Source organism: Hydra vulgaris, chromosome 15 (assembly GCF_038396675.1).
Source record: "Hydra vulgaris chromosome 15, alternate assembly HydraT2T_AEP".
Classification (NCBI taxonomy): domain Eukaryota; kingdom Metazoa; phylum Cnidaria; class Hydrozoa; order Anthoathecata; family Hydridae; genus Hydra; species Hydra vulgaris.
In genome coordinates, this window is record NC_088934.1 from 38,104,999 (window position 1) to 38,177,087 (window position 72,089).

The 72,089-nt window shown below is 27.4% G+C and overlaps 2 protein-coding genes and 1 long non-coding RNA gene across 4 annotated transcripts in view; 1 reads left to right on the forward strand and 2 right to left on the reverse strand.

Annotated features, from left to right (window-relative positions):
* Window positions 1-23,421: 23,421 nt before the first annotated feature.
* LOC136091639 (uncharacterized) lies at window positions 23,422-41,222 on the reverse strand. Its single transcript, XR_010644146.1, has 8 exons — window positions 41,045-41,222; window positions 40,237-40,269; window positions 40,020-40,134; window positions 39,859-39,915; window positions 30,303-30,368; window positions 30,094-30,205; window positions 24,438-24,529; window positions 23,422-23,715 (listed from the first exon to the last, which is right to left on the reverse strand). It is a non-coding gene; the product is annotated as an uncharacterized LOC136091639 (long non-coding RNA).
* LOC105844781 (uncharacterized) lies at window positions 27,870-30,510 on the forward strand. Its single transcript, XM_065819349.1, has 2 exons — window positions 27,870-27,975; window positions 29,393-30,510. The coding sequence occupies exon 2, from the start codon at window positions 29,402-29,404 to the stop codon at window positions 30,377-30,379; it is 978 nt and encodes a 325-aa protein (XP_065675421.1). The 5' UTR covers window positions 27,870-27,975; window positions 29,393-29,401; the 3' UTR covers window positions 30,380-30,510.
* A 21,484-nt stretch (window positions 41,223-62,706) lies between the features above and the next one.
* LOC124810297 (beta-2 adrenergic receptor) overlaps window positions 62,707-72,089 on the reverse strand; it is a 10,242-nt gene continuing 859 nt past the window's right edge. The window contains exons 1-2 of one of the 2 annotated variants that reach the window (XM_065818750.1): window positions 67,051-67,374; window positions 62,707-64,154 (exon numbers count right to left, since the gene is read on the reverse strand). In XM_065818750.1, the coding sequence (XP_065674822.1) occupies window positions 63,161-64,154; window positions 67,051-67,067 (1,011 nt within the window). In that variant the 5' untranslated portion in view covers window positions 67,068-67,374 and the 3' untranslated portion in view covers window positions 62,707-63,160. Of the gene's footprint in view, window positions 64,155-67,050; window positions 67,375-72,089 lie in introns of those variants that run through there. The other variant, XM_065818751.1, reaches the window with a different exon arrangement.

Below are 72,089 nucleotides of genomic sequence, written 5' to 3' on the forward strand. Positions count from 1 at the left end.
TGGAAACTACTTTAAAACATAAAAAAAACATGAAATTTTTAGTATAGTTAAACAAAATTACTGAATTATTAAAAAAAATTCGGTACAAAGCTAGAAAACCTAATTGTCTCACTTTGCCCCGGTGTCTCGCTTTGCCCCAGGTTACCCTAACTTCACGAGCGTTTTCTTATCTTTACGTATCACATATAATAATTAGTTTTCCTACATTTTAATATGGTTACTTTTATTGCGCAATTAAGTCACGTGATTCCAACTAGATGGATATCTTTTTTGTGTCATATTGCTACCTATACAATTACACGTATTGTAGTTATAAGTTAAGAACATGTTCTTTTGTTTGGTAATGGTATTAAACATACATAAAATGAGTAATTCTCTCCTTATTTTGAATATATGCAAACTATATTATGAATCTAAATAACAAAGATTGAATTTAATTGTTGAATAGTTTACAAAAACAACGCCGCACCACGTAATAAGCGTTTTTTAGCCGATTTAAAATGTAAGTTATGCTGTTTTTTGAGAAGATAGAAAAAAACCGTACTTTTTTAATCAAAAATACAGATATTTATCTAAGCCCTGAAAAAAAAAATTATTATAAATATTTATGCTAGCCTTGCCCTTAAGACACTTAAAGTAAACCGTTTTTGGTCATTTTTGAGTTCTTTTTTTTCCAAACATGTGTTTTTAGGGCAGGGAAAGAGTGGTTCAATGGTGCTGAAATTTTTTGTGAGTAAGTTTAAACATATTTGCTTCAAATCTAGACGGTTTGGTTTTTTAAATTCCAAAATTTTTTTTTTCTGAACACCCCTTATGTATATATATATATATATATATATATATATATATATATATATATATATATATATATATATATATATATATATATATATATATATATATATATATATATATATATATATATATATATATATATATATATATATATATATATATATATATATATATATATATATATATATATATATGTATATACACATATATACAGGGATGCTGAGAGGGTAGGACAAAAGGCATACGGTCCCTGGGCGCCATGATAATAGGGGTACCAAAAAAATACTATAATGAGACTTTTTTACAAGAAAGTGAAAAAATTTAAAAAGACGCTTTTTATCCAAAAAAAAACATTTTAAATCTTATAAATGCTTTTATAGTTATTTAAAAAAAAATTTATTTACAATTTTAAAAAGCAAAAAAAAAAAAAAAAATTAATTTAGTTATTTGCTAAGATTTAATAACTCCCTAAGGAGTGTTAAAATATCAATGCAAATCAAATGTCACGCCTACTCTCAAAAAAGAAAAAAAAGTCAAGACTTATAACTTCAAGATGTTTTCACTTACCTATACCATGCAAAGTGATGGAGAGAATTGGTTTAGATTGGATTATAAAACACTGTGCACAATCTTATATCAAAGTCTCAACGTGGATTTGTACATCACAAAGATCGTTTACAAACCTGATTAAATCCCGTATAATTTTAACGAAAGCAGTTTACCATGAACGCCTAGTTAACATAATTTTAAAAACTGTATTTATAAACATACCAAATACAAGCGATCGAGTGAGTTTTGACGTCAAAACAAACAATTTTCAATTTTTAATTCGAAAATTGCTCACTCCTCACTGCTCACTTAAACACTCCTGTCAACAAATTCTACATCGGTATAAGCGAAATACCATTCAAAATTAGATATGCCAACCATATAAAATCATTTAACATTCTATAATAAAAAAATGACAGTGAACTATCAAAAGAATTTCGGAAATTAAAAGATGCACATTTAAATCCTGTTGTTAAATGGAAAATAATTAAACAGTGCAATGCTTACTACTCAACCACGAAGCCTTGCAAACTATGCATAAACGAAAAGTATGAAATTCTATTATCCAAAATTCTAATATTTAAAAAAAAAACAATAACAGTAAAATGGTATCCAAGTGCAGGCATCGAAACAAGTTTCTTCTCGCCCTATCCCAGTCGGCAAATTTAGTTGTAAATGCGCATTAGAAACTCGTTTAATTACGTATCGTTGTGGTTCGTACGTTAGCCATTTTATCGTGTCGAACACGCATTAGAAATACGAATTAAGTTGGACATCTAAGCTTTGCGACACAAGATGAGTAAGACGTATTTTTTTTGTTTTGTTGAGAATATCTTTATTTACAATAAAAATGGAAATAAATATTAAAAATATAGAAAAAATTATCACAAGCAAACTAGAAGAACAAAAAAAAAAGTATATTAGCAGAAACGGAGAGATTACTCAAAGATCATGAAAAAAACTTCGCTACAATAATAAGTTCCAACTTCAAAATAATAACAGCAAGGTTAGACAAAATGGACGCTGAAATAAACAATAACAAGTTAAATATCAGAAGAATTGAAAATGAAGTTGACGAAATAAAAGTCAGTTTAAATTTCCAAGAAGAAAAAGCTAGGGATGAAATTTTTCATATAAAAACAAAATATGATAATGAAATTTTGATGTTGAAAAAAAAATCTATTGGCTTAAAGATTCGCTCGAGACGTAATAACTTACGTATCAATGGCCTAAAAGAAAACCCTGAAGAAAACTGGAGTGATTGTGAGAAGGCTGTAAAAGACATCTTTAAAACAAGACTAAATATATTAAGTACTTCACTTAATATAGAGTTGTGGAACGAGCGCACTGAGTCGGTGCAGTTAAAGATAATAAAACACCAAGATCAATCGTTTTAAAGCTTTTGAATTATCATGATAAAAATAAAATATTAAGCTCAGTAAATAAACTTAAAGGAACCTGCATTTACATTAATAAGATTATGCAAAAGAAACGATGTTAGAAAGAAAAAAGCTTTGGGAAGAAGTTAAACGGCTACGCAACGAAGGTATATTTGCAGTTATGAAAATTTGATAAAATTTATTGTAGAGATTTTAGAAAGTAAACACGCAAAGTTTTATTAATATAAGCGAAGCGCTATTTTAATGACTTTAATGACTAACTTAGCAATAGATTTTGAAAAATTACACTTTAATGTTTTCAATTCAGCAAATGTTTTACTTAATGATGTTTCTGACGCTGATTTGCATTTTTTTAACGAAAACAATTTTAGTTTATCCTTTTTTGAAATAAAAACTTTTAAAAGTGAACTAAAAACTTTAAAGAGTAATTTTACTGTAATACACATTAACATAAGAAGTATAAATAGCAACATGGATAAGCTAAAACATTGTCTTATCGAATGCGATTATTTATTCAGTATGATATGCCTAACAGAAACGTGGATTTCTGACGAATCATGCAGAATAAATTCAAGTTTAGAAATTCCTACCTACAAATTATTATCATCTGAAAGAAAAACTAACAAAAGGGGAGGTGGAACTTTAACTTATATTAGGAATGATCAAGTTACCAAAATAAGAGATGACCTTTCGATCTCAGATGCCGATAGTGAGGTTTTTACAGTGGAAGTAACGAGCAACAAATCAAAAAACATACTGGTCTCCGCATATTACCGGCCACCTGAAGGTAGTTTATTTAAATTTTCCAATCATTTAAAACAAATTTTTATAAAAAACCACAATGAGCAATAAAAAGTATTCTGTATTGAAGACATAAACATAGATTGTTTACAATATGATAAACATGCTAATACTAAACTTTTTTTTGACGAAATGCTTTAACATTACAACATCTTCCCAATTGTTAACAAACCAACTCGAGTAACTCCAACTTCAATCACTGCAATAGACAATATATTAACTGATCCATTCTTTGATACTTCTCTAAAGGCAGGAATAATAAAGGCAGATATATCTGATCATTTTTCTATTTTCTTCTCCTTGACACAAGATATAAAATCTAATAAAGAAAAATCAACAAATTTGCAATTCAACAATTTAAAGACTCACTGTCGGCAGAAGAGTGGGATAAGGTATACCAAGAATGCAATCTTGGGCACACTAACTCTGTTTATAACAACTTTGAAAAAATTTTCCTAAAAAACTATAATATGCACTTCCCAATTAAAATAAAATTAATAAAAGAAAAACACTTAAAATGTCCATGGATCACCAAAGGTATTAAAAAATCCTCAAAAAACAAAACAAAAGCTTTATATTAAATACTTAAAAAATAGAAATGAGGCAAACCTAAATGTTTACAAACAGTATAAAAACTTGTTTGAAAAAATTTTAAAAAATTCAAAGAAAACTATTACTCAAATAAAATAAAAAGCACAAATGGTGATATTAAGAAAACTTGGGATATCATGAAAGAAATAATTGGGATAAAAACCTGCAAAATAAATAGTTTACCTGCTCAAATTGTCATAGATAATAAAGAGTATGACAATAATAATACAATTTCAGAAAAATTTAATAGTTTTTTTGTCAACATAGGCCCAAATCTAGCTTCAAAAGTCAATTGTTCAAACAACTCATTTGAAACTTATCTAACTAGTGTCAACAACGAATTAATATTTAAAGAACTAAAAATTGATGAACTCGAAAATGCAATAAACTCTCTTAAAACAAACAAGTCTCCAGGTATAGACGACATTTGCAGTAATATCGTCGTCAATGTCTTTTCGGAGATACGCAAACCGATTACAACTGGAACTGTACCAGATAAATTAAAAGTAGCTAAAATTGTACCTATTTTTAAAACCGGTGAAACATTTCTATTAAACAATTACAGACCAATCTCAATACTTCCAACTTTTTCTAAAATACTTGAACGAATAATCTACAATAGATTAAATGAATACCTAATTCAAAACAAATTCTTAAATAATAAACAATTCGGCTTTCAAGCACAGCACTCAACAGAACATACAATTTTAGATTTAGCTAATAGCACAAGTGATTCTTTTAATAAAAAGAAATTTGGAATAGGAACTTTTATAGACCTATCCAAAGCATTTGACACAATTAATCATGATATCGTTGTGGAGACCGGGGCTAGTTGGCTCGGTTTTTACTCTATGAGCTCTGTAGCCTTAACAGTACATTTTTTTAAAAATATTAAAGTGTATTCTTAAAGAGTATGGATTAGGGTATCTTATAAAATTTGCATTCATTTACAGAAAAAAATTCTTGGGGCCTTTCCGGACCCTCAAAAAAAAAAAAATTTGCGCCAACTTACCCCACCATGGGTTAAGTTGGCGCAAACTATAAAAATGATTATTAATGCACTATTAAGTGCAAAATTAATAGAAATTTTTTAAAAATTAATTTGTGCAACAATTTTATCCCAAAATTTAATATTACTTTTAGCTGGTACCAAATATTAGTCCGTATAAAAGCCAAACAGTAACCCACCTTTTATCTGTGGAAAAAAAAACTAAAAAAATTTTTTTTTTAATTTTTTTGTAAGAATATATATTTTCAATATTGTTAAAAAAAAAAAAAATAAAAAAAAATAATTTTATAAAAATAAATATTTTTTTTCATAGTAAATGCTATGAGCCAACTTACCCCGTGAAAAATTTGTCAACTTACCCCGAAAGCTTTTTTTTTAATAAACAGTCTATAGATCCTGATAAACAGCAGCTTTGAAAAAAAAGTCTGACTGAATATAGTAAACCAATTGTGACTAGAACTTTTACAATAATTTTTTTTTCATACGACTAAATATTTTCTTTGTAAAATAAAAAGGAAGCGATGTTCTAAAAGTTACGTTTTTGTCCAAAAAACGCATAAATCTCAATATTTCCCATGCGCATGCGCGAATCCTGACAATACTACAGTGAATGATGAAATGGTCAATAAGGAAGTTTCTGAGTAATCTGTGTCACTTTCTGATGAAAGACTCTAAAGATAAACGCAGTTCGTCAACTTACCCCTGCGGCCAACTAGCCCTGGTCTCCCCTACTGAAGAAAATGGAAAAATACGGAATAAAAAATACTAGCCTAGATTTGTTTAAAAGTTATCTGTGCAACAGACAACAATGTGTTATTTCGAACGATAATAAATATTCTAATTTACTAAAAATAAAATGCGGAGTTCCCCAAGGTTCCATTCTTGGTCCTCTTTTATTTTTAATTTATATTAACGATCTTCCATAATCACTAAAAAAACTCGATGCAATATTGTTTGCTGATGACACAAATTTATTTTATTCATAAGCATTAACTGAAAATCTCTTTGAATCTGCAAATGATGACCTTGAGAGTCTAAACATTTGGTTTAAAGTAAATAAATTATCTTTAAATCAAGAAAAAACAAAATACATCTTGTTTCATTCCAACCAGCAAAAAAACAAAATACCAAGCATGCTACCATTACTAAAAATTGATAACATAAACATCGAAAGAACTGAAACTATTAAATTTCTTGGGATTATTATTGACGAAACGATTTCTTGGAAAGCCCATATAAAAACATTAAATACAAAAATATCAAAAAGTATCGGCATACTTTACAAAGTCAAAACTATACTTTCCCAGGAAAATCTGAAAATTCTCTACTTTTCTTATATACAAAGTTATCTAAGATATGCTAATATTGCCTGGGGAAGTGCAAATAAATTTCTATAACTTATTTGTATTTCCTCAGAGATATATATATAAATATATTTCTGGGGAAATACAAATAAGTTCTCTATATACACACCAAAAACACGCATCAAGATTGATTTATAATAAAAATAAATTCACTCATGCCGATCCTTTACTTAACAACTTGAACGCTTTAAATATCTATCAAATTAACATCTACCAAAATGTTTTATTTATGCTCAAATATAAGCTCGGACTTTTCCCAACTCATTTTACTAATAACATTTTTCAAACCAACGCCAACAGATATATCACACGAGGAACCGGAAACTTTACACTGCCCATTAAGAAAAAACAAAATTTTTGAGATTTTATCCCTAGTAGCCCTTTGGTGCGACGGACTTGCGTATATTTTTTAAATGCATGGGTTAATAGCCAGCACTTTATATTATAAACAACGAATTTTAAGTTTATTATTTTAACTCGCATGAGAGTTAAAATGTCAAACGTGCATGCGTAAAACAGCATTGTTAACGCTCTTTAGATATTGTAAATATTTGTGGTGGACATTTAAATAAACTGGAGACATGTAAATATTATTTGTTTTTGAAATATATAATAATGACTGTTGTAAAAAAAAAAATTAGATGCGTATAAAGACAGGTATACAATACGACGCCTACTGAGTATCAAACTCGCATTTGAAACTTTTGTAAACACGTATAAAACACGATAACAGAGAAAACGATATTTTCCTGGTATTGCTTGCTCATTTAAAACTTTCCAGAATATGCGTTATTTACGAATCGTCGGGGATAGTGCAAATCCGCGAATCTACTACAGGTAGGGAGCGCGTATCTGCATTGCAGATAGTTTTACAGTAGAAGGTTAAAACCGTATTTTTTTTTTTTTTTATTTAAACAGATTTTGGGCTCATTTTGGAATAGAGAGTTTTATTAATGTTCTTTGTAATGTCAGTAATACCTATTAGGTGTTTTAGTTAATAATTTGATCGCTAGAACACTTACGCGGATTTGGTTTAACCACAAATTCATCACAAATTCATCTATGGTACTCCATAGAGTAAGTTATGCAGTATTGAAATCAAACTAGTAATATTATCACGAAATAATAATTATAAAATAATCGAATTATAACATGAATTGTAATATCTGTTTAAAGCCTTACATCATACATGCTCAATTAAAAAAAGAATATATATATATATATATATATATATATATATATATATATATATATATATATATATATATAAATCTTTATGATTATAAATTAGGAAAAATGTTACTCATTAACATTAAAATTACAAAAAACATCAAAAAAGTATAAGAACTATTTCAACTACTCAAAAAATAACAACTGTCATCGTAGTTATAGTTGAACAGAGTAAAAGAAAATCATTTTTGTAAGGTCAGTTGTCATAAAATACATGGCAATCCTTGGGCATAACACTTTTTAACTGTTGTAAATGATCATATTTTGATTTTGAGATTAGCAATCTTTCAGTAAAGAGTTATGGTGGAATCACTGGTTGAACTCTTTTTGGTCTTTGTGGTAATTGTTTAAATTGTTCATCGTAACTTAGTTTGAAATCTATTGTACCATTGGAATTGTATCTTAGAACTCTGATATCAACCACACATTTTGCTTCAGAGAGAGAGAGAGAGAGAGAGAGAGAGAGAGAGAGAGAGAGAGAGAGAGAGAGAGAGAGAGGGAGAGAGAGAGAGTATAGTATAGTTACTATACTATACTATAGTATAGATATAAACTCTATAACCTTAGACATTATTAGCAAAAGAGAATGGTTTTGAAGTATTAGTATCAAAACAATAGTAATAGTAGATCAAAACAATAGTTATAGTATTGCACGAACTTCTACTAATACTATTATTCTACTAATACTATTGTTTTGATCTCCTTTTTATATATAATATAAAGGCTTGTCAAAAATAAACAGTTATAAAGTAGTTTTATTCAACGCTCACTAAATATTTATATATGATATATTTTAATATATATAATACTAGATATATTTTAAAAAAATTTTAAAATAGAATACTTACACAATTTTGTAGATATAATTATAAGTTAAATTATTTAAAACGCGTATTATAGGGAGTTAATTTATTTCAGTGGGGGTTAGAAATACTTAAGCCCCCGGTTAATCCATTTCGCTATATTTTAAAATAATTTAACTCCCGGGGTTAATTTATTTCGAAATAGATTAACCGGGGAGTTAAAATGTTTTAACCGGGAGTTAACTTTTTGGGGAGTTAATCTATTTCGCGTCACCGGCAATTAATAGCAGGATTAATTTCCGGCACTGCCGGCAATTACCATTTGCGTTTTTTAATTATAAATGGCATCTTCAAAATCAAAACAACGAAAAATCGAAAAGGAATGTCGTTTATTTAATGATGAATGGCAAACTAAATACTTTTTTTGTTGAATGCAATTCAGTCCTAGTATGTTTAATATGTAATGAATCGGTTTCAGTGTGCAAAGAATATAATTTAAGGAGGCACTATGATACAAAACATTCAAAAACTTATAACCAGTTTGTCAATGAGGTGCGGAAAGAAAAATCAATTAAATTGAAAAATAAGTTATTTGAACAAGATTTGTTAAAAAGGGGCAACACTGAAACAGAAAATGCTGCTATTGCAAGTTATGAAGTGAGTCTTCTTTTAGCTAAAAATTGTAAACCATTCAGTGATGGGGAAATTATTAAGGAATCTCTTGAAATTGTGTTCAAAAACATTTGTCCAGAAAAATTGAAAATTTTAAATAATATCTCCCTCTCAAAACAAACAATTACACGAAGAACATGTGATATTGCTGATGATCTGAGTTTGTCATTGACTGAAAAAATAAAAGCATTTCAGTATTATTCAATAGCTATTGATGAATCAACTGATATATCACAAACTGCTCAATTAGCTATTTTTATTCGTGGTATTGATAATGATTTTCTTGTTACTAAAGAGCTACTTGACATCTATCCTATGCAAGGCAGAACAACAGGAGAAGACATTTTTCTTGCCATGAAGAAAGTTTTTAAAAAGTTCAACTTGACTTACAACAGATTAATTTCAATTACATCAGATGGTGGCAGCTCAATGATTGGAAAAAAAATGGGCGTTGTTTCCAGACTGGAAAATGAAATGGCAGAAAACAACTTGTCATTAATTAAGCTGCATTGTATTATTCATCAGCAAAATTTAACAGCAAAGACTACGGATGTGGAAAATGTAATGTATGTAGTAGTTAAAGCAATAAAACAGCATTAGGTCCAGTGCATTACGAAGTTGGCAATTTGAGGCTTTTCTTGCTGAAAATGACTCTGAATATGGTGGTCTGCTTTATTATACTGAGGTGAGATGGCTTTCTAGAGGTTATATGCTGAAAAGAACTTATGATTTGAGACAAAATATGTTGGGTTTTTTCAAAATTATCAATAAAGATTATCCACCAGAGCTAGAAGAAAAAGAGTTTATTGAAAATTTTGCATTTCTAGTAGACTTGACCCAACATTACAATATACTTAACAAAGAACTCCAAGGAAAAGATCAATTAATTGGAAAAATGTACAACCTTATTCTAGCTTTCAGTTGAAATTAACTTTGTGGGAGCAGCAGTTAAGAACTGGAAATTTCAGTCATTTTCTAACTTTGGGTGAGCTGAATCCTGAAAACACAGCAAAATTTGTTAACTGTATTGCTGAATTGAAAACAAGATTTTCAAAAAGGTTTGCAGATGTTAAGAATCATGCAGACAAAATCCAATTGTTCACAGTGCCATTCTCTGCTGATATTGAAACTGAACCAGATAAATTCCAAATGGAGTTAATTGATCTTCAATGCAGCAAGGCTTTGAGAGAAGCATATAATAAACAAAATTTATTGTTATTTTACAAAAATCTTGACCAAAATAAGTACACCAACTAAGTCAAAAATGCAAAAATGATGGGTGTCTTGTTTGGTAGCACATATTTGTGTGAAAGTGTTTTTTCTCGTATGAAATTTGCAAAATTTTACAAAACAAGATCTGTACAGACAGATACTAACTTGCAGAATACATTAAGAATCGCAACCAGTCAGTTGTTTATTGACATTAAAAATATTGTGAAAAAAAGGCAGGTTCGTGATTACCAATAAACTATAATTTGTATAATACCTAATAGCCTTGTGACCAGCATATGTTGTTAGCTAGTAAATATGTGTGTTTGAGTGTTATTCCTTTGCAAATCAATATTTTTAAATAAAATATTTTTAAAAAACTATATTTTTAAAAATCTCCGGCCCCATTTAACATTTGAAAAGCTAACTTTGGCCCTTATCAAAAAAGTTGTGGCCACCCCTGCTTTAAAGCAAAGATTTTCGTTTTTCCATTGTTGTTTTTTGATCAAAATCGGGTACGATATCATATCCGATTTTGATGAAATATTATATACGTACTTTTGATGAATTAGTGATATTGAAATCGAATTCGAAACTTAAAACTAAATGCGTATTTTTCTGGTATCAACGGCGGTATGTTATACATGATCAATACTCCGAGTATTTACAATACTAGGTATGCCGACTGGGATTCAACATGGGTGATTTAGCAATTTTCTTATTTTTAATTAAAAGTTAAAAATTGTTTGCTTTGACGTCAGAACTCACTCTATTGCTTTGTGAAATATTTAAAATATATAAATATAAATATTTTATACATTTTGCTGTTTGGCAATTATCACAATAACTAAGTAAATAAATAAAATTTACATGACAGGAGCAAAAAGAATTGTATAGTCGTCTTATCATTAAGCCCCGTAATATATACCATAAATAACATAGCTTTAAAAAACCGTGTAAGATAGTACAAAATAAATCTTTTAAGTATGAATTACATTTTCTTAAAAATTATATTTAAAAAAAAGAAAGAAAAAATAAATAAAAGTTAAAAGTAAAACTTTTTTAATTTTCTTACGTATTATCCTCTTATTTCTTTTTTTTTTAATTTCTTTTGTTAGATCGAAAATAATTAATAAATATTAATGTGTATATATATATACATATATATATATATGTATATATATATATATATATATATATATATATATATATATATATATATATATATATATATATATATATAAATACATGGCAAACAATTAGGGGTACTTTATACATAAGAGTTCAATAATATATAGCATAAGCTTTTTTACATCCTCGGAAATAAGCAAATGATAAAATTAAATCGTGTAAAAGTTTGCAATTTTTTTTTTATATATATGTGTATAAATAAAAATAATAAATATGTTCATAATTATATATCAAATCATAAGAGTACTCTTATTTAACGCCAAAGAAGAAATTTAACTGATTGTCGTTTAGTAGAAGAGTTTGCCTAAGTTTTGTTTTAAATTGGTCAAGCGAAGAGAGTGTTTTAAGATCATTATTTAAAAGTGTATTCCATAATTTAGGTCCTCGATTTGTAATTGAGTATTTATTAGCTGAATAATAGGTTTTGGATTGACTAAAGTTATTTTTTGAGAATCTTGTGCTGTATATATGATTTAGTTTTTAAATATTGAGTTAAATAAAGACGGTGCCGTTTTTTTATCAAGTTTAAATATAAATATAAGAATTTAATAAAGATTTGTTTTGAAAACATTTAATATATGGAGTTTACTAAAAAGTATTTTTGTATGGGAGAGTCAACCTTCATTTCTAATAATCCTAATAGCATGTTTTTGTTTGCAGAGAAGTTTATTTATTTTTGTAACGTTGGTGCTGCAACAAGCAATATTTGCATAATTTAGGTAACAATGTATAAATGAAAGTATATATATTTCAAACAAGATTGGTTTAAAAACTGTTTAGCTTTATACAGTAAACCAATATTTTTTGAAATTTTATTCTAAATTATATTTTCTCTCCAATTGATTTATCTTTTACAGAAAACTTGTGAGAAAACCAAATTTTTTTATTTTGACTAAGATGCCTAAATCAACTAGAAACATCTGGTTTTCCGCTAAAAGCATCTGGTTTTCCTCTAAAAATTTGCTCAATTGAAATATTATTTACCATGACACAGCATGAAGACCATTATTCTATGGTCATTATAGCTTCAGGAAAGCAAACATAATTTGCAGTTCATGCCATGATTATACTTTAGAAAAAACAAATTTTATTTAGGTGCCCCAAGAAGTCCTAACGGTCTTATCACAGAGCACCGCGGATGAGCATTTAATTCACGCCACCTTCCCAACCGATGTCGCAAATCTTGCCTGATGCGCCAAGTGCGATCCAATACGCTGCTAATGCCTTGGCTAGTAGGTCAGAAACCTCCCCTCAAAAAAAAAAAAAAAACGGTCCTTAGGGCCGCAAATTCTTAAAATATTTTCCACTAGGTATTACTAAAAAAAAAAGCTCCTCAAATTTGAAGAGGGCCCTTAATTTTGCAAACGGCCCCCTAAATTCGCTGGTCCCCTTCCCCCTCCCCGTATTTATTACGCAGCCGTGTTTATTGAATTCTACATAAACAACCATCAATATAATCCAAATAACCTCTCATTTTAATTAAATAGAAAGGTTAATGTTTTAGTGGAATGTTTGTATATTAAGTGAGTTAAAAAAAAGTAAAATCCCTCACTTAACAAACAAACTTTCCATTATACCATTAATCTTTTAGTTTGATTAAAATAACAGTTTATTTTATTTTCGAATATAATTTTAATAATTGGAATTAACTATTATTTGTAAATATGTCAACTGGTTTTTTAATAACAATTTTTATGGAGTATTTTTAGATTGTTATTCAATATAAGTTTAAGTTGAAATTTGTTAAGTACAGAGTTTGACCCAGTGATCAGATCCAGTACTGAATCAGACTCTGTCTTTAATAAACTTTTGCAAAAATTGTAAAAGTGTATAGAAGACAGAGTTAAGAACAAAAGTTGTGAATGTTTTATCTTCATGTGAAGAAAAAACTTAAATCTTAAGTCATTGTTTTGTTTATTGGGAAAATACCACACTAAAGCCTTTCAGGTAAATATTTTATTACAATACTGTCAAGTCTTTGAGTCTTTAAAAAAAAAATTTAGTAGAGACTGCAAAAAAAAAAACCTCGACTTTAAATTAGAGCTAATTGCATTATGCGAACTTCTTAAATAGTTTTTTACTAAAAACAAATAAAATTCCATATAAAAATCATTGCATACATAATTTATAATAAATACTTTCGTTTTTTATATTTGATAACTATTAAGAAGAATTAATAACACTCATACATTAAAACCTCTATTGCAACTACTTCTCATAAGATTAACTTTGTTTTATTATATATTCCTCCCGGTGCACTCGTAGAAATACTCCTTGCGATAGAGACGGTGATTTGGCCACGATTGCAAGCTACACAAGCTATCAACTAGCTAGCAACAACTTGTAAGAATAAAGATAGCAATTCGGCTACAAGGATTGCTAACTAGAAAAACTAGTGTCTTTCTAACAAAAGTATAAATCTTATTGTTATAAGTTACTTTTTTATATTTAAACCATACTATATTGTATATTTTACCTTGTACATTTTTATCTAAGGGTATTGTGGTTAATCCTCCTCCGGATAATTCCTATATAGAGGCCGTATACACGGGGCCGCAAAGACAAGTTTAACTCACTAAAGAGATCATTACCTGCTTCGTTGACCAATAGTAAGTGAGTTTAAGAAGAACGAAGTAAGTTAAAGTGAAATTTAGAAGAAGTCAAGTTTGATAGGTAGCATGGAGAAAGCGGATAGGTTTTTATCTTATATTATATATTATTACATTAAATACATACTATAAACCGGGCGCTAATGTAAGTTAACGTTAACATAATTGTTTTTTGATAATTTTTATTGTTATGGAAGTTTTTTTAAATCACCCATGATAATACTTACAAAGCTATCATATGTAGCTATCGAATAGGTACCGACTTTTTATTATGTTGTAGCTAACTGCTTGGATATGATAATAATAATAGCTTTAGCTAAAAAGCTGAGGAATGATCGTAGCTACCGATATATTGAAACAATATCGCCAGCCATAAAACTGCGATGTGTATTTATCAAGTAGACACAGATTTTTCGTTATGTTGTACCTAGCTACAACGGTACGATATATAGCTAACAATATATCGTAGTGATATAAGTAGCTACAAAGCCGCAATATATAAATGGTAATATGTCGTTATAAAATTACAATGTAACAAGTCTCATTATTATCATAAATATATTTGATCCAAAACTAAAAATCAAAGTTTTGTAAAACGTAAAAGACCAAATTAATAAGGCCGAAATTACCCTACTTTGCTTAGGGTAAAGTAAGGTAATTTCGGCAGATTATTTTGGCACCCCTTCAAAAGACACCTAAAAATATTTATTTATTGGAATATTAAAATTATAATTATCATCATTGTGTCTAACGCAATGGTACCGTTGCCTTAATTTTTATCTTAAAGTAACGGTAATCAAGTTTGATTGGTTTATTTTAAGTCACGGCTGCAAACATTAGTGGGTGATTTTGAAAGTTTTACTAGTAAAAATTTAAAAAGAATTGCAGTTTTAAATTGTACGTTTAGCATTATGGTAACTCATTGGTTTATCTTCCACGGTGATTCGGTTTCGAGTCCATCACTTGGAAAATTCTATTTTAAATGTTTTTTATCCATTTTTTATAGAAAGTTATTATTATGTCGTGTATATTAAAAATTAAATTGATTTTTATTATTTACATACATAGTCTGATTTAGGGATTGGCGCAGTGGGGCGCACATACATCGATTAAGAGTTTTAATTTGGGCATGCATTCTTTAAATTAAATAAAAAAAATCAACCAATCAGAAATCACTACCATGACTTTAAGAAAAAAATTAAAGCGACGGTACCGTTGCGCTAGAAACAGCGAACTCATAAACAGCGAAATCATAAAGGTATTGTAGCAAGATAAACAATTTTCCTAATAATATTGGTTTAAACTTCTTTTTTTATATAATAGGTATGTTAATTTATGATTATTAGCTTTTTCTTAACATTTTTACGTTTTTGAAAATGTAGGATAAATTATTTTTTCTCGGGAATTTTTACCAAAAATTGTAATTTATTTATTCAAAAATAAAAAATGAATCAAGTTTGAGCAGAAATAAGATGAAACTCAAAGTATGTTACAAGATATAAAAGTTTCTCCAAGTACTGCTTTAGAGAGATAATTTCGGCTGATAAGTAGTTTTTAATTTCAGTACTGCCGAATTTGCCGACTTGTGCTTTCTCCGAAACTAAAATGGAAATAAGCGTTTGAAATATTATGTATAGAAGAAGTTGATTTTAGTAATTCAAGTAGTAAGAAATTCTAAAGAGTTAGTAAAAAAGTGAATTTGTTAGTGTCTGTGTGAAGCTTAATAAAATAATAATAGTAATGATAATAATAATATATATATATATTTATATATATATATATATATATATATATATATATATATATATATATATATATATATATATACATATATATATATATATATATATATATATATATATATATATATATATATATATATATATATATATATATATACATACATATATGTATATATATATATATATATATATAATATATATATATATATATATATATAAGAAATTATTATATAAATATATATATATATATATATATATATATATATATATATATATATATATATATATATATATATATATATAAGAAATTATTATATAAATATATATATATATATATATATATATATATATATATATATATATATATATATATATATATGTATGTATGACAGCATCATATAATGAGTTCAAAACGTATAAAATTTTGTGGTTGATCAAATGAATCATTAAAACTAGCAATAAATGCAGTTTTAGTTGATGGTTGCTCGAAATATTTAGCTACTAAGCAATACAAAATATCAAGACAAACACTACATGACTGTATAAAACGAGCGTCTGTTGATAATTGTGTTAAGAAGTTACGTGCAGGACACCCAACGACACTCTCAGCTTTTCAATTTATCACTTCCATCAAACTGCACGTACAAACTGCAACCGTTTAATGTTTCATTTTTTAAAAACCTTAGTATATTTTATGATCAGGAAGTTGGTACTTGGTCACGATCCTGGTTGCCCTATAACTGAATTAGAGCTTAGTGAATCATTTGGAATAGTTTGTTGGAAAGCTGCAACTGTTCAAAATTATCGGTCAGGATTTAAAAAATGTGGAATATTTTCACTTGATAGAAATTTGTTAACAGAAGAAGACTTTGCCGCAGCTAAGACTACTGATTACTCGTATGTTGTATCAAAAATTTCTAAACCAAGTATTACCTCTGAAATGCACCCTACTCTCAACAAGGGGTTAGACTCTGCCAAAGAATAAGATTATATTGATTTTGTCACAGATTGTGTTATTGCTTCTCAAAAAGGTAAATCATTTTAAAAGATGTATTATATTTACCATATTCCACAATTTATTTAAACGCAAATATGATTTTTTTAAGCATTTAAAATAAGAACTTATTTGTTCTTTTATTAACCTAATTAAAGGGCTCTAAAAAAAATAATCCAATTTTTTTTAAAACATAACTACTTTTTTTATAATATACATGTTGCCTAATTTTATTCATTCTCTTTAGTTAAAATTGTCTGTTTCGCCGAATTCATCATTTACACTTTAGAAGTCATTAGAATTAGCCACCTTTGATAAAACCTCACAATCTCATGGTGTTACATTTGGATCACTACCTGGACTTGACCACCAGTATTATTGTTCATGATTTTTCAGCATGATTTTCCCTCCTTAAAAATGAGGGTAAATCATGCTGAAAAAATCACCATATAAATCTCAGCTAGAGGAATCTTTAGCTTTGAAATATAAGAACAGACAGCCACGTAAAAAGTGCATTAAAAAAATATATCTACACATCAAAAGACGTGTTTGAATATTCTTGATGCTAAAGATGCGATTGATAAACAACTTTATGCGATGTGTCAATACAGCTATGGTGATCCTGTCAACCCTTATTTAAAGGATAATTGGAATAAATGCCATAAATGTTGAGATGATTGCATGAAACATTTCCTGCTATATGTGATGTTTATGTTAAAAAAGTACTTATGATGTCAGTATGAAACACTGATACTTTAAAAAAAAGTTATATTTCATATATTGATAAACTGTTTTTGAACTTTCCTTAATAAATCTCTCGTTATAAAGTTTTCTTTGAATTTTGTATTTTATTTTTTTATGTTTAACTTTAGAAGTTATGTAAAATAATATTTTTTGAACAACTTATGAGTTTATAAACATGAATTCTTATTTAAAAGGAATTTAGAAATAATAATCACGAAATCATAGAAACTAGTCATCATTTTATTTACAATTTTACTTTGGAAGCACAGTTTTCTAATATGATTTTTGTTTTAGGTGATATATTCATACTTTATTAAAATATGTGGTTCAAAAATTGTTAATCTAGGCAATTGCAACGCCCTTAATTAAATGCCAATTAGGTGAACAAGTTCCATTTCAGAGACAGTTACTTTATGCAATGCAGATTTATAGTTGTTTATGATATTGTAATATTTCAATGAACTTATTAATTTCCTAAAATATTTATTTTCTGATTTATGTGCATTTAAAAATATAAAATACAAAAAGGTGAAACAGGTAATATCAAAATTATTCTTATGTAACACCGTTAAAAAAAAAAAACTAGTTAAAATAGTGTGCAGCGGTGATGAACATTGTACTTTTTTAAATTTGATTTGAACAAAGACAAAGTGGACGAGTAAACAATATAATCAGGTAGAGAATTCCTTATCCTGATAATCTTTTACAGAAGAAAAATCTTCGTGTATCATTTTTACATTTAATGCGTGAATAAGGTTTTTGTCCATGACATTTTGTAGGATAGTAAGAAGGAGCAAATGTAAAAAACTCAGAAAAAGGTAAATTGAAAAGGTTGTGTATAATTTTATAGATCATTACAAGATCAAATTTTTTTCTACGGCGTTCAAGAGATTCTAGATATTGAGTCTTGAAAAATAATCTTTATAAGGAATACGACATCTTTTACAGACACCTCTAGTAAAGTGTTTCTGAACCTTTTCTAACCGAATATATTTTAAAAGATGGGATTCCCCATAGAAATAGGTCTATAGTTTGTGGTTAATGACGAGTTTCTTTTTTTATAGATGAGGCACACTGTAGTGGTTTTTCAGATTAAAGGTATGGCATTTTTTGACATTTACAATTCGAAAAGTATGGAAAGAGGAATAGCAATGGCATTTGCAATTGATTTTAGAAGTATTGCTGGGTATCCATCAGGTGATTTGGAGGACTTTGATGGAAAATTTTTTAGGGATGAAACTACAGAGCTGTATGGAAACATTACATTATTTAAAGTGTTTGAGTGTGTTGGCAAATCTAAGACAGATGTATACGATTATCTGTAATAAAAACAGAACTGAAAAAGTTGTTTAAAAGATGTGATTTTCCACAATCATCTTTGCTACAAGAACCATCTGGTCGTAAGAGTGGTACGACAGAACCACAGCATTTGGTTTTTGCTTTAACAAAAGAATAAAACTGGGCAAACTAGCTTTATTGACTAAATCTTTCTCTCTGAAAATACAATATTTATTTATTTCTGCATAGTATAAACGAGAACAAACCTTATACTTGACATGAATGGATCTATAACCAGTTCTTTTGTATTCTCTATAGAGAATGCGTTTTTTAGAGGCCAGTTTCCGAATGGAAGCTGGAAGTTATTTTTTTTATTGCAATGTACAAGAACATGTGCGGAAATAGACGAGTTTAAATATTTACAAATAATTTGCCAGAGTACTTCAACATCTTGATTTTGCTTCGCAAGCATATAACAGTTTATACTTTGTAAATCTGATTGTATGGCGTTGTAATCACCTTTGCAAAAGTTGTATTTAATCGATTTTTTAATTTATTTAGATTTCTCCATATTACAATTGAAAACGATCATACAGTGGTCGGAAGGGCTTGTAAATGGGGCAATAGCTTCTACATTAAAAACATTTTTTGAGTAATTGGTTGTTATTAAATCTAGGAGGTTATTATGTCGAGTATTATCAGATACAAGCTGGTCTAAAGCATTTGCCGAACACGTTTTTACAAATAGATCATGGGACGAATCTACGAAACTAACGGGTGATGCGGAAGTTATCAGACAAAATAAAAACGTCAATAACTTATTTATAAATAAAAAAACAAACTAGTCTTATATTTTTTTTAAATAAATTTTTCTTTTAATAAAAATATATTTTTTTTTATATGAAAAAACGCCACCATCTGCAATTGATCTCAATTTTGCTCGCCTTTCATATGCGACTGTAAAAAGTTTAAATCAATTTCTTGTAGTTTTAGCTTAATGCGATCAATCAAAACTTGCTCTGTTGAAGCTTGCCAATCTCTCTCGTAAACCTTCTGTGCCAAATGTCCCCAAAAATTTTCAATTGGTCGTGCTTGAGGCACATTTGGGGGATTGGATTCTTTATCAACGTAATAGACATATTGGTCCATCCAATTTAGAGAATCTTTAGAACAATGAGAACTTGCTAAATCTGGCCAAAATAAATAGTTAAAGTCTCCATGATACTTGTGAATAAATGGAAGAAGTCGTTTTTCTAAACATTCATTAATATAGATTGATGAATTGATCGCTACAGCCTTGGAAGTGTGAAACAATGGCTCGGACATACCACGGTCAGATATAACTATCCACATTAATAATTTTTTTGGAAAATTCTCTTTTTTCAAAATTTCTCTTTCAAAACGAACATTCTCTTTCAACGAAATTTCTCTTTCAAAACGAACACTTTCTGGGCATGTCTTTTTGTTGTTTGTGTAGTATCCAGAATTTCCAGGCATGTTGTCCTCTGCAAAACAAAAGTATTTTTCGTCATCGAGACTAGAAGCGATTTTGTGTTATAGAGTTGGTTAACTAGTTTCTTGCTTCTTTTCTTTGCCTTTATTTGTTGTTCTATAGTGTATTTTGGAGTCTTTTCACGTTTTCTATATTTAATATTCATTTTTTTTAACTGACGACCAATTGTCGATTGATTTACACCGAATTTAATACCTATTTTTCTGTGACTGACCCCTTTTCGACTGTTGACAAGTCTCGTTAATTCGGCTTTCTTTTCTCTAGTCCAGGATGTCGGACGACCAGGGTGCTTTCTATCAGAAAACGATTGAACAGTTTCAAGTCTTTTTAGGTTATCAACCTAAAAAGACTTGAAACTGTTATCTTCGAGCAAATCCTTCCTTTTCAAAATGATTTACGATTTTTTTTTTTTTTTATATTAGGTTAATTTACAAAAAACATTTTTAGTCGCTTTCGAAAAGATTCTCGTTCAGCTGCATTTAAACTCATTTTAAATAATTGTGTTTCAAATAATAAAGTTTATATTTTATAGAACGTTTATGCCTACGCATAAAACCACAAAAACTAATTATTATGCTCAAATAATGAAATTAGGATTTGTCCGATAACTTCCGCATCACCCGTTAATTGGAATTAACCAGTTTATGAGTGATAGGTTAAAGTCACCTGCAATGATACACGTAGATAAGTAATTTTATAGATTAACTTGCACAAAGCTTTAGTTCTTAAAATACTGGTGGAAGCACATGGAGGGTGATAAACACATGGCAGCACATGGAGGGTGATAAACAAGTCAAATTTTTTGGTCAACGGATGAGACAAAAATGTCAACACAAATGTAATTTTAACATTTTGTAGTTCTTTTGGTATTTCAAGACTGTATTAAACTGAGTGGACTGTTAACTAGTATAAATGAACGACCGCCTTTACTGATTATGTCGAAATACTTTAAAATTATCGAATACGAATAATAATCGTTTTGATTACGAATCAAAACGATTATTATTATTTATGGATATATCCAACTTTAAATGTTTATTCTAAACTAAAAACAATCATATAAAAAATAGATTTAATTGTATCAGTGATTGGTATAAATTAATACAAAATATTTAAAATAAAAAAATATATATATAAAATATCACTGATGATGTTAATAATTTATCCAGTGATTATATTAATTATGAAATTTTATTTCTTGTTGTCTTTTATCCTCAAGAAATTTTATTTTTTTGACTTTTTTATTTTTTATTAATGTATTTGTTAAACGATTTAGTAATTGTTTTCAACACTTCTTCAAAAAAAAAACTATTTTTTATTTCTAATTACATTAGTTATTTTCGGTTTTCATTTCTATTTGTTATTTTATATATATTTTAACGTTACGGTAATGTAGAATTTATTGATATTATTTTTTTTTTAAATGGGGCTCGGCGATAAGGCTGAATACGCCTTCTTCTTGCTCCAGCCAATAGTTTATATAAATGTATTTGCAATGTAAACATTTTTAAACGGTAAAATAAATAATTACAAAAAAAAAAAAAATAATAAAGTTAGCCCAAAAATAATAATGTTAATCTCCCTTTTCTCTCTCTCTATTGTTTCATTTGTTACCGAGTTGATAATATTGATTTCATGGAATTATGCCGAAAATTACCGCATTATGTGCCAAAAATACCATACTAGGTCGCTGATTTTTTCATTTCTGAGTATTTTGTAAACCAAAATTTTACATAAAATTTTAAGTTTGAAACAGTTTTTTAACTGCTATTTTATAGACATAACTGTTAGGTATTGATATACATGATTTTTTAACGTTGTTAAAGTAACCATTATCTATAAACAACAAAATAGCTTAATACGCTGAAAATACCCTACTTTACCTAATTTTTGAAAATATTTCAATTTTCGCATAAGATACTTATAATAACCGAATCTACCCTATATGGAATTGTTAAAGAAACTGGGGTCAATATAAAGTTTTTCTTAACTAAAGTTGTTATAACTTAGTCAATTTTTGTCGAAATGTCTATAACTTGGTATCAAAAGATAGATGTAAGAGTGGGCTACAAGCCATAGTGGCATCTAGCCATAAGGAATAGCCGGGGGCTAGAGGGAGCACCTAACTACAACTTCTATACCCAATTAATGGAAACATTTTTTATTATAGAGTATTTTTTAAATGTAAATGGTCATTTTTATGAAACAGAAGTTGTTCCTCAATAATTGAGGAACAACTTTATTAAAGATTTTATAACAAATGCAGAATTTTTAAAACAATCAATATAAATTTCCAACTAATTTATCTTAAAACCAAGTAGGAGTTGGTCGGTAGCTTTCTGCATAACGTGGCCCATATATCGTTGGAAAGAGCATTAGTACAGTATTTTAAAGGTAAAAAAATTATTGAAATCGAATAATTCTACAAATATTTATGAGGTTTTAAGTAATGAATTGTTTATATATGGATTTGTTGAAAAAAACTTTGGTCAAAACGTTAACGAAAAAGTTTTTCTTCACTTAATTTGTAATAAATTTGTCAATTCTTATCTAAATGCCTAGACATTATTATCAAAAGATTGATGTAAAGAGAGCTACAAATTTTAATTGTATCTGGCCGCCAGGATAAAAGGGGTTAGAGGGGGCACGAAGCGCCTTCTTTACAATCTAAAAAAGCATAATTTTCCTTAAAAAAAAATTTTTTTATACAAAAAAATTTTTAAACTTTTTTGTATAAAAAAGCAAAATTTTTTATATACAAAGATGTTTTTATTTTCTTCTAGAACAAAAGCGAATACAAGCGATCTATCATACAGTTGAGGTGGATGTGGTGGGCGAGGATTTAACACACGTTAGCATAAAAAACATTTAATTCTTATACTTTTTATATTTATTAAAACAAGTGAAACTCATATAAAAAGTAAAAATTAAATTTTAGTACATTGTAATATATATAATAGAAAGGTGCATACATTAACTTGGTGGGTGAAGTGTTTATTAAACACTTTGGGAAGACTTTGGGAACACTGGGAAAAGGTTAAACACCGTTTAACCTCTTCCAATTGAACTCCCAGCCCCGCCCACCCACTCCCTCCTTGCCAAAAATTTTTTTATTTTTATAAACATATAAGTTTCCAAAATAAATTGTGAATTTGGCTAAAGCAACTTTGGTCCACTGACATTACCAGAAGTGCCGGAGACAAGATCGAATACTTCTTTACCTTAATACATAAAAAATATTTCAGTAAAATAAATATTTGTATTTAATCTAAAATCGAGAAATTAGTATAAAAGCATTTTATTAAATGGCTAGATATTTCAAAATTTCAGCAAATTTAATAATGAAAAAATATATATAGTTTAAAATAAAAATTGAAACTAATCTATGATTTGTAAATTTTTGGTTAAACTACGCAGATCATTTAGCTATTTCAAATTAAAAAATTGATGAAAATCATATTAAAATGGAAATTATAATTCAATGTATGATTATTAATTTAGTAGATATACGACAAAATTTTGGGTAAAGTGATCTTAAGTGATCTTAACGCAAAACTTTGGCACTGCTGAACACATTTATTTACTAACTATACGGTGAAGTTGTGCATTTGCGGTCACTTCACCTGTAATGGTAATTCAAAATATCTTCCACTACAATAATACAAACAGAAATTGTGTTTAAAAGCTGCCTATTAACAAATCATATATTTATTACTGATTGTAAAATATTTGAAAAAAAAAAAGAATTCTCGAAAACTATGTAAAACTTGCAATCTTTGATTGTTATGTAATTATCATGTAAACTTTGACATTTAATTACTCTAATGGTGAGAAAATGCTTAAACTCATTAAAGTGTCGGATAAAAATGGAAAAAAACACAAAGAAAGTTATCACGATAATGAATAGTACATTATTGTAATTTTGTATTGTCAAAAAAATTACCAAATTCTTTTAAACCACTTTCGACGTCTTTAAAGCACATCTTGCTCATAGCTAAATCAATACCAAACCGCCATACAATCATTTTTAAATAGCTAAAAATTTTCAAACATCAAATAAAATTATCTTATTTCATTTTAACATTTGTTTAGCTTTTTTTTATATAAACAAATCAAAAGAGTTCTAACTTTAGATAAAACTAAATAGTAAACCTAAAACAAAGTTAGTTGATCAAATTTAGTTGTCAAAAAAATTTTATTTATATTAATTCTTCTAATTCTAGACAAAACAAAAAAACAAGAATAAAGTAAAGTGAAGGAATAAAGTAAAGTTTTTTTTATTTAATTATAGTTTTGCCCTCTCGGTGTAGTTAAGGCGATTTATAAATTATTTGAATTCTTTTATTTGAAATTTGAAATAGCATGATTTTATCAGCTTATTATGTCCAAACTTGAGCTTTAGATGTTATAACTTTTTTTTGCTTCAGGTTTTTTAACATTTAAAGAGACTTTTTATATATATATATATTTTTTAAAACCTTTTTACTACCCCTAATAGTGAATCTAAAGTACACCATTTTGGAGTCTTTAGCTCACTTTCGCTCATCGGCGTTAACATGAATTTAGTTACAACATTTTAAAAAAAGTGCCTAAATCTACTATAGATCCTAGTTCTAATTGCTTCTGACGTATATTAACTATATATAGTTGTCAAAATACAATATTTCTATCAATTTTCACAAATTCCGACCAAGGAAGAGAATATAATTAAGAAAAGTTGCCAATAAACGATCAGAACAGATCATATTATTAAATTATGATGTTCATTTCACCTAAAAAGCATATTTATTTAAAATCTTATTCAAATTTGGACAAGCGATCGTGATTTTAAGATGATAAGAATCTTCGGTGTGGGTTTTTTCGCTATAAACATTTATATTTTATGATACCGCAAAATTTATCGTATTAATTTTTTTCGTCTTTCATAATTCACATACCTGATCATTTAACGGATATATGTCGTAGTCAACAAAATAGCATACAGGCTACATAATATTTCAAAACTGTCTTAACTACACCGAGTAACCAAAAGTTGCTTCGATTCTTTCCAATTGTTTTACAAAATTAAATAAAACTGGCTTTGTTAGCAACCAAAAATATTCTGTAATAGTCTAACAAAAAATTGAACCGAAAAGAAATCGCACAGTACTAAAAAAAGGCAAGCGGCAATTGCCGGCAGTCCTGGCAAATAATTCTGAGACCGGCGGCGGGAGAAAAAGAAACAACTTAAATGTTAAATATATCTCGACGGTGATTTGGTAGTAAGGGAACAACAGTTTAAATTATGTGTAATAGTATTTATTTATTCATTTTTTATACTTTTGTATTTATAAATATTTTTCTGCCAGTGTTGAAAAAATGAATCCTTTTTTTAAAATAATAGACTGCCTGCCCAAACAAAGACTCATTGTCAATTTATGTGCACTTTATACACGCCTAACCTATTAAAGTTAGTTGGTGTATGTACACTTCACTTTACCCATCCCTAAGTATTTAGATCAGCCTATGTTTTTAGACTTTGCTGCGCCTATTTTTAAATCATTCGACGTATGCATACTCTGCTTCGTCTATGGCTATATCAGTTGATGTACACTTTGAGACATCTGTTAAACTTAAATCTAATAAATGATAGTTATAATAAATAAAAATTAATGATAATTAATAAACACTATTTATGGGTAATACTAATAAATAAATTTGATCAAAAGCTAGATTTGAACTTGGAACTCCGTACAAGCATCCATTAGCCCTTTCCACTGAGCTATGTTAGAAAGTAACGTATTTTTTATAATTAACATTATATTTTTAAAAACCTGCCGAAAATTAACCTCAATTGATAGCCGGCACTGCCAGCAATTACCTTTTGCGTTAAAAAAAACTACTTTGTTAGTCACTTCGAACTTCTTAAGAATCTGAACAGACTGAGTAAACAAAAACAACAACAACAAACAATAGACAAACGTTTATTCGATAAAACTACTAATATTAGTTGTAAAACTAAACAAAGAAGCAATTCTCTTTAAAATCTAAGAAAGAATTTTAGCTCTAATCTGTTTTTAAATAATCTGAAACTTTATAATACCTTTTAAAAACCTGTCTCGATATCACCTAATGAAAAGCTGATTATTTAATGGTTTCCCGTACAAGTCCCTGATTAATCCCACTAATAAAATCCTTTTGCATTCCATACCAAATAACTACACGAACCCCATATGATAATAGTATGTAATGTGTGGCTAGGCAGCCATCTTTACTTTAAGTTATATTTCTCTTTAAGTCTGCCTCGATATGAAATAATAGAATTTCGGTTTTTTTTCTTTCCCATAAGGGTCCTAGATTTATTTTATTACGAAAGCCCTTATATATCCTATACCAGATAAGTAGAAAAGTGGTACCCATATGTATTGGTTGGTTGGGTATCATTAGCAAACATAAGTAATGCTAATTTTGAGACTTTACAAAAATCATTAACATAACTTAGAAATAATAGGCTCTTTAACTTAAGAACTTAAGATTTACTCAATCTGATCGTGAATTTCTAACAAGAATATTGAAAGTAACTAAAATCTAATTTAGACTGACTGTTTAAATTTTTAAATAGTATATATTAGAATTGTATAGATTAGAATCGTATAGATTTGAACTGTATAGATAGAATTGTATACTTATTAAACGCTATTATACGCAAGTAAATTAAGTTAAAAAGATAAAAATAAAGTTTTGAACTAAAAATAACAACAATAAGGATTTTTGAATAACGAAACAATTGTTTAAGCGAAGCATAGAAAACCATATTGCGATTTTATTTCATAGTATTTTTCACCTTGAGCTGACGTCATTTTTCTAGCCTATATAAAATATGTTAGCCCGGCGTCGGACCAAGGTGCAAGCAAGGTGCGCTTGCTATTTTGGAGCTAGTCATCAAAAATAAAATATTTAAAAACTTGATTAACAAAACAATACCTTTGGGAATATTCTGAGACACTCCGTGAAATAAAATTTGTTCGTGAGTTTCAAAATGGGAAGGGCTAATATATAAAGTATTCATTAAAGAAAAATGAGTTGAATTTAGTTATTTTAATTTTTTGTGAAAAACGAAATTTTTAATCAAAACATATATCTTTTTAATAAATTCATTTGAAAAATATAAGTAATATATAACGAATATGCAACCAAATGAGCAAATGACATTTGCAAAATACAAATTATAAAAATAGAATTAACAAAACATAACAGTTGTCAATTCAGTTCTTCTATATTACATAAACATGTTGTACGATAAATCAAAAATAAAATAAGTAATCAAATATTTATGATATGCAAGTATAAGAAAATAAAAAAAATTACTTCTTAAAACTTCAAACTAATTTACTTTTTTTTTGTTGATGCTGTGGTAGCAATCGTTTTTGGTGTTGTTATTATTATTTCATGTTGGTTTTTAGACAATATACGTTGAATACATCAAAACTTTGTTTATAAAGGTACTTTTCAATCAGTTTAAGGTAACTTTCGAAATTGCATTGAAAACTCCAAATGATCAAAATGCACACAAAGCATTCTTAAACATTCGAAACCGTAAAAATTGCAAATTATCAAAACGCACATAAAGCGTTGTTGAACATTCAAAGCCGTAAAACTTACAACAAACTTTGATGCAAACACTTAAGAGTTAAATTGATGGATAAAAATAATGCAACTTTTTTTCCATACTCTTTTTACAACTAAATTAGCATGTAGTTTGAAAGAATGAAATGTGAAAGAATGGCAAATATCATAGTTTATTGAATAATTATTTAAATTCAAATAAATGTTATTGTTCGTATACAAAGGGATTTTAAAAAAGCAGCAAATTTATATATAAACTTGCTGATCAGCTTCCTTCTTAAACTATTTTAATATTAAGTTAAGGAAATAAAGTAGCACAAAACCATATAAGATAATTGTGTACCGGCATAAAAAATATAAATAACTTATAAAAACTACATATATTCTTTTTGACAATTTACAACTTACTTAAGTTAAGAAAAGTCAAAAACGTTTCTTTTTATTTATATTTAGGTGATAAGAAAATAAGAATAAGAACTTTTATACTTTATATGCAAAGAAGACCAAAAATCTAAAACTTATGCAAAATATCTTACCATATAAAATTGAATCAAACAAGCAGTTGGAGAAATTTTAAAAAAACATTCGATTAATGTGATAGAAATATACATTTACACGTTCTTCTTTATCACAAACAAAAACAATTACTTAAAGATAATAATAACTTAATTCAATATAGTAGACAGTGACAATAAAAGATTGCAAATTATTTTATTTAAAAAACATCATTAAGCTTTATATATATGTTGTCTTTACCATTAGTTTCTCGTTGTTTGCAAATAAAAAGCTCTGTAAAAAAGTTGACGCAATTGAAACATCTACATGGATGTTTAAAATCAGTCTTACAAAATACGAAATAAAAAATAAAAATTTTGGCCTTGTAGTAAAGACAATTTTACTATGAAACCGTTGAAAAACTTTAATCAAATTAGTTGCAGTTATATGAAACTCTATTCATCAAAAACTTTCTCTTTAAGTAAATATGTACTGCAATCAATTACAATTAATACTAAAACACCTGCAACAGTTACTATAGCTAGTTGTTACAAAACAACTACTGCAAGTAGCTGAGTGACTATTTCATATATCTACTATAATAAATAATGCAGAAGGCGCAAAATTAATAGTAAAAACTGCTGACTTGTAAATATTTTTTGCATGGTTCAGTTTAAGGAAATTTTATATTAAATTTTTAGTATTTAATGATTATTCTTATATATATTCTAATATATAAATTATTCAATATTTATTTGATTGTTATAAAACTTTTTTTTTTTTTTTTTTTTTTTATAGAAAAGAAGCATGTTGAGTAATAAAGATGTAATATGTCAATATCAATATAAAGACTCGGTGGAATATACTAACAGCAGTTTTTTAATTTCGTGCTACATTTTTAACGCTGTTGTTATACTTGCAACAAATAGTTTCTTGATTTTGGGCTTGCACATAACAATCAAAAATAAAAGGTACACGCGAAACGAGAAGCTCATTTTTGTTTTATCAGTTACTGATATATTATATGCTCTGATAGTTTCACCCTCTCAAACTATATTACTTAAACTCATTGATAATTTTGGTTGCTTAGAGATATCTATCATATCATTTTTTCGAGTTTGGTTGTTAGGCTTATCAAGCTCAATTTTTATATTAATTTCTTTCGAGCGTTATCTTACGGTATTTCATAACAACAAGTTTTGTGGAGCTATAATTAAAGACTCCTATTTATTTGGATACCTTTCATTAGTTATTATTTTTACATTTAGTACTGCTGTCTTTTATAGTGTAGTGTATGCTACATCAAGCTTGCATCTACAGTTTATACTCTATATTGGGACTGGTTTTATAACAATGGCTTCACTTTTTCTGATTGTTTTTGCTAATCTTTTAATGCTTATTCAAACTAAAAAAAAACTGCAAAGTAGTTCTATACGAGTTCAGAAAAATATTCAAATTAAAAACTATATCACAGAAACCGTAGTAATAATATCACTTACACATGTATTGTTTTACACACCATGCTTGGTAGCGCAGTATTATATGTCATTTATTTTTTCAAAAGATATTGTTTCTCTAATTCCAGAAGTTCATCGGGTATTTATGTGGACCCTAGTCATAAGAGAAGTTAGTGCATGGATTAATGCATTGATTAATGCATTTAGAAACAGAAAAATTTCCAAAATATTTGATTTACGAAAAAACTTACTATTTTCAAACTTCTATCTAAAAACAAGAAGAGGCCAAGAAACCATATTTGATAGCAGATCAACATCTGCAATGTAAAAATCTTTATACACAATTTTATTTACATAACAAATTTTATGTGTGTGTGCGTTAAAAAATACCCTCTATTTTCTTAAATGAGTAAAAATAAACGTATAACATCGTTACTTTATCGTTTGACTTTAGCACGGTATCCATGTTGAAGTTCAAAAAAGCATAAGTAGATGTCATAATAAAATAAAATTGTGTTATAAACTAAAGTAGTAATTATTTCTTTAAAGAACTTGAATTTAATGAACCTATAATCTTTGCAAAGCTAGTTATAATCAAAAATTATTTTACTTAAAATTTTGTCTTAAGCTTTAGTGCGTTGTAAAATTTTTTTTTTTTTTTTCTTTTTTTTTGCTTTTTATCTTATAACTTCAAACAAAACAGCAAACACCTACATGTAATGGTAAAAAATTAATTGTAGTGCATGCTGAAAAACATATTAAACGCATTAAAAACGTATTAAATTTAATGTTATTATTTGATCATATTATTAAAGTATTAAATTTTAATGTTATTGTTAGAGAAGTTTGCCTTGAATGCAAATAAAGCCTGTTTCAGCAGTATTCCATCAATTTTATTATTTTATTCAGCAATTTTATTAATATGACAAAACTTTGATATTGTAATACTGTCAAAAAAAAAACGTTACTTTTTTACTTACGTCGTTTGATTAAGGTAATGTTAAGTTACTAACTTTTTTACTAACTTCATTTGACCAAGGTAATGTTAAATTACATACTTTTTTACTTATGTCGTTTGACCAAGGTAATGTTAAGTTACTTTTTTACTAACTTCATTTGACCAAGATAATGTTAAGTTGTTAGTTTACTTTTGAAAAATTTTTTGATTCTCTACTTTTAAATGTATTTTTTATGTTTAACATTTTCAAATAGAAATGATTGTTTTTTGCGTTCAAAAAATCTGATTTTTTTTACATTTAAAACCTTGTTTCAATTATATAAAGATACTACTGATATAATTAAGGTTTTAATAATTTTATGTTTAACTTATTTATGAAAAAACACTTTATCTTTATTTGTGTTTAATGACCTATTCTATTATTATTGGTCTACTGGTAGTTTCTTTTTGAAGAAATTTGATAGATTTCATTTTTTTATGAAAGTTAATTCATTTTTGAATTTAAGGAACCTATTTAAATAAGCAATATTATTTTCGAGTTTAAAATTATTGTTCAATCTTTTGTCATAACTAGGGCCGTTCCGAAGAGATCTTGAAGGGGGGTTGGCGTATCTGTTTTTTTGCTCACAACGGCCTAAAAATATTTTTAGCGACCAAGGCCTCAGTAGGAAAATTTGTGGACTAATTTTTAAATAAAATTTGCCTACGGGGATTAGACACCCTTTACACACTCCTCTTCTTCCTAAAGAGGGCCCTGGTACCCATTGTGCTATTTATTTTTTTCTTACCAGCGTAGCAAGTTGCTGTAATGTTTTGTTTGTCTGTACAATTTTGTTGATATTCATTACGCGCGGTTAGGCAAGTTTGCTCACATCAATAGTTATTGTGGTTTATCCTCCTCCGGCTAATTTTTTTTTTTTTTTTTTGCCGTTAAATGATATATACAGTTTCAAAGCTCATAAATAAAAATAAATATTGGCGGGGCAAGAAGAAGACTAATTTAGCCTTATCACCGAGCCTTATTCTCACGTATTTACAAAAACCGTAATATTTAAATATCTATAGTTAACAAAGTGTTTATTGAAAAAAAATTAAAATATGAAAGTACTAGTAAATCAAAAAAAAATTCTTTTTTCAAATCCATGCTTTATGCAAAGCAGAATTCTATTGGGCCTAGAAATTCTTTTTTTGTTATCTTTTGTAGAAGGAAAAATTACTGTTACGTTTTTAAATTTTTTTTTTATTAATTCAGTGTTCTTATGGGGAAATACAAATTAAATTTTTGTTAACTTAATTAACTTTTTTTGGTCACATTTCCTTGTATTGTCATCAAAAATGATTAAGTGTGCAAAATTTGAGCAAAATTGGTTGAGAAAAAAGCTTTCAAAAATTGATTTCAAATTTTGTGGCACACAAACATATATATATAGAAAGTAACCTTATATTTTTTTTTTTTTTTTTTTTTTTTTTTTTTTTTTTTGCTCGTTTACATTTGTCGTATTTTACAAACAAACAAACAAGGCATCTGAAAGAAGATCATAATGATCTTATCATCAGAACCTTTTACAGCTTTAGACGTTTTACAGCATAACAAAAATTAATAAAAAAATTTCAATAAACAGTGTAAATAAATCTGACGTTACTATATATAGAATCTATATCATTTATATATAAGATAAAAACAAAAATTAAAACATTTCATAAAGCGTATTTTACAATAAAATAAAAGTCCTAAACAAAGATTACAAAGTATCAATTAGAAGTACTTGACTACGTCATCAATAGATAAAATAAAATTTTTTAGTTTATATTTGAAAGTGGGATAAGTGTGAAATATATCAAAATTTGACAAAACAATCTTATTCCAAAGATACGGTGCGCGATAAGCAATACAAAACTTATTAAACTTGGTTCGACAAAAAGGTTCATATAGGAGAAAATTATTTCTAAGTGTATATTTATTTATTGGTTTTTCACAAAAGAGATCTTTAAAGACAGATAAGGATAAGTCATTTTTCCACAAATACATAAAGCATAAGACATTAAACACATTAAGCTCATATATATTGAGAATTTTCATTTCAATAAAAAAAGGTTTGGAATGAGTGTATCGATCCGCAAAATTAATTAAACGGATCGCATGCTTCTGACGGCGGTAAAGACATTGTAACTTACTTTTTTCTGTGCTTCCCCATACAATATTTGCATAATTTAAATAACTATGTATAAATGAGTAGTAGAGTTGGGTTAAACTTTTTTTACTTAAATATGTTCTGGATTTATATAAAATTCCAATGCTTTTGGAAATTTTTGTGCTAATATAGTCAATATGTGCTTTCCATGTGATGTTTTCATCAAGAAAAACACCCAAAAACTTTGTGACATAGTGTCTTTTTATCTCAGTATCATCAATAATAATTTTGGGCAAATTTAGGGGTAAATAGGCTTTTTTTGAGACAGGATGAAACAGAATCCATTTTGTTTTGTTACTGTTTAGAGTTAGTTTATTGCATTTGAACCAGTTGGATATATTTTTAAGTTGCTCGTTCATGCTAGAGAAGAGTTTGTAAATATCATTATTGGAAAGAAATAAGTTGGTATCATCAGCAAACATGATACTCATTAAATTTGAGGCTTTATTTAGGTCGTTTATATAAATCAAGAACAACAGCGGTCCCAAAATGGAGCCTTGGGGAACGCCACATGAAATATTTAGAAACTCATTAGGATAATTATTATTACTAAAAACAAACTGTTTACGGTTTGATAAATATCTTCTGAACCATTTTGTGACTTTGTAATTTATTCCATAGTATTTCAGTTTTTGTATCAAAATTTGATGATCGACAGTATCGAATGCTTTCGATAGGTCGATGAAAACACCTAAAGTATATTTAGATTTTTTAAAAGAATTTGAAATTTCACGTACAAATTGGATAATTGCATGTTCCGTAGAATTGTTTATTTTAAAACCAAATTGGTTGACGTATAACAAATTATTAGAAAGAAAATAGTTGTATAGTCTATTGTACATAATGCGTTCTAGTATTTTTGAAAATGTGCAAAGGACGGAAATAGGACGATAGTTACTGATATTCATTTGATCTCCCTCTTTTAAAATAGGGGTAACTTTTGCAATTTTTAATCGGTTAGGAAATACTCCTTGATGGATAGACGCTCCATATACTTTAAAAAGAATATCTTTTAATTGTTCAAAACATTCTATAACTATATTACCGTTTATGTCATCTGCTCCGCTTGCTTTGTTTTTTTTAAGTGATTTGAATGCTATTTCAAATTCTTGAAAAGATAGTTTTGAATATAATTCGTTGGAACCATTGCAATTATTCATCTGTACTAGAAAATCGTTAAATTTTGCTTTGGTAAAAGGAATTTTATTTGCTAGTTTAGGACCGATGTCAATAAAAAATTTGTTAAACTCGTGAGCTATATCTCTTGGATCACATATACGTTTGTTATCAACAATAATCATCTGGGGGAGAGAACCTGAGCATTTCTTTTGTTTACCACTAATTTTATTCATTACTTGCCAAATGCGTCTTGAGTTATTTTTGAATTTATCTAGGAGTTTTGAGTAGTAATTTTTTTTCAAGTTTTTACGAACTTTTTCAAATAGATATTTGTAATCTTTATATATTTTCTCATTTGAAGATGATTTTGTTTTGAGATATTTTATATACAGCTTCTGTTTTATCTTGGATGATTTTTTAAATCCTTTTGTTACCCAGGGATTGTTTATATTTTTTGGAGTTATTGTTCTTTCTATAATAGGAAAGTTTGCATCATATACGGAGTAAAAGGTTTCAAAAAAATTATCGTAAATTTTGTCTGCATTGTCATTGAAGTTAATATGCTTCCAGTGCAGTAACGATAATTGGTTTTTAAACTGGTTTATATTAGTATGGTTAAAAGTGCGTGTTTTAATTTTGATTGATTTATTTTTATTTTCATATTTTGAATTAAGTGTAAAAAATATTGGAAAATGGTCAGTAATATCAGATTTTAGGATACCCGTTTGAATATCATTGTTGAATATATCTGTTGTAATGATATTATCAATCAGAGATGCCGAGTTTTTTGTAACTCTGGTCGGCCTATTTATTAAAGGAATTGCACCCGTTTCAAAAAAGGAGTCATAAAAGTTTTTAATTTTGTTATCTTCATTATACAGAAGACAATTCATATTTAGGTCCCCAATAATGAAACTCTTTTTTTTTTCTTTAATACCTTTTCTAAAAATACTTTGTTCAAAAAAAATGCTCAAGTTCTCGCTCACGCCGTCAGGTGGTCGATAACAACAGCTTAATAAGATGTTTTGTGATTGATTGTTTATAATTTCTATAGTTAAAATTTCTTTATCGCCATCAGAAGCACTTAAATCATTCCTAACGTTATAAAAAATATTTTCATTCACATAAATAAGGACTCCTCCGCCGCGTTTATTTACTTGTCTTTTGAGCGAAATTAATTTAAAATGTGGAATATTAAAATTAGAATTATTATCTAAGTCATTCGAAATCCACGTTTCAGTTAAACAAACTATATTAAAACGATTTTTTGTTTCATCTAACAAGTTAAGAAGCTTTTCAAAATTGTTATTAAGACTTCGAATATTTACGTGTAGAATTCTAATTTTATTTAAATTTTTGTCATAAACATTTTTAAAATAATATATATAATATAATAATATAATAATATAATATAATAATAAAATATATAAAGCATGGAAAAATAGATAACAATTCGTTGTCTTTTAAAGAAAAATTTAAAGAATAAAAATTTAAGGTAAGAGTAAGATCAAGTGAATAAGAAAAAATAAATAAGATATTATCATTTGCTTAAAACTTAAAAATTCAAACTAAGATTTAAAAATAAAAAGTAAATAAATTAATATACACCATAGAAATAACATAAATAAATTAGTCTACTTCATAGAAATAACGTAAATAAGTTAGCAAACGTCATAGAGGTAATACCATAATTAAGGTAATAAAAAAAAAATGTTGATACACTCAGTGACAATTTTTGTATGAATTATATTTTGTATTTGAGTTTTAATCAAAAAAAACATTTAAAATCGGATATATTAAAATCCATAAGTAAGAATGCCTGTTTTGATTCATTTTTAAACTGTTTAAGATCCACAATAAAGAATTGAATATGAAGTTAGTTTTGAATTATATTTTGGGACAACAAAGTTGTTATTTGAAAATTTTGTTGGATATTTATGAACTATTTTGTCAAAATAGGGTTGAAATATTTTAGGAGATAATCCTATATTTGTTTTACACATGAACATTAAAACTTGGTGTAAGTTGATTTTATATATATTTAATGCTCCAAGTATACGCAGAAGAGGCTCACAAGGTAGATTTCTATTAGCTCAAAAAATTATTCTGCATGCGTGTTTTTGTTTACAGTACAATTTTTTTAATTTTGTGTGGTTTGTACTTGCCCATTCAATATTGCAATGAATTAAATAACAATGAATAAAAGAGAAATATAAACTTTTTAAATAACTACTGCTAAGTAATTTTAAAAGTCCTATAGCTAAATTTTTTGATATTTTATTTTCAATACTTTTTATATGTAAACTCCAACGTAAATGTTCATCTAAGATTACGCCTAGAAAGTTTACTGAGTTTTCTCTTTTAATGTTAGTGTTATTGATTATTAGATTAGGCAATTTGATGGGAATATTTTTTGATTTATTCACTTTGTGGAACAAAATAAATTTGGTTTTATCCACATTTAGAGAAAGTTTATTACTTTTAAACAACTCATCAACTTTCAATAATTGTTCGTTTGTTGTTTCAAATAGTGTATTAATATCACTTTGGGAATAAAAAATATTGGAGTCATCTGCAAAAAGAATACAATTTAATAGATCACTTGCTAAATTTAAATTATTAACATACACTAGGAAAAACAGTGGTCCTAAAATAGAGCCCTGGGGAACCCCACAAGTTACGGCAGTCGGAAATGTTTGTTTTTGTTCATAAACTATAAATTGTTTTCTATCGGTCAAATAACTTTTGAACCCAAGTAAATTGTTATTATTTACACTATAGTGTTCAAGTTTTTTTATTGGTATATTATTGGTATATTATAAATAACGGTATCGAAAGCTTTTGACAGATCAATGAAAACTCCTAAGGTAAAGTAGTTACTACTGAATGCACTTGATGTTTGGTTTACTAGTTCAATCACTGCATGCTCCGTTGAATTTTCTTTTTTGAAACTAAATTGTTTTGAATACAGCATGTAGTTTTCTGGTAAGTGATTAAAAAGCCTATGGTACATTATTCTCTCAAGTAATTTTGAAAAACAAGGTAAAATAGATGTAGGCCTATAATTAGAGATATTTGAGTCATCTCCGGACTAAAATATCGGCGTGATTCGTGCAATTTTTAGCTTTTCAGAGACAATACCTGTTTTAAATGAAAGATTAAATATGTGAAATAACGAGGTTTCTATTATATTGTATACTGATTTTACAATATTAACGTTAATTTTATCAAATCCAGCACTTTTGTTAATTTTAAGGTAAAAAAAAAGCGGTTTGCAATTCAATTAGTTTTAAATTAGGTTCATCCATAACTTTATCGTAATTTTTTAAATAAGACTCAAATGGTGTTGAATTCATAGGAGTTATTAATGCCAAATTCATAAAATAATTATATAAAATCATTATAATAAAAATTGCCATACAGAGGCCTCATTACCAAGGCCCGCAAAGACGAGCTCAGCTCACTAAAGAGCATCATAATCCGCTTCGCAGACCATGAGTATATGAGTTTAAGATGAACCAAGGATAATAGAATGAGAGGCAGAAAAAGTCGAATTAGAAAGATAGCATAGAGTAAGCGGACAGATATTGCAATGATGTAAGAATGTGCAACTAAATAATACCTTATACTATAAGGTATCAATTTTTTTTTAAAAACATTGCAAACAACAATAAGATCGGTTGAAAATTGGACGATTTTAAATTGCATTTTAAAACTACTTAACCAATTCTGACAATTTTTTTTAATGATGGGTACACATTTAATAATGGGTACACATTTAATGATGGGTACACATTTAGTTTTTAATTCAACAAAAAAATTGGTCTCAATTTTACGATATGCAAGTAATTTAACTTTAATAAGATTAATACGTAAAGTACCCCCACCAAAATAACAATTTGACTTTGTTTCACTTTTTTTTGCCGCTAATACACAAATCTTATAAATTTTTAATGCTGTTTGCACATTTGTTTTTTTTTTCAAAAGTTTTGCCTTCACTATTGCTTCGTAAGATTTGATGACTTGCTACTTAGAACAATTTGGTGGGTTATCATCCTTTGGAACAACATGAACTTTTTTTCTTATACAAATTCATTACATTTTTGGAAATAGCAGATTAGGCAAAAATAAACTTGGTTTTTTACGTTTTTTTAGTTAGAGGGAGAAAATTTTTCCAAGCACTCAGTTGCGCATAGATCTGATATCAAAATTAGATATGTTATGAAAGGAGAGCTTTTAAAGCCACTACTGCTTATAGTCTGCCATACAAGAAACTTATTAGCAAATTTTTTTCTTGTTATATGCAGATTATTCTTTTTACTCTTTAAATGAAAGATATTTTCCTCATTTTTTAAATTTAAAAAAAAAAATGAAAAATTTTAATTAAAAAATAGCAATTTTATTATCGGTTTGTGGTCGTTTTGTATCGAATTTCACAACTTATTTAGTTCACCCAAGCTTAAGTCCAGACACTATGCAATATACTTCGCAATATTACATATACCATGCAAACAATTTTTCTGTAATTGAGAATTTTTTCTAGATATAATATTTGCTTCGATTTTGATTTGAAAAAGTTTTTTTTTTAATGGAAAGTTATTCAAGTATTGAATATTTCTCTTTGACAAAAAAGAAAGTTTGCAAAGATTGTACCTTGGTACCGTCGCCCTAATATTTTTTGTAAAAACCTACGTACTCTACACAGCAAAATCCATGACTCTTGTTTTAAGCAAAAAAAGTTTTAAAACAAGAAAAAAAAGACTTGTCCGCCACGTAAGAACTTTTTTTCTTGTTTTAAGAATGTTTATTCTTAAATTAAGAACTTTTTTTCTTGTTTTAGGAATTTTTTTTCTTAAATACTTTTTTTTTCTTGTTTCAAGAATTTATATTCTTAAAATAAGAACTTTTTTTCTTGTTTCAAGAATATTTTTGCTCAGAATAAGAATTTTTTTTCTTGTATTAAGATTTATTTTTATCAATAAGAATATTTTTCTTATTTCAAGGACATTTTTGCTTAAAATAAGATTCTATTATCTTGCAATCTTTTCATTCATTATTTTTCGTTTTTTCCTTTTTTTCCCCAAAAAAGCCATATCGATTTAGATAAGCAAAGAAAGTGAGCAAATGCTTACATAAATATGCTATAGTATATATATCAACCCTCGAAATTAGGAAAAATAAGGTCAGCAATATTTTGCCAATCTCAATCTTTTAGAGGTCGGCAAGAAAAATTTAATACAAAGATCCTACCAGAAAACATATATATATATATATATATATATATATATATATATATATATATATATATATATATATATATATATATATATATATATATATATATATATATATATATATATATATATAATTTATATTATATTAGAAATTATATATATATATATATATATATATATATAATTTATATTATTATTAAGAAATTATTTATATATATATATATATAATTTCTTAATTTCTTAATTAACTACCAACTTGAGTATTCCAGAATGTAAGTGTGTCAATTTCTTAAGCCAAGCTTACCCTCACTGAGTCAACTGTGACAGAAGACTTTAATGCACAAGCTATCTCGCCAACAATCTGAATTAAACAATAATAAAAGAAAAGCATAAAAACAATTTTAAAAAGCAGAGGATACTTATAGAATAACCCATTAGGACAGTTTTGAAAAAATAACTACTCACTTTAGAAAGAATTGGCGATTTCTATCAACTCTCTTGCGATTTCTATCAACTATACATTTATTTACCCAAGTCCTTTTTTGAGTAAATTTAGCATCCAATTTCTAATAACTTTGTTCTGGAGCATTTAATTAGATCATATTATAAAATGTAAAAAACAAACAAAATTAATTATAAATATTAAATTTACTAATTGAAAAGTAATGTTTCCTTTACTTACTTTACATTGTGTATATTTGGAAACTTGCGATTGCTAAAAAGAAAACATCGATATTTAGAAATAATACTAGTACTTTCGATATTTAGAAATAGTACTAGTACTATTTATAAACTTTGGCATATATATAATTCTGACATATATAAAATTCGCCGAATGGTCACACACGAGCAGTAAACGCCTGAGGGAAGAAATGAAATACATTAGAATAAAGGAGAATTATTTTTCAAATAAAGCATATTTTGACAGTTGTCAAGACAAAAATAAAGATCAATAGAGGAATATTTAAAATAAGACAGACAATGCACCTAAACAGTACTAACAATAATAATAATAATAAAAAATAAATTGTTATATAAATACTAATATGAACTAAGATAAACAAAAAAATATATCACTAAACAAAAAAAAAAACAAAAAAAATAAAACAAAAAATACATTAAAAAAAAAAAAGTATGCATACAACAATGAAAGGCCTTAGAATGGAAAAAAAACATTAATACCAATGTGTAAACATAATTTGTGTAGTGATTAAGTAATAAACATCTCCTCAGAGTCGCGTCTATTATTACTGGCGTTTCGATGAGGATCAGCACTTATAACTAGTTTATCCCGTCAGACAAACATCATCGCCACTTATGCTTTACCCCGCGACTTACGCCTATTCCATACTGCAGTAAAAAAGGATTCACTACAAATAGCCAAAACCCAACCATACCCAAATTTGTAAAGCACTAATATTTTTTTAATGATATGAAAAGTGTTAATCTGCTGTACAATATAAGTAAAAATAATTAAATAAATCACTTACCATATCAACGGTAGAAAAAACTACGCACAATAAATTAAAATTCAAATAAAAACGCCAGAAACAAAACTAAAAACAACTAAAGTGTGTAAACAGAAAATGCTAATAAATTTTCCCTAAGACCATTCAAACCACACAGGTACATCCAGCACAAACAAACCAAAAACAATCAAATGGCAATATACCCTATTAAAAACCCTTTTAAAATAAAATAAAACATAATAGAGTATTCAAAAAACTTTAACGTTGTCATAGATACTTCATTCGAATTTTGTTAACCAATCTAAATTGTAAGAAAATGAAACAACCCGCGCAACTTAAAATCATAACTAAAAATCAAGTATATTAGAAAGTAGAATAAACATATATATATCGCCTGCAAAAATGTAATGATTTAAACATGTAGTGAAGGTTATAAGAAATTCTCTGAATAATAATAAAAGACGAAAATTGTGTCTGTAAAAATTAAAATAAAGCCGAGTAATGAACGTACGATAATATAGCACAAAAGCTCCTTGATAACAGCAACAACATGAAAATCAGCGGATAAATTATACACCGAAGAATATTGTAATAAGATCAACTAAATACTAAAATAAGACCAGATAAATTTAAGCCAAATGAGTGGTTAAAAAATTATTTTGGGTGATAAAGCAATGGTATTAGTCGTCATATAAAAACGATGTAAGATTAAAAATATTGTTTAAGAAGTAAAGTCTTCTCTACGGTCCGAATAACTTTGAGACCATATCTAAATCGAAGTTTCCGAAAAAGTAAAGCTTTCTCTACGGTCCGAATTAAACGTAATTTTGAGACCATTACAAAAAACAAAAAGACGTCGCATCAACAAAACATGTCGAAAGCCGCTAGTCAAAAAGATACGCTCTTATATATATTTATATGAATTCTAAAATGAAAAAACAATCACACATGATAACCACATATACATAACATACAAATCGGCATTTAACATTCCAACCACATACTATATATTAAAAGAAAATATAACCTAAATAAGAATGAGTTCAAACAAAGATAGTTTATCATATAAAAGAACAAAAAGCATGCAAAAGATGTAAAAAGGCTATATGTGCATAAGGGTGTATAGGTAATAAAATAATACTAGTACTTTCGATATTTAGAAATAATACTAGTACTAATCTAAAAAAAATTTGCAATAACAATATTAAAATAGCAATATTATAAACAATAACAATAAGCAATAATGATGAGTAATCGTAAAAAAAATGCTATAATAATATTTATATTACATATCATCATGACATAAGCAATAATAATAATAACCCACAATGAGCCCAACATTTTACAAACAGTCTCTCCAAAAAAAGGCATAAAGACTAGTTTTAATATAGTTTAGTGATTTAAATTGAATATATAAGAAAAATTATTCCATGAATAAAATATGGTAAATTTTTCCATGATTTTATGCATTAGTTTGTGATTTATGGTCGCACTAACTGAACAATGATTTAGGATATATAATTTAAGGTTACTAAAAGATTGAAGATAATAACGAGAACTTTTTATAGAAGTAAAAAAAACTACAGATTGAGAGAGGTATGGTAATTTGCGTATGATTCCAGACAAATAGACAATTTAATTTTTTGATAATTTTGGATAGAAAGTAAAGGATAAGTTGATAAGTAGTTTATAGGGTATTTCACTGAAACTATATATATATATTTCACTGAAAATATATATATATATATATATATATATATATATATATATATATATATATATATATATAAATATATATATATATATATATTAATACAAACAAGGTACAAACAACAAGGCATACTACAAACAAGGAGGCAAATCCATTTATAATGAGTATAATAAATTATTTACCATATACCGATTCTTTCTCCAAAAATAGGGTTTAAAAAGTATTCCTTAAATCAAAAAAATAACAATAGCCATCAAAACCTAACCATATGTATGGTTTATATATAAAAACAGAAAGCTCTTTTGATCTTTATTACATTTTTATACACCTAATTTTAGAATACATTTTTACAGCAAAATTAAATTTAAGCAACAACTAAAAAATAGTCAAGTATAAAAAAATAATAATAATAATGAAAAAAAAAAAACTTTTAATTTGTGCAGTTAAAAATTCTCAAAGTTTATTTCAAAAAAAAAAAAAAAATCACTCAATATTACAACAACAACATCCAAAAGCAATATATTTACCAGAAATATAAATGTTTTACATAAGCATGCAACATGCTTATGTAAAACATCTTGTATTATGCTTATGTAAAACATGCTTATGTATAACATGCCATGTTATTAAGTTAAAAAAAAAACATATGTACAGTCCACATTTTGGGTTGTTCACTCTCTTTAGCCTCAATTTTATTTATTTACTAATAAAAAAAAGACATTTATTTATTGAGTCAGATCAATAATATGGTTGCAACATAAATTTTTACAAAAATAAACTTAAAAAAACAGTTGCTATATAAAAAAAGATTATCTAAGAACCGCAGCCATTTTAAAATCTCTGATATTTCTAAAAACTTCTGGCATATGCGCACCATAAACGCATCAATCGTGCCTAATTAAAGATTTTTGAGATTTTTGGGCCTTAATGGGTTGGGGGGGCAGACTTTTTAGCCACGCACTGTCCCACAAAAATTCTATGATACGTCGCTTGGCAATATATTCATTTTTGCTTTATTCATTTATTATAAAAAAGTGCACAGCTTTGGAGCTCTTCAAATCGCACTGATGCATGTTTGCACATATGCTTGCACTTAATACTTATATTATTTTGCAACTACTTCGCCCTTACAAAAGATTCACATTTATACTAGATTAGATTTATGCAGATTCACAGATACGAAAATCGCACTTATTGAATGCAAATTCTATAGAATTCTTGTATTATATGACTCCTTCTGCTTGGTATTTTAGTCTTAATGGCGATCAAATGAATTAGACTATTTGATTACATAAAATCATGAACGCAGAGTCTATCAGGTAGTGGAGGAGGGGGAACAAGAGGAGAATTTTAGTGGCTTCAATTTCACTGAACTTAGGGGTCCCATTCAAAATTTAATAATTTTTTTAAGTATGCCTGTAAAAAAGAAGGGCCTTTGATATATATATATGTATATGTATATATATATATATATATATATATATATATATATATATATATATATATATATATATATATATATATATATATATATCATATATATATATATATATATATATATATATATATATATATATATATATATATATATATATATATATGTATGAATATATATATATATATATACATATATCTATATCTATATATATATATATATATATATATATATATATATATATATATATATATATATATATATATATATATATATATATATATATATATATATATATATATATATATATAGGGCCGGCGCGAGTAGGTGTCACATGGAGGGGGGGGGTCCATTACAGCTTCTGCTGACTGAAAATGAAAATAAATAAATAATGTCCTTGTTTTTTAGAATTTGCCGATTGCCTTATCGACACTTGCCGACTGACTGTCTAAATTTACCGACTAACTTGTCTGAAAGGTCTGCATTTGCCGACTGACTTGTCAAAAATGGTTAAATTCGCCGACTAAATGAGCGAATAAATAATTGATAGAGGTGCGTCACACCTCTTTCCCCCACCCCAATTGCGCAGGACATATTATTATTCCTAATTTTATAATACCATTATGATATTATAAAATTAGAAATAATGTTTTTTGTTGAAATACCCTTAAATAAGAATGAAGTTCTTAAAATAAGAATGAAGTCCCTAAAATAAGAATCAAGTTCTTAAAACAAGAATCAAGTTCTTAAAACAAGAATCAAGTTCTTAAAACAAGAATCAAGTTCTTAAAATAAGAATCAAGTTCTTAAAACAAGAATCAAGTTCTTAAAACAAGAATCAAGTTCTTAAAACAAGAATCAAGTTCTTAAAATAAGAATCAAGTTCTTAAAATAAGAATCAAGTTCTTAAAACAAGAATCAAGTTCTTAAAATAAGAATCAAGTTCTTAAAATAAGAATCAAGTTCTTAAAATAAGAATCAAGTTCTTAAAACAAGAATCAAGTTCTTAAAACAAGAATCAAGTTCTTAAAATAAGAATCAAGTTCTTAAAATAAGAATCAAGTTCTTAAAATAAGAATCAAGTTCTTAAAATAAGAACAAAAGTTCTTAAAATAAGAACAAAAATTCTTGACCTAGAATCTTGGATTTTGCTGTGTAATGGTATCTACTTTTTTTTACAATTTGTAAAACAACTTTTACAACGTTTTACAACTTGATAAAATCTGACAATATGTTTTCTTTTTCTACGTAGAACTAATGAATTAACTATTTTTTTGTATACTAAATATATATTATAAATATATATATAATTAGTATATTCGGGCTATAAACCCAAGTTGCTTTATTGCTTACATTTTCTCATGTTGGGAAATAAAAGGTAAGAAAGTTACTTTAACCATGTATATCTTTTTCAACATATGTGGAAGGAAACTTTACGTGAGTTAAAAATGATTTTCAAGAATTTAAAGTAGTAAGGGAAAGCAAGGTAATAGAGCGCATCTAATAATCTTTTATTATAAAGTAGTAAGAGAAAGTAGGGTAACAGAGCGCACCTAACAAATTTTTATTATAAAAAAAGATCAATTAAAATGAATTAAAATTATACAACAATCACAATTTAACATGTCGCAAAACGTGTTTTTTAAAAGGGTGGATTTGCTCAAAACCCATTTTTGAGAAAACTAACAAAAACTCTTCATATCTTTTTCTAATAAACATAAAGGACTTTAGTTATATATATCTAAAATATGCATACAAGATTAACATCATAGTGCACTTGAATAATTTATATAACTTTTTGTTAGCTTAAATTAATGTTTGAAATTTCAAAAAATTCGCTTTTTTAAAAAAAATCGAAATTTTTAGGAAGGAAAATAAATTAAAACTCTTTAAGAAAAACAACTTTAAAATTTTACTTTAATAAACTTTAAAAACATGTTTTAACATTTAATAAATCAATATGGTGCATATCAAGGAGATCTTTTCATTTAGTAGTTGGCCAGGAGAACATCTTGTTAAAAAACTCATTAAATTCTTCAGAAATAAATTCTTTTAGTTAAGTAAAGTTTTCTACCTTCGCCTTTTTTCTATTACCTTTTTTAAGTGTAATCTTGTCACTCGGGTGAGCCAAGCTATCCTGTGGTATAACACCAGTATTTTAAGCCATAACAAAAGTATGACTTATTAAATCATTTATATTTGTTAATGGCTTGGTCATGGTCATATACATAATGAAATAGGTTACTAATAGAAAAACGAACCTTCATTTCTTTTGGGGTATTTTTATCCTTAGTTTCTGCAGAAGCATTAGACTTTTGGTAATGTTTGGTGCTCCAATTTAGTTGCATTTACAAACACTTAGACTAACCTAGTCTAAGTATTTGCTGGCTTATACTTTAGATTAAAGCAGGAATATTAAATAAGGTATAAGTAAGGTATAAGCCAAAGGAAATACTTGGCCTATGTATTTTGAATTATGCTATGATGTAATATATTGAACTATTTCAAAATTTATTTATTGTAAAAATTCATTAAAAAATGATTGAGATGTATTAAAAAATTGAACTTTACTTGCAAGTAAACACAGAGTACTCTGGTGTAGCTTTGTTTTCCTTGTGATTGGTGTATAATAGTCCTATTAAACGATCTTGTTTATGCTTGTTATGCTTGCACTCGCTTTCTTTCCTTTCTCTCAAATTGGGAGTATCATCATCCTCCATGACAAAACTATTTATTGTATTTAAAAAAAACAGCAATGCGATACTTGACAGCAACAACTGCGGCAAATAGTTGATTTTTAAGCCACCTAGAAAAGTAATTTTTTTAAAAAGTGTGTATTTAAAGCAAATTTGTCCTCTTAATAAAAAAAAAAAAGTTTTCAGCTGGCTATATTTGTATAGGTAGGTGATATTCAAACAATTTTTTAAAGGAAACTGATGAAGATATCTTCAAAGAACACTAATCATAGAAAAAATATATTTTGCCAAAAATGTCAAATCAGCTCTGATTCAAATAATAGACCAGTAATTTTATGCTAAAAGAAAAACTTAAAAAAACAAGTTTAAAAAAAAATGCTCAATTTTAACCAGCTATGAGGACAACAATTCGTACTGAATTTATTTTTCATTAATTTGTTTTGACTCTTCATAAGCTGGGTAGTAAGTTGTCTTTTGTTTTCAAAATTACTTTTTTTAAATTAACTACATTAACAAGAAACTATTTTAGACCAAATTAAATAATGATGCGTTAAACATAAGGATAAAATATTTATTATAATAAAAACTATATTAATAATGGCAAGATATTTTTGTGTAATACATCTTCATCCATTGGAGGTTCACGCTTCCTTCCTTACTGAATAAATAAAAGCATGTAATCAGAATTATTTCCAATGTTTTACACGTTTTCAACCATTATTTATTAAGACAAATATGATGAATGTCTACCAAATATATATCCATCATCTTCTTATATTTTGTTTAAAATTAATAAAAATATATCTCCTAAATTATTTTAAAGGTTATTCTAAATAAATCAAAACAGATACTCAACCAGATTCTCAAATAACAGTTACATTCAGCCCTAAAGATATTTTGCGGCGACGAACATTTTATTTTCTACCAGAGGACCAAAATTATGGAAGAAATATTAATTAGCGAACTTAAAATAATTGGAACGCTTAATGAGTTTTATGCCAAATTAAAACAAAAACCATAGATAAGCAACGTAGAGCTCAGCTTATTTGATGTATATTTACGAGTTACTACTGGTTCCCTAACGTTTAGGGGTTTGTCATTATCAGCTTGGAGATCTTAGGAAGGATCATCTTACTTGTTATTGATTTACTTCTTCTTTTATAAAAACTTATGATTTTTTAAAAGTTTTGCCATATACACTAGATATTTCAAGGCATATACTGGTTAAAAAGAAAAGCATTTTTTATGTGTATTTGCCTACATGCTTTTTAATATACTAAATTTTTTTTTTATCCTAATATTGTTTAAATATATTAAAATATTATCTAAGTAATAATTTGTCTTAAACAATACATAAAATATTATTTTTCTTAGTCAATACTTAAAAACAAATAGTTTTAAAAATTGTTTAATAAAGTTAAAGGATATTAGAACCTATGATTTTTCATATATGAGCCTTTATAAAAACGCTTCATATTATATGTTGTTGCAATTTTTTTAATTTTTGTTCCTCCCACGTGGAATTAAACTTTTATAGTTAAAGTCCACGTCGACATAAACTTTGATAGCTGACAGCAATCAAGCAAGTGTTTTCACTTTGTTTGAACGCTTGATAATTTTTTGGTTAGCTGCAATCTACAAAATCTACAAAAAGTTATCTTCATAATCACAATTTATATCATGATTTTTATCAGTACTTAGATTATATCAGCACTTAGACAAGCAAATATACATCCAAGTCTCAAGCCTTAAAACTCGACAGGATTAAACTACTTGAGCTGTTCTTTTAAGGTTTTAAAACCTTTAGTATCTCTTTTTTGCCGCAACTCACCAAATTCACAATGTTGTTGACTGATCAAAACAATGCTTTGTCAGTGTTGACATTGAATCATAGGTTGCTAATATTGTAAATTACAAAAGTTATAACCTTGCAAAATTTATAACCCCCTCATTTTTAGAGCTTTTAGTGCTTTAGCAAATGCTTTACCAGTCATTAAATGTATGATGGAGTTGCTTGCATAAATAAGTTTGAGTAATCTATTTAGTCCTAATACCCACCTGACGAACAAATGCTTTCTAACAAGCTCGTTAATGTATGAAATCCTCCCAATTGAACAACCATATCCAATCGAACAATCAAACAACCAATCCAATCGAAGAATCAAACAACCAATCCAATCGAACAATCGAACAACCAATCCAATGGCTTTAATTTTAAATAAACTTTTAGTCATAAAGACTGAATAAAAGTTACACAAGGAGTAGGTTTCTTCGATTTATTTTATATAAAAACTACATTTTAAAAACTGCATTTAGAATTTAAACACTAAATATATGAGAACGTTATAACTGAGTTAAGTTTTTAGATTTCACAAATATTTGTGTTTCTTTTCAAACCTTTTGAATTTATCCCATATATGCGCCTTGAGAGATATACCTGTCAATATATCTCTCTAAAAGTTATAGTTTAACTTATTTATCTTAAATATAAAATATAATCATAAATTTTAACTTTTTGCGCTCAAAGACATAATAATTAAGCTTAGGAGAGTAGGAACTAAAAATTTACGGATAACTTTTATGTTTTAAACACAAAACATTACCAGCAAAAGTAAATATAATAGTTAGACTTTTGTTACTGCAGATGGCTTTGAGAAATAGATTTATGTATGGTTCAAATAATTCTCTTCAAACCCTGGATAAAATAGATGATGTTATTGATTTGTAAATCTTCAGAGTCTGGTAACGAATTCCTAAAGATTATAATTGTTATCTGCTCACCAATCACTGAGAACCAGAGAGACCGCCAGGTTTTATGTCGTGTCACTCAACCAAAACTTCTTTCATTAATTTAGTATTAATTTATATTGATCATTAAAAATGTTTTTTAAATCAAAATCGCGTGTTAACATGTTAAAAATGATAATTAAAAGCCTTGAATAAATGGTAAAAAAAGCTACTAAAAAATCGGTAAAAAAAAGTCGTCGTATTGACGACATAAATTGTGGGTAATGAAAAGCGTAAGTCTTATGCAAGAATAACAATAAACAACGGGTGTCTTCTATCAAGTGGTACAAATAACTTTTACTTATACTTATTTAAGAATCAAATACTGTGAAATCAATTTTTAAAAAAAAATCAAAAAAAAGTTTACAATAACTTTTTCTGAAGATTGCATTTTAAATTACATTTTTCTCAAAATTACATATTTTTTATAGAACCGTGTCATTTTAAACAAGACACCCGTGCTATTTTTTGGATTTAATTAATGTTTTAATCATTAGCTAGCAGCAGCTATTTTCATTTAAATTTTATTTAATAAACGAAAATGGCTGTTGCTAGCTCATCGACTGCTGTCTTTGAACGAAATGACTTTTGCTGCTGCTGGGAATTTTTTGGAGCGAGGTCCAAGTCTTTATACCTTGTAAATTCTACAATAGAAGATCTGATGAAGCTGTATATATATCCTGGGTATTCCCTTGAAATTTGTAATTACCCAACTGTAGTTTGCTCTTGTTGTAGAAGAAACCTTTACTTGTTGAAGTCGGGAAATACACCCAGAGGCTCGTGGGGGAAGAGAGTATCAAAGGTAATTCTCATATTTAAAAAATAAAAATATTTTCTAAACTCATTAACTTTATTAAAGTGTTATTATAAAGTAAGCCTATTAATCTCTAAAAAATTTATTGTTTTTTTTTTACCTTTTTATTTAAAAAACTATAAAACTATTTATATTAAATCATTCATTGTAATGAAGCATTTATCGTTATATAATTATGCATTTAAATACCACTTTTGAAGGTTGAGTGGAAAATGCTGACCAGGAATTCAGCTTCAATGCTCCAAAGTAGTGAAACAGAACCAATCATATCTTCTTCACCAGATAACTTAAAGCTCTGAGGAAAATGTTTCTCAATGTTAGCACCTGGACACACCCACAACTGTTCTTCTTTAGTTGCTGTAACAAACTTGATCTCTCTTGCCAAGAGTTTGGGAAGCATTCAAGCTGAACAAGTTGCTTCAGGTTTATTAAAAGATAAGATAAAAGCTGACTGCATTCCAAAAGGAGCAACTTTTTCTTTATCAACTGGTGGAAACCCATTGGTTGTAACTGTTGGATGTCCTGCCAACAAGGCAAATCGAAGAATAGTGAAACAAGTATCTTTACAGGTTATAAAAGAAGTTCAAGTAATATTGGAACTTTCTATTAACGACATCAAACAGTTAATATCTTCTCTTCGGAAAGGATTAGGGGATAAGACAGCTGTAGAACCTAATACTTTTGGCAAATTGAATGATCTTGAAGAATCCATATCACATTTTTATAATGTAGAAAAGGTAATTTATAAATATTAATCACAAAAGTGCACTTTCAGAATGTTCTAACCTTTTGTATAAATATATTTTATATGTAAAGAGAAAGAGATCCTCCACCATGAATTTGTAATGACATACAAATATTGTAACTATGTAATGTGTAACCATTATAAGTTAAGTAATTTTTTTTGTAAAATTAAGTGCAGCTAATATTAAATTGACTAATATATAAATTAGAAATTATTGTTATCTTTTTTGTGTAATATACATTTAATTTTTTTGTGTTAAAGCTTTAATCCCTAAGTTTTCCCAATCTGGAGATGCTTCAACAAGTCATTGGATGTGAAGGCTATTTTTTAGTGTGTAAATAAATAATGACATTATTTAAATATTTTTACAGATAGGTTTCCTAGACAGTGAAGATGGAAAAGTTTCAAAGGATCTTGTGTATGTTCAAGAGACATCAACTTTCATACTGAATTTGATAAATCAACGTGCTCTAGACCTCTTCATTCAGCATTTGTACGAATTTCTATGGATGGTGGAGGATCTTTTTGAAAGTTATAATCAATGTCTTTGATGCAAATGAAAGTACAAAGTCTGCAATTTACATGAATAGTGGTGTTCAGCGTTGTCAAATTCTTGCAATAGTTGAAGGTATTCCTGATACAAACCATAAATTAAGAATAATATTGGAAAAAATCAATTTGCAAGATGTCAAGTTTTTTGCAGCATTTGATTTAAAGTGTGCCAACGCTGTGTTTGGTTTGTCAAGCCATGCAGGAAATAGAGCTTGCCTGTGGTGTGAAGGGTTGAGAAATGAAGAATGTGGAAAACTAAGAACCTCTGGGTGTATTTCCCGACTTCAACAAGTAAAGGTTTCTTCTACAACAAGAGCAAACTACAGTTGGGTAATTACAAATTTCAAGGGAATACCCAGGATATATATACAGCTTCATCAGATCTTCTATTGTAGAATTTACAAGGTATAAAGACTTGGACCTCGCTCCAAAAAATTCCCAGCAGCAGCAAAAGTCATTTCGTTCAAAGACAGCAGTCGATGAGCTAGCAACAGCCATTTTCGTTTATTAAATAAAATTTAAATGAAAATAGCTGCTGCTAGCTAATGATTAAAACATTAATTAAATCCAAAAAATAGCACGGGTGTCTTGTTTAAAATGACACGGTTCTATAAAAAATATGTAATTTTGAGAAAAATGTAATTTAAAATGCAATCTTCAGAAAAAGTTATTGTAAACTTTTTTTTGATTTTTTTTTAAAAATTGATTTCACAGTATTTGATTCTTAAATAAGTATAAGTAAAAGTTATTTGTACCACTTGATAGAAGACACCCGTTGTTTATTGTTATTCTTGCATAAGACTTACGCTTTTCATTACCCACAATTTATGTCGTCAATACGACGACTTTTTTTTACCGATTTTTTAGTAGCTTTTTTTACCATTTATTCAAGGCTTTTAATTATCATTTTTAACATGTTAACACGCGATTTTGATTTAAAAAACATTTTTAATGATCAATATAAACTAATACTAAATTAATGAAAGAAGTTTTGGTTGAGTGACACGACATAAAACCTGGCGGTCTCTCTGGTTCACAGTGGTTAGCATTATGCTATCTGCTCACCAATAGATCTATCGTTTGCATTATTTCAGATTATGTTAGTTTCAAAAATGATTCATCAGAAAAAATATGCGTAGACTATACTTTTAATAATTTCTGGAAACGATATTGATTGACTAAAACACCATGATTTTGATGGAACTATTGTCCGTCAACTAACCCAATATGTTCTAAAACAAGGATACCATCTATATTTAGATACCTGTTATAGTAAAAATGGTTTGCTTGGGTATATTTATGAAAATAAAGTTTAAACAACAGCACGAGTTGATTGCAGCCAATTTTCAAAAGAGATTTTTAAAAAGATGAAAAAAAAAGTTGCAATGTGGGTTTAGTGGCTGATGTGCGGTCCAGATTGACAGCAAACCCGTTCATATCTTTTTAAAAACTCACTATCAAAATAATAGTGATTAAGTTAGTGAAATAAATATTCCATGCCTACCCTCCCTTTTGCCTCCACCCCTCATCTCCATCACTATTAAAGATTACAATGCCAACGTGGGAGGTGTAGAGCATACCAAGTATTGACTAATGAAGTATTATAATTGTGGAGGAGAATAAAGTAAATGGTTAAATAGTATATAAATTGTTGCTCTCGTCAAGTAAAAGAAATCATATGGTATTTAAAAACAATATATTGTTTAATATACCACGTTTTAATGTGCTGGTCCAAGCTTGTTTTTCAAATTTATCAAGAAATCATTTTCTTTTATTTTCAACTAATCTAATTCATCAGTTTCATTTCCGACACACAATACACTAAAGTAGTCAAACAAAGAAATAAAAAACACAAATAATACAAACACATAGAAATTTAACAACGCAAAACATACACACAAACAAATAACAAAGCGGATATTGAAGGGCCAAATAACAAAAAAGAGCAACCTGTGACGACATATTAACTTAAGCAACATGGCCCAATATATTCTTCTTATACCCAATAGATTATCCCCATAGTTCTTTTTGGAAATTGCTGAAATGCACTATTTTTTCATTTCAAGCACTGAAGCTTAATTTCTTTTGCAATGACTTTTTTTTCACAATGACTCAAATAGTTTCCTTTACTATGGAAGATTGAGTTTGCAATCATAAAACTTTTTTAGATTTACAGATTTGTTTAATTTTTTTTTCACAATGACTTCGCGATGACAGCATTTTGTTTTTTTGTCATTTTTTAACAATAGTCAACATGTTTTGTTTTTGATTACCTTTAAGTTTGAAAAAATAACCCAAAAAATGCTGGTGGATTTCACTGTATTTGATTTTAATTTCTCACCTAGGCTGGTCCATTTAATGCAACATCAAATATAGTAGACAATATTTCACTAACACTTAGTGGGTTTGTGAAATATTGAACTGGGTGAACCGTTTAATTTTAACTTTAGTTACTGTTGAACTATAATTTTAGTTAATGAAATATTAAAATGTTTAATTATAACTTTTAACACAGAAATGTACATGCATAAGGAGGAAAAAGTTGTGGTATTTGTCCTGGTATCTTATCCTAGTATCCTATACCTATTTGTCCTAGTATGCCAACATTTTCTAAGATTTTTAAGACTTTACATGTTCAACCACTTTACAATAGTTGAAGAAGCTAAATATAAAAACAAATGAAGATATGAAAGATAAAAGCGCTGTTGCAATTTCGCAAAGGAGCTATACAAAGTTTATCCATGAATTGGTTTTCCATAAGAACAGCCATGTGTGAAATGTTTAATTATAACTTTTAGCAAGTATTAATGCATTAAGTCATAGTTCAATATTACTTTACGCACACTTGTTTATTATTATTTTTTTCATCTCAAAAGCTACCAAACATCAGGTGGAAAGAAAATTGAATGTTGGATTCTCCAAAAATGGATAGAGTTCTTAATTCTGTTAAACTAGCTGCAGTTTCAGGTAAGCTATTCAGCAGTTTTAGGTAAGCTATGGTATTCTGCATTTCTCTACTGTGCTTCGTTTCTAACAAAGTTAGTATTTAAAAATATATATAGTATATAGGTGCGTTCATTGAAAGTTTAAACTTTTATTTTTAAAACCAAATTAATTCTATTATATAGAGATGATTAAATGACAAATTTTGAAATCAAGTTTATTATCTGAGGTCAACTAAAAAAAAATATGCAAGTTTGAAGATGGAGAAAATATAGTTGACATCTTAACAAAGATACACAGGAAAATGACTTCAAAAAGTGGACTTGAATGTAGCGCATAATGTATTTACAATTTACCGTCACATATATAATAAGAAAAGTTTATAACATTATATCTTTTTAATATATTTATATTAATTAAATTAAAAAAAAAAATTGAGGGGGGTTGTTTAAGCCCATATTAGAAGCGGGTAAAATTCAATTCAAGTCATTTTATAAAAGAAAATTGTCATAGTTTGTCAAAACTTGAGTTTATTCATGCTTAAATCAAATGAAATTGTGAAAAAAATATATTTAAAAAATTGCAGTGATTAGAGTCTGGGAACAAAAATATCCCAAAATGTTTTTATCCTCACTTAAAATGTGAGAGGATTGAGTAATTAATATACTATAATATACTATCTAGTTCTAAATTTAAATCCGTCAACAGACCCAATAATCTTTTATTTTTTTAAAGTTATAAACGAGCAAAGTTTACATCTACTTCTAAATGAGGGGGTAGTAAATTTCACATGGTAATAACCTTTTAGCACTAAAAGATGATTAGATTTAATTTAAAACCTGTTCATGTATTTAAATTTAGTATGAGATAATAAATTTAAAAACATATTAGCACATTAAATTAATATTTTAGACAGAGGTTCTAACTTTTTGGGGTATTTTTGTTGCTAAGTTGTAATTGCCACAACTTTTCGACAAATTGTTCTCATTCAACATATGAATGAACAAACTTATATTTGGAGTTTTCACAATGCCAAGTACATTATGTGAAATGTAAAATAATTCTGTTTCTGCTCTTGGTTAATATAGAAAATTTTAAAAATTAAAAGTAATAAATAAAAACGTGTACAAATCTTTCAATGTAAAATAAAAGACATTAAAGCTGAATATAATATTGCAATTTTTAAATGCACTCCAGATCTTCAAGTATTAGATCGGCTATAACTCCTTCCTGGCTTATGTAAATATAATCAGCTTTATGTCAATATAATCAGCTTCATCTTCTTTGACTTTCCAATATTCTATTGTGTATGTAATTGACTTTTTTTTGTTACAACCTTTTGATTAACAATTCTACCAAAAAACTAAATGTATATTGCCATCATCTAGCTCTCATTTATGGCTCAAGAGCTCTAGTTACCATTCTTCAAAATTACTTCGAAAAGTTGTTTTTATTTTTTATTAATATTAACAAAAAAAGGATCTATGGTTTTGGCATTACCAGCTATTGCTCTTTAACATCCTTCTCGGGTTGTTTTCTTTCCAGAAGTTTTTTTTAAAATTAGCTTTGGCGCATCTTTTTCCTATTTCTTCATACAAAAGATTATTAAACTTTTTATTAGCTTGGCATGTTAAAGCTCCTCTGCAAATTGCAAATTGAATAACGCTTTCCTGTTCTGGCAACTTTTTCTCATCAAGCCATGTTAATGTTTTATTAACTCTGGCTTTTATTTCTAAATCCAGAAAACCATAAGCAGCATTAAGGGCGCAACGCAAAAAAGAATCAAGTATGCCCAATATCCTTTCAACCTCCATTGTATGTGGTGGGATAGATAGTGTGGTTTTTATTTTTTTTGGATAATTTGAGATATTGCCAGAGGAGCTTATTAAAACTGATAAAATCTTTACCTAATATTTTTATTTTTTATGATAAAAATTGGTTGGTGTACCTCATTTTCTTTAACTCCATTATTACTTTATTAGAAAATCTTCAAAACTTTATAACTCAAGATTACTCTTTCTTGTTGCATTATTATAAACCAAACACATCCATGACCAAGTTATAATTTTTTCTATCAGACCTAGTCCTTGCAATTACACAAGGTTATATCATTACTTATGTCTTGAAGTAAGAGTTTGTTAATTTTTTGTTTTGTTGGAATAACAAAAAAATTAATACGCATCTAAAAAAAATTACCTTTCAAAAAAGGTTAATAGTTTCCAGGGGATAAACAATAGTTTCCAGGGGATAAACATTACAGTGCAGCTGCATTAACTAAATGTCCATCTCCTCCTGAAGCATGTTTTTCACACAACTATTAACAGGTGCTCTGTCTGACAGACAACTTTTGATTTTTTGAGTGAATATGTTTAGAACCTCTACTACTGGCATTTTTCTAAACTCTGCAAATTTATTGGCAAGTTCTTTTAATAAACTGTCAATATGGATAGCACAGTCAAGCCCTGTACCTCCAGCAAGTTTAGCGGTTGGAAAGAATAAGATATCTGTGGAGGATAGGTACTGATACGAAACTCGTTTACATGTTTGTCTAAAATAGTGATTGCGTTCAACACTACTGTTGCACATTCACAATGAAAAAATGCCTCACCAGCTTGAACCAATGCTGAACCACCTGACTTATATGACATTCTATTCAATTTGGATGAACGCGGCGTTTCTTGCAGTTCTAGTTTGTTTACAGTTTAAGAAATTTTCCAATAGAAATGAGACTTTCTACAGGCACATTGATAATAATAGCAGCATAAACACATTTTCTTTTGTGTTTTTCTATATCATAATTTTGTTCTACTAATTTTAAGAATTCTCAATTTATTTATGAAACCTGGAGAATGAAACTTATTCTGTTGAGTAGTATTTTTTATTTTTTCATTTTGCATGAATTACTTTTTATTCTTCCCGTTGCCTATGTAGGCATTCTTTTTAGCGGTTTATTGGAGTTTTGCACAACGGTTATTTAATAAACCATTAGTGGTAGTTGTTATAAATGGCCAGCCAGTAACTTTCCGATATGTTATTAGTGGCTTGTCATCAGTTAGCCACTTTTGGCGGCTACCACTAATGGTCCGCTAAGTAACCAATGAGCTAAAGTACAGTTGACCGCTCAAAATGCTTATTTAGGTTAACTGAAAATTTGCTATAGCTTGTTTGCTGGGTTTAGTCAAAATTCTATCTACAGCGTGATCCAATAAATCTTTCAGTTCCATAATTTTTGCATGTGTGTTTGTAATTTCTATTCAGAAGATGGTGGATGGCAGGTCTTTTTAATTTCGTGCAATTTGTAATATGGTGGGAATAAGGAACAGTTTTTTTCGTCTGTCAACTTCCTCAAGTATAAATATTGTGCTTTTGCGTTAAATCAAAACCAACAAACACGCTGAGTGCTTCTTTATCCGTCAGCAAAACTTTTGTGTTTCCATAAAACTCGAGACAGAGATCTTTTTTTGTGGCAATCTTTAATGCTTCTACAAGCTTTGCTTCTGTTTTTTCTCTTATTGAACTTAATGCTTAAAGATATACATTAAAGATGTGCTTGAATCCAATTTCCTTAACTAATATGGAATTTTTTCTTTTTTTACTGGTCTCTGACAAATCCATAAGACATGCACGGTTTCCTGGTTTTTCAAATGATGTAAATGGCGTGGGGTCTGTTTTTGCGTTTTTTAATTTTTGTAAAAATACACAATATACAGAATCTAACCTATTACTTTTGTTTGATAAAAAAGCTTCCACTTTTCGTCACGCCTTGGTCTATCATTTATTGAACAATGTGATAATGTGACTTTGAATGTCATTAACGATAAACACAAGCTATCCTGAGAAACTTTATAATTTTCTTTTAAAGTTATTGATAGTGTCTCAATTGACCTTCTTCCATCAATATAGGAAAGCAGCAGTTTACATTTCTAACACTTAAAAGTTATCAATTTAAAAAGTAAACAAAGTATTTAATTTCTACTGTGATTTTGTTGCAGCAATATAAATTTTTCAACTCTTTCTATATTATTTTTTAAATGATATAGTGTTCAAAAACTGCTGATAAAATTTTCACCACATGATGAAAAAATAATAGAATGCATATTCATCAAAATTAATTTTCAATAAAAATTGACAAAAAAACTATTGTCATAAACAGATATATTCTGAAACCACGATAAAAAGCGGTTTTCTGTTTTCTGACTTTGTTGATCCTGATCCCTTGAAGCTAGCATTGTTGTTGTTCTTGTGACCTATTAGAGTTTAGAATGGAATACCGAATTTGAATGCAGCTTTTCTGATTGAAGTATTTTTTTTTTATTTTATATCATTTAACGCAGCTTTTATATCTTCTTCATTGGATGACTTTTTACTTGCTGTTATCTTAAAAAGTGAATAATTAATAACTATCTTTGAGTCATTTTTGTAAAATAATTTTAAATAGGAAGAACCCGGAACTAACACATGAGAAAATCCAATAATTTTTTTCACATATTAAATGAACTTATTAAATTTTATTTTGTTTGCGGATGACTCCATCATACGGATATTAAAACCCTCTTTAAAGTAGTTAATGAAGAAGAAAACAAAGTAAACGAATGCTTTATTTGTAATAAACTTTCACTTAATATTAGAAAAACTAAGTTTATTCTATTTCACAAACCAACCAAAACAGGAAATCTTCCATACAAGCAACTGTAAACATTTTAGGTGTTGTTTTAATTTGTTGTTTAAGACGAAAATTTATCATGATTGAAACATATAAGCACACTTGAAAGAAAACTTTCTATAAACATTAAAATGATGTATTAAGCAAAACCATTTTTAGATATTAGATCTTTAAAAAGTTTATACCTTTTTCTTTATACATTGCTATTTAACTTACGGCAATATTTATGGGCAAGCACAAGCTACGTTTAAGTTAAAAAAAAAATTATACTAAACAAAAACGTGCATATAAAATCGAATTTGGAGCAACAAGAACTGTGCCTTGTGAGCCACTTCTACATAAACACAATGCATTAAATGTGTTTAATATCAACATATTAAACACATTTATACAGTTTATGTATAACATAAAGCATGGACTGTCTGCAACGATATTCTATCCTTATTTTAGAGAAGTAAGCCATAAATACCTAACCAAGTTTTCAGAAAATAATTTTGTAACTCAAAAATGTTATTTAAGTTATGTTCTTATTCTGTTCAGGACTGGGACCAATTTTGTAGAAAAACTTTCAGCATTTTGTTAACATTAAAGAAAAAACATTTCTGCAATTCAAATCTAAATTAAGATGTTATTTAGTACTTACGGATTTTAATATAGAAGATTTTCTCTGTCTCTTTTAGCAGTTATTAAACTAAATTAGCACCATAAATTTTAAAATCTAGATCATTTAACAAAAAGAGCAAAGTCAATATTAAGAACTTCAATGTTTTTATCAGACTTTCATTGATAATATTTACTTTTGATGTTACCTACAATTTACTTTAATATATTTTATGATATTACAATAGAAATTTTATTTTTTTAATTTCGAATTACTTCGGTTTATAACCAAAAACGGAATATTTGTCATTTTTATTACTATATTTTAATCTCTTTTTTTTTTAATTATTCTATTACTTTTTTTGTTTCTTAACATCTTAAAATTGTCTTTTTTTTTTAATGTTGTTGCTTACATAATACGAATATTTAGAAGAGTTACTATTGGGGTTCGGTGATAAGGCTAATTTATGTCTTCTTCTTGCTCCAGCCAAATGTATACTTTTTATATTGTTGTACATTGCAAACATTTTTAAACGGCGAAATAAACTAACGAACTAACATAGGTACCTAACTTAAAAATTCACATACTACTAAATATAGGAAGTTAAAGTAAATATGTAAATGATGGGTTTTACCAGTAAAAATTAAATAATAATTGTTCTTACGTTTTTACCTAATTTTTAACTATAAAACGAAAAAAAAATAAGTAATCGGTATTAAAATTAAATTTTTTACAAAATAGGACCACAATTATTTTTAAACGAATTATGGTTCCCCAGTTAAAATGATAGCAAATATTTACAACGGTCTCTTTTAAGCTTGACTGAAAAATGACTTGGATTTTATTTTGACATATTTGAATAGAGGAGAAGATTCTCTTTCTTCTGGTGTTTTTATTTTTTAAATATTTATTTCAGGTCCGGTTTTATTTAAATTGTTCGATCAGTGATCGAAAAATAGTATGATCGGTTTGACCCGCTTTTACTCTTTAAAAGCCGTAACTTAACTAAAGAATTATAAGTGCAAGAGCAAATAACAATTTTTAACTATATAATAGTTATTCATTCAAAATAATTTCGCATAATATTTTTGAGGGCTTCAAACTGGAAATGGTTTGTAGATTTCTAGCAGTAAAATAATGTCTGGTTTATCATTGAATGATATTGGTTCATCTTATATGTGGAATGAAGCTCAATACCCTAAACATTTAAAACTTAAAAAGTCTTGGGACCAATTTGTCTAGCAATTGAAGACTTAGAGAAAAGAGTAACGTTTTTTTTTAAATGTCCTAGAAAAATCAATTAACAAGTTTGAAAAGCCTGCAAAAATCCTTGCAAACCCAACTGTTCAAGTTTTAATTATTTAAAGCATCAAATAAAGGATCCAAAAACTTAGATTTGTTATTTGATGCAGCTAACCCGAGACCAGTTGCTAGTGAACGAGTATTTTCAGTTGCGTAATTTAAACAATTTTTTCAAATTGAGCAAGTATTTTCAATTGTACAAATGCAGGCAATATTTTTACAAAAATATTGAAATTAAGAACAAGGCTTAATCACCGTTCAATTGACACTTTATGTTTTTTTTAAAACGCTTTTTCCTTAGGAATTACTTAAATAGGTGAAATACTGTAAATATTGTTTGTAATTTTAATTTTTTGCTTTTGAAAGTTGTTTAAGTTACCTATAAACCTATTCGTTGTTCTGCGTAAGTTATGTGTACCTTTGTGTGCATGTGTTCTGTGTAAGTATGTGTAATCCATTATTTTATATTTTGACTTTGATATTGTGTTTTTTTTTAATTTTACATAAATTAAATATTTCTCCTAATTCAAACTTTATTTAAAAAATTTGAGAACCGATTAAAAGCAGTTCTCGAGTTTTCGAATTAATCGCCTAATTTTTGAATTAACAGGGTAATTTACGAATTAACCCACTATAGGAACTTTTTCATTTTTCAGCAAGTTATCACAACCTATAAACAGCAGGCCCGCTGGACTTTTTCTTAATTTTTGAAAATAAAATTTAAATGCGAGATCAAAAAAAATGTTCGTAACTTTTTTTTTGCCGAAAATAGTTTTTTGTAAATTTTCAATAAGTTAAAGTAGATAAAATTACGCTTCGAGCGGTACCAAATTTATCTTTATCTAAACTTTGTCCAGGTTAGCCCGTTTTATACCAATTTTGACTAGACTATTAATAAAGATTCATAAAACCGATTTGCATTAAAAGTTAAAAGGTATTTTTGGTCATAAGTTTGCAGACTTTAAATTTTGTAGCTTATTAAATTTTTAGTAATTTTGTCTGAAAGCTGTTGATATAAAGAATAAACTCTTTATAATATATTTGAATATATATGAACATACTTAAATATGGAGTTTTTTTCATGTTTCAAAGTTGCTTCGCTCAAACATCAAAAAAAGTTGTCAACGGCCTTGTATTATAAAATTGTGGGATACTGGAATATAGAGTATCTTGATCCAAAAATTTTCGAATTTGAGTAGTATGATTTTTTCAAACTTAGGCACATTTGATCTTACTTAAAGTTTTTAGATTCAGATTTTAAAATAATGTTTACATGAAGAATCATATTAGTTATAGTTAAAAGGTAGACCTGGGACCTGGTTACCTGGGACCTGGGCTAGTTAGATACATAAATTTGTGATCTTTTTAATATATATTTTTTAAACATTAAATTGCAGTTTGGAAAAATATAAATTTATAAAGCACAATCAGATGTCAAACGTTCTTGTTTTTTTTTACCTAAAAGTATCCAAATAAATTTTATGTAGTTTATATGTTTAAATAAAAAATAAAAAAGTTTTACAGTTTAAAGTTACTATTTCTAATTTAAATAATAAATGTAGCCAGTTAGCCTCATTGTCGTGGTGCCAATTAACACTAAGAAAGATTGGAGAGAAAAAAATCTAATGTTACTAGTAGGAGTAAACTCTTCATGGCTAATATCTTTTAAACAATACGTCAGGAAGATTAATAAGTAAGTGAATAATTAACACAAATTTAACTCTCGAGTAACAACTCTAAATAATAATACGTCTGGAAAACCAATTATGAATAACACAAATTTGACTCATGAGTAATAACTGTAGCTCAGCACGGTTTCTCATAACTTATTGAAATGGTTAGATTGTAGAAACAAATCTTATCCACATATTTATCATATAAATATGTTTCATATTTGTGACATATTTGCGTACGCTTCGCATGTAGTAGAAACGGCTTTCATACTATCTTTTTTTAAAAAAAGCAGTCTAAATCGGAATTCTTTGACAGTTAAACAGTAAATCATAGGTGCTCCAAGTGAGTTTAAAAATCCTATATATTTTATTGCAAACTCTATGTTACTTCTATCGGTAGAGTTTTTAAAATTTTTTGAGAAACAATACTTTGGACAAAACTTCCCTAATACATAATAGATAACTGACGGTGTCCAACAAATAGCATAGCAAATTGACACAAGAAATGCAATTTTTAGAACAATCCTAGCATTATCAGATAAACTTTTGCCTTCTCTTCGATCTCTACCAGATTGATTTTCAATATTTTGAATATGTTTAAAAATGCAACTGTAGAAAAACAGTATTACAAGATAAGGAATGAAGCAATTTAAAATAAGCATTGTTATTGTCCAAGCATTTGAAGGGCGATAAATGCAAGAATCATTTTCTTGATTCGTAATATGTTGTGAGGGTGCTTTATAAAATGGAATTAAACACAGCGCTGTAACATAAATCCAAGATGCGATTGTAATAATTCTTACTGTTTTTATTTTAATCAATGTTCTATATTTAAAAATAAAAGCTGTAGCAATGTATCGGTCTAAGGCTATAAGTAGAACGCAAAATATTGACATATAGTATGTTATCATGTATAAAAAGCGAAAAGAATCGCAGACAAAGTTATCCCAAAATCTACTTTGAATTTTAATTTTTTTTATAGCATAAATTGGAATGACAAACATTCCTTGTAATAAATCCACTACCAATATATTGATTATAAAATGTACGGACGGTCTAGTTAACATTTTCTTTGATTTTCTTATTATAACAAGACATCCAGCATTAACCGTTGTGGTAGTTGTTGAAAGCACAAAAAGAGAAGCAATCGCTGCGTATGCGTTTGGTTCATTTGGCAGCGAAGTTTGAGTAGTAATGTTCATGTTGTTACTATCAACGATAAATTTAGAAACATTCACGTTTTTAAAATACAGCAATAAAAAAAAAATAAGTAAATTAGTATGCCTAATAAAAGTGTAGTAATTGTATAATGTATATATGCTTTGAAAATCTTTTTATGCAATAAAAGTACAAACGAAGTCAGCTTTGAAAATCTTTTTATAAAATCTACGTTCTATTTATAAATTCTATTAATTTTTATTGTTGTAGAATTAAAAATTAAAAGACTTTTCATTTTTCCTGTGCAATGACATCATTTTATGTTAAGACAACGCAAAGATAACGCAAATGGCGGAGGTAAAATAGAAAAAAAGTTGACGGTAAAATGGAAAAAAATATAAACGAATCGTTTATCTTTTTTTTTCTATTTTACTGTCAACTTTTTTTCTATTTCAAACGATGTCAACATTTTTTCTATTTTAAACGATTTTTCTATTTTAAACGATAACTAAACGATGAAAAGAAAAAAGAAAAAGATTATTTAAAAAAACCAAAAACAAAAATAAAGGATATAAATAAATATATGTAACAAATAATATAGGGAGTAATATATAGTGAATAATACATAACCAATAATATATAACAATATTTGAAAAAAAACAACTTAAAAACAAGATTAAAGGAGATAAATATAAAAAATAACTAGGGTTTTATTTTGTTTATGTAAAAATCTAATTACAAATATTTTTTATCCGTTTATCTATGTTTTCATTAATAGATGGCATTCTATTTCGTGACGTTAAAATTCGCGGCCATCATACTGTATGGCAAATAGAGTGTTTTTTAGCGTAAAAAAGCGAGCGTTTATTAGCGTAACGTATTTAATTGCAGCTATTTAGATAACATACCTTGTAGCAGATAGATTTTTAAAGATTATTTTTAAATAAATTTATGTAGAATTTAATTCTCTGTCTCACAATATAAGTAATTTATTTTTTCTTAAAAAAGAACTCTATTAAATAACTTGACTTTAAAAGTGTATTATATTACAATACACCTCCGAAAACAAAAACTTTTAATGCTTTGGAGTGCTTTATATACAGTTTACTTATTCGCAAATTACTTATAACTTATAAGTAATGTGAGAATAAGTAAACTGTATATAAAGTACTCCAAAGTATTCAAAAAGTAATGTGAGAATAAGTCAACTGTATATAAAGTACTCCAAAGTATTCAAAAAGTAATGTGAGAATAAGTCAACTGTATATAAAGTACTCCAAAGTATTCAAAAAGTAATGTGAGAATAAGTCAACTGTATATAAAGTACTCCAAAGTATTCAAAAAGTAATGTGAGAATAAGTCAACTGTATATAAAGTACTCCAAAGTATTCAAAAAGTAATGTGAGAATAAGTCAACTGTATATAAAGTACTCCAAAGTATTCAAAAAGTAATGTGAGAATAAGTCAACTGTATATAAAGTACTCCAAAGTATTCAAAAAGTAATGTGAGAATAAGTCAACTGTATATAAAGTACTCCAAAGTATTCAAAAAAAAATTTTTATTTTTATATTTTTACTTTTGTTTTACATTTTTACCATCTTCTCTTAAGTATTATAACGCATAAGATTTTACTACATGGATTAATATACAACACTGAAGTTAGAGCTTGTGCTTTTTTTATATATATATTTTTATCAATTTACTAACATACATAACTCAGACACAGTGAACACATTTTGGTTGTTTAAGCATGTTTAATAACTTATTAAATTGTATTTATATTTTAAAATGCAATGTATATAAATAATATGCTGAATTACTTATTAAATTGCTTTAGTATATTAAAAGTATTTAATAATAATTAACAACATCAATAATTGGCAACAAGCGAAACTACAAACTTAGAAAAATGTGTCATTATAGAGGCAATCAACACCCGTGCTTTAAACGTAGACAAGTTGCAGAGGATCCAAATGATTATAATTTTATTATAATTTTCAAATTGTTGAAATTATGTGTGTATCTTTTTGCTGTCATGTCAAGAGTGTTTTTCATAAAACAGACTTTTTATTGACAAATTAACTTTTCACATGGGCGTTGTTCATAAGTTAAGCTTTAAATTTAAAAGTTTGCTTAAAAGCATTGTTTTTTTGACACGAATCTTTAAAAAAATTTTTAAAATAAGTTGTAACATTTCAAGGACTTCTATAAACAATAATAGTAAATACGTAATAGATCTGTAAGTATTAAAACATTTTCAAGTAATCAATAAAATTAAATAGAAGATCTATTTCATTTAATTGATTAGTGCGCAATGAGTTTCTCAGAAGAGGTGACTCTTTGTTGTTTAAAGATGTTGTTGGTTGTGGCCTTACGTACAATTCTATATATTACTACACACTGAAAGTAAAGTGTGTTGGACATGTGCAGTTTTTTTCTGATTTCATTGAGTTCAATGATGAATGTAAAAACTGGAACTTAATAATGGATCTCAATAATGACTTAATAACACAATCTTTTGTTGATCCTATAAACTAACATGATTCTGAATGTTTTAAGTTACTAGATTTTTAAGGAATAAATTTTTAAATACACATTTCAAAAATATGCTTAAAAAAATGCTGGACTAGCATGCTTAAAATAATATACATTACAACTTTTTTTAGAATTGTGTACTATATAAAGTACAACTTCTCTAATTTGAATTTTATAGGTGAAAATAAAAGTTTGAATAAAGAGATTTTTTAATTATAGAAACTTGGTTTATTTATTTTTATTGTACATTCTAAAAGAGATTGTTTTTAAACGTGTGTGAAAATATTGTTGTTTTTTCTTCATAGAAACTATAAATTATTTTATCCTTGTCAATAAAACTATGCCAAGTACTTGTTTTGTTAACGGTTGCTCAAGTCTAATTGAGACCATGGTGGTGACAAGATTTCTTACCTGCTATTATTAAGCATCAAGATAGTAAAATGCTTGAGTTGTCATCTAAGAGACGCTGCGAGTAGATTGCAACAGTTAATTGGCAAAAAGAACCAACCAATGTTTACATCGTGACGTCAATCGAACACCATTTATATTGCTCATTTATGTTTGTTTAAAAAGCTCTTGAACTCCACCCCTCTTCCTCACTCCTACCCCAAACGTGAGGGGCAACAAGTTGATAAAATGTTATTTATACTATTCTCAACTAGATTTATATTCATCGATAAATTTAAAGTTTCATAAATTGATACGAACATACTTGATTTATTCTGCTGATTTGACGTCATCTTTGTTTTTTCTATATTACTTTTACTATATTTTGTTTTGTAACAATTTTTATCTTAACATTACAGTACGTCTATTGACTGTCTATGTTATTAAGTCAGACAAGAAAACTAAAACAAAAAAAATTGTAAGCTAGTAAAAATTATAATCATCCCAGAAAAGCCAAGCCAAAATTAAGGACGGATTAGACCACTGCGAACTAGCTAAAATAAAGAAAATAAAAAAGAATTACTGATGGCAAACAGTCTAAGAGTCTGAAATGGTAAAAAAAAAAAAAGTCAACAGAAAAAAGCTTTATTTAAAGTATATATAACATTAAGTTGTAACAACTGATGTAAATGAGAATTACTGTGGACCAATAGGTTAGATATATGTGTGTTGTAATGCATGGCAATTTAGAAGTGATTTCGATGAGAAAGGAAACTGTAGCATGTGTTGCCTCAAAGGTAAAGTACTGTTACCGCCTATTGAAGCAAGAGATTTTTTTTGGAGATTACTTTAAGGTGAAGATGAGCAAAGTAAAGCATTAAAGCAAAGATTCGTTCATGCAACAATAGTTTGTCTTTTATATCAAGAAGTGGATCTGGCATGAAACGTTTGGAGGACCTTTAGTAATGAGAGTACATGGACAGGTTTATAACAATTTAGGAACTTATAGAAGTTCGGATACATGATGATACGTCTTTTTATAGAATTGGAAAGAAACTTTATTGTGACTTAGATTCAGTGTTAGCAGCTCAGTTGGATTTAGAGTTTGTAGCTCAGTGGGATTCAAATTTGAGAAAAGTTAATGGATTCAGTAAATAATTAAAACCAATGAAGAAGTCATAAAACTTGAAGAAAAACGAACAAGGAAAATAGAACATCTAATTAAGGAATGCGTGATGACATTGACAGAAAAAGTGGGTTAGCGTGTTTGCAATCGAGTTTACAAAAATACATACAATACACCAAGAGTACCTGAAGTTGCATTTTTATTTTGTAATAAAAACAAAAATAAATAATGTAATGTGGAAGTTTCTCTTCCACATTACATTGTTTATTTTTGATATACAGGTCTATTAAAGAGAGTTCTATAAGAAAAAAATATTGTTTCTCACTAAGTAGTGATTTGTTACGACATACTGTTATATTCCCAAAAGGCTAACTGATGTTCAAATCAAAGCAACAAAATAGCAATAGAAGGGTAACAACTACACAGCAAACCTATTTGAACAAAATTGTTCGTAATCCAACGTTGCATGCGGAAAAATTGTTTCAGGCAGGGGCGTGTCTAGGGGATGTCTGTTACGTTGTTGGACGTACCCAAAAAAAATATTGTTGGGAAAAAAAAGTATATAATAATTAAAACCAAATTGAAGAAATAGTTAAACAAAATTGAAACGGTAGGAAAGTAAGTAAAAGCCGGAATACAGAATACTATAACAGTTTCATAATTTTGAGAATAAAAATTATGGAAAACCTTGGCCCATTAAAGCTCGCAAGTAATTGACCTGATTAAGTCTTTCATTTAAAACATCAAGAACTGATGGATAGTTTGATCAAAAAGAAAATATTTGGAAAAGTAATATCATGGAAATTTGTTATTGAATTCCAGAGAAGAAGGTTTTCCAAATTCATATGTTTTGTTTACATTAGCTGTTGATTAGAAAAATCGAAATGCAAATGAAGTAGACCAATATGGTTTAGCAGAAATTCTAGATCATTAGCAAGACAAAGAACTTTATGGTATTATACAAAAAATGGATCATTATGTAAGTAGCCCTTGTATGATTTATGGTAGATGTTCAAAAAAAATTTGAAAAATTTAGGAGGAGGGGGGAGGGATGAAGTTAAAAGGCTTTTTTTTGTTTTTTCGTTCCTAGCCTCCAACCATCGCAATTTTATGCAAAACCTCATTATTTGACATAAGTACTAACATACAAATGTTTGGAGTTTTCTCCGTTTCTGGAAGTTAACTATCTCAGACATCTAAAAATTCTGGGTCCATCACTGGTACTAGGTACTATATCGTTACTAAAAGTAAGATATAGGCCTAATAGTAAACGAAAATATTTTTATCCCCTATTTTTTTGAATTAAGAAATCCTTACCGAAATAATGTCACTAAACTTTTCTTTGTACTAATCTTTCATTAAAAAAAATATAGATTTTATCACTTCAGCTTTATCAAATTATAAATTTTATTTTTTAAAAGCTGTTAACGGGAAAAGAACTCGTTTAGTATTAATAACCTTAAAGTATCATTAACCTTATCGGAAACAAAGGCTTTTTCAAATAGAAAGATAAGCGCGTATGTTATCAGTTTTTAATTAATAAAATGTAATAATTTTTACTTCTATAACTATTCATATCTCAAAAAAAAAGAAGAAATTAGAAATAAAGGTTTAAAAAAGGTTATATGCTACTACATATAACTTTTACGGCGCGTAACTTAAAAGTTAATCATAAACTCAATATTTAAAATTCAACCTAAATAAAACATTTAATAACTATATATAAAAACCTTTTAATAGCCCTTTAGAAACAAAACTTTTAATCGCCCTTTAAAAACAAAACTTTTAATAGCGTTAAATAAACATAAAACGAGTACACAGAGTAAAAATTTCATAAAGTCTTCGTTAGATTTTTTCTGAGGAAAAATACGTTTGAGATTTTTACTTCCTTCAATGAAGAGAGTAAAAATCTCATATGTATTTTCTACTCTACACAATGATTTAGAAACACTTGAAATTTGGCCAAAATATAGTTTTTTGAGTAGCGAAATTTGAACAATGTTATTAGCTAACTATTTTCTACAGTTTCTTATATTTCTAACGGTATAACAAAATCAGTACTGTAATAATAGATTTAATTGTTAATTTTTGTTTGAAAATGACCAAACACAGTTCTTTTTTATCGTTAAAATTTTATCATTATTAAAACTTAATTTAGTCCCTAAATACAAAACCTTACATTTCAATTTTCATTGTATACAAAGATAATAGATAAATTTATTTTAATTTATAAAAAAATGTAAATATGTATTGTAAAAAAATGTAAATATGTATTGATACATCTTAATTTAAAAATGCAACTTTTATGAGTTTAAACTGATTTTTATAGTGCTAGGACTTTTTACCTTAGATTTCCTTCGCGAAGTCAATTCTTTTTTTAAAGAGAGTTTGTATCATTCTGTTAGAAACTAAAAAAGTTAGCTGCCCCAGCTTGCTCCATTTTGAAATAATGTGGTTTTAAAAAGTTGATTTTATAAAAAAATTAACGATGTAAAAGCTAATAGGACATATATATACATATACATGTCGTATTAGAACACGCTGGCGCTGAATATTTTTTTATAAATATACCCTGCGAAATAATAACTTTTTAAATGAACTACCTTAGTCTGTTTTGTATTGCTCACCCTGGACCTTATTTGTGGAGTAAAATAGTTTTGCCGAGTTTCGACTTCCCAATATCATAAAATTAAATCATAAATTGGATATATTTATATATTTTAAGCAGTATGTATTTTCATTATATCATTCTATTATTTATATATTATTTTCATTTTATGATTCTTTATTTTTCAATTTTAACTGTTTATGTGCAAAATGTAATTGACGGAAACTAATAAGAATATTCAAAAAAGGTGTGCGCGCGCATATATATATATATATATATATATATATATATATATATATATATATATATATATATATATATATATATATATATATATATATATATATATATATATATATATATATATATTAAAAAGATAAAAAGGGGAGAAAAATGTAAGAAAAAAAAAAGAATGAATGCATATGCAAATATGTATGTATGCTACTTTTGGAGGTGAACCATCCCTTTTCAGTGGTTTGGCGTTTTAGTCGATATGAGCGTAAACGCACCGACGTTTTGTAAATAATACAGCGACACCTTCGTAAGGCTTCTTAGTTTCTTTTGCATAACTTTTGGATAATCAAGATGTGTATTTATACATGTAGTACACCAGTATAAATATTATTTTATTATGTTCGAATAATTAGATTTTAATAATCGTATTCGACAAATAAGATTAAGTGGGCGCAAGACGATATATTTATTTTGAAAATTATAGATGTTTTTATTCGCATTATATTTTTAAACTATTGTTATTTTAAACGTGATATTTATTTTGAAATAAATAGAAATTATTGTTCACATGTTTTAGCGGTTATGAAGACGGTTAGCGAGTATGAAGTAGTTTGATGGATGCAAGCAGTACATAACATATCAAGAAAAGAAAGAAAACAATAAACTTAAAAACCTTTGTTAAAAAAGTTCTAATTTCACTAACACCGGTTCTCTGTGCTTGATTTATATTTACTTATCCAAATATACATTTACACATACACATTTATGTAATAAGAATTTACAACTAAGATTTGAACTAATAATAAAAAAAAAAAACTACTAAAACAATTTTAAAGATTATAATAATATATAAATAATATTATAAACTTAATTGTGAAACAAATATTATTTGTGTAAAAAGAATTTAACAACAAAGGTTGAAATTAACAATAAAAAAGCGACAAAAACAATTGTAAAATTTATATAAACAATATTATAAATTTGATTTTGAAACATAAACGGCGTATGAATGGCGTATGGTTTATTAATTTAAACAGATGCTGCAGTAAAACAGATGCTGCAGTAAAACAGTTAAAAACCCTGACAACATTAAAA

Excerpts from the sequence above, each read along its gene's own strand:
- LOC105844781 (XM_065819349.1), top strand. The coding sequence starts at position 29,402 with ATGTTGAGTAATAAAGATGTAATATGTCAATATCAATATAAAGACTCG.